Here is a 72,089-nt window from a genome sequence, read left to right on the forward strand (position 1 = left end):
TATAGCACATAGCACAATGATATTCTATTACATTCATACAATACAATTTGTTCAAATTGCTCACAATATTTTAAAAAAATAGTCAGGGACCCCAAGTTAATAAATCTACTCTTCAATATGCTTATTTTAATAGAGGCTGCATAATTCTGCCCAAAGTGCTCAACTTGTATGTTGTTTCCAGCACTCCAAAATAAATAAAATAAGATATCACTGAGATTGGAAACTGATGTTCCTAAGAGAAAACACATTTCATAAGTCTCAGTTAGGGAATGGGGGAAAAAAACATCCCTAAAGACAAAAGTCTCTCTTTTTTTCAAAATGGAAATCCAGTTCTATATATTATTGCATTTTAGGAACCCTAAAGACATTTCTAAGCAATTTTGGAAACAATTAGTTATAGAAAATGGAGGTTTTGTCTACCAAAATCTCTCAAGTTACTTGATTTTTTTTTAAAAAGGGAAACGTAGAACAAAGAAACAGAGATGTCACCACAAAATATTGATCCTTCAAAGTGTATTTGTATAAGTATTTATTTTGTAAGGCTTAGACATAGGATTTTCAAAAACTTAATTTAAGGGTCCTATAAAAGGAAAAGAAGAAAATAATGTATATGTACAAAATGTTACAGTCCTGTGCAACAACATTAAATTTTTAAGTTTTTTTTTTCATTTCATTTGTGCTACATAACAAAAGCCACTAGACTGTTATTGTCTTGTCTCTAAGTGTGTTAACAGCATTCCTTAATGATGTATATACAAAGTGGTCTTCAGTCATAGTGAACAATTTAAAAGAGAAAGTCAATCATAGTGGCATTATTTTCCAATGGAACAAGAAGGAGATCAGTGACCAACCAGCATCACTTTAGGCTCTAATGATAAAGCTTTGTTTTAAAATATTTTATTGATAATTTCTTCCTATTAGCTTTCAAAACTTAGATTTCTATTTTCTCAATTATTAGGTTACCCATTTATGTTATTTTCCAGTTGAAGTGTATTTTTATTTAAGTTCTTTTGCTCATAAAATTTCTTGGTTCATGAAAAACACAATGAAATGTCAAGTCTAAAGTCCTTTTCCAATCAAATTCAATAACCTAATTCCTTTCTCACTACATTTATTACCAATCTCTTTTTTGGACTGTGTTTCATAGCTTCATCCTTAAGAGCCTGAAGAGAGAGCTCAAGATGTTAAGACTAATGCTTTGTGGTGATTTATGGAGGAAAAACATCACTTTTGATGCCATCAGATGCTATATTGGGTTTTTTTTTCTAGTGATACTATTTTTTTCTATCAGTTTGGAAAACAATGGTAAAGTTGCAATTGTAAATTCAGTAATATGTTGGAAGGCATTCTATTATTTTGCTTTTGTATTTCTTCACTTGTACACGCATTATTTATTCACTGATACTAAGAGCAAATGTGATTTACATGTCATCTGCCTTTTTCTTATTTGCTGGCAATACTGGAGTTTCTATACTTGGCAAGGTGGGAAAATGTGAAGAATTCCTTAGCTTTTGTATCAATTGTTTAATGATCCTGAACTGGAGCAAAAATATTGGATTTCAACTTCACATTAAGCCAGTTAAATCTGAATAGGCAGACCACACAGAAACTTTAAACTTTAAACTAGATTTAAACTTTCTAGGATTTGACATATGTTAATTCACTGGTCTGGAAATTCTAATACATGCATACACACATACACAAATACACACACACACACACACACACACACACACTGGTTTTATCTATGCCCTAATAAATCTTTTGTCACAGCCTTTGGTTTTGATCTTTATATTGACTTTCTCTTTTGGAATGATCACATACAGATTAGTGTGAATTCTGAAGACCCAAGGGTACTAATGAGTGTATCTTTGCTAGATAACAAATTACGAACTCTAATATTCAGTTCTGGCTTCTGATGTTTCAGTAAGCACAGAGTTATCTGAGACACATGACTTTTGCAACCTTTCAAGCTGTGTAATATTCAGATGTTTTGTATATACTTAAATCATGTAGAATGATAGTATGACCTTGTCTAGTCTTCAAACTTACAATAAAACTTTTGAAAATCTAGGATACTTTTGAAGCAGTTGTAATTAAATACATTTGTAAGAATGCACAATTTGAACATGAATGACTATTACTATTGACTACACATGACTTTTTGGTTCATTTATTTTTCATAAATTAAATTGTATAGACATGAAAGTAAAGATCAATTATACTGCCCTTCAAGAACTGATTAATTTCAATAAAAAATCCATTCCTAATATATTAAAATCAATATAGACATTATCCTTTGGCAACAGAAATTAAAATTTGCTAAAAAAAATTGTTCTTCTAGAAGAGCTGTCGAGAGGGAAAGTGAAAGGGGGGGAGAAATAGTCATTTATATAGTATTTATTGTGTTCTAGGTACTATGTTAAGCACTCTTTCAAAACAGTATCTCATTTGATAATGAGGTGCTGAACAACCCTACTGAATATGTTATCATTAATTCCATTTTTGCATCTGAAGAAACTAAGGCAAACAGGTTAAATGATTTGCCTTCCCCAGGGTCACATAGCTAGCAAGTATCTGACCCTGGATTTGAACTCAAATCGTTCTGACTCCAGGTACAGTACTCTACCCATTGGTATACCAACTGCCTTTAAGTATGTTTGATTTCATTTTCAATGATCAAATAGAATATATAGGTGTGCCTTATTTTCTTACCTGTTATCCATCAATGTAGATCACAATTTATATATAATATAGTAGACAAGCCTAAAGGAGATATTTTGAGGGTACTTGGGGGGGATCAAGTATTTTCCCTTGGTTTCATAAATAGTGAGTAATACAAGTGGGATTTGGATCTGTGTTTTCCTAACTCGAAACCCACTCTAGTCATTAGGCCATGCTGTGTCTTGTCTTTTATTAATCTGATGTTATTATCTACTGTTTTGGTAGCTTTCACAATCAGTAAATGCTTCAATGATATAAGAAAACTGTGACTCTCCTCTTCAGTAGTTACCTAAGATTGTCCTTTGACAATTTGGCATTTTTCACTGTAACATTTTCTTTCAAACTGTATGAAGTGATTGCTCAAAGTAAATTACCCTTTAGAGTCTGGCAGCTTTAGGAATGGTATTTCTGGTCTTCTAGACAACATTGGAGAGATTCTAAAGGAGATGTTTTCTATAACACTTGATCAATGTATCAACCCTTTGGATTAAGGAAGATCAGAAAAGCAAAATGAGATCCAGAATCTTTCAATAAATTATAGTAAGTCTCAGAATGCTCATAGGGTTGCCTGTTGTGTTATACACATAACCCTTACTTATTCTTATTTCACTGTTATTTGGCAATGCTATTTGCATTCTTTTCCTGAATAAATGTGCTTTTTCAAGATATTAGTGATCACAAATATGCTTTTCAATGAAGCCTGCAGAAAATCATTGTTATTCACACAGGCCAGGAATGCATGGAAACTGGAGTATGATTATTCAACAGAGTTTTCCTATTAAAAATCTTTTGAATCTTTTTCACATTAGCCTTTCAAAATTAAAGAAGTTAGAGGGCAGTACCAAGGACAGAATTGTGATCTTGATTGAAATCCAAGCCATTTCTGCACATGGGAAAACTGAGGGAAGAGAGGCCATTACAATATATTATACCAGTACAGAGCCAAAAAGTATAAAAGGTTTATAACCACAGCTTTCAATGCATATTTCTGAGGCTTTACATAAAGATGATAGTAAAGAGGCACTAATCTTTCCTTTCAGAAAATTAATGGTTTTTTATGTGTCTCTGTTTCCAAAGCCTAATTCTTAAGAAAAAATAGATTAACATTCATATTTGTGTTCTATTTCATGATGAAAAGTGCTGCCCCTGGCTTTTGAGATTGAAAATAAACTATTGCCTGAGTCCTCAGTGAAAATGGTGGATTAAAGCATTTACTTGGATGTTTTCCTTGAGCTTCACCTCTTTCACAATTATGGTGACTGAATTATCCTGAAATTGAATATAATGCCATTTGTTTAACAAAAGGAGGAAAGATAATTTTAGGAGGAAATCATTATTGATTTTACCAAATGGGGAGTGGAAAGATGGGGAGATTGGAATCCATCCTTGGTTATACAGCAGTAAATATGTGTACTTCATGTTGAGTGCTTCTATATTGTCACTGGATTATGTTTGTTGTTGCTATTGTTTAGCCCTTTTACAATTGTGCCCTAATTTCTGAGACTCCTTTTTGGGTTTTCTTGGCAAAAGTATTAGAGTGGTTTGCCATTTCCTTTTCCCATTCATTTTACAAATGAAGAAACTGAAGCAAACAGGATTAACTGACTTGCTCAAGGTCACACAGCTAGTAAATATTTGAGGCTGGATTTAAACTCAGGTTTTTTTGTTTGTTTGTTTGTTTGTTTGTTTTTTTAATTCCAGACCCAGAACTCTATCCACTGAGTCAACTAGATATGACCCTGCTCCAATGTCTTGCTATTAGATAACTTCCTAAGGTAGTTTGATTGTTTCTGTCTCTGTCTTTCTGTTTCCCTCATTCTTCCTCTTTCTCTCTCCATCTTTCTATTGTTCTATATGGGTGTATCTCTCTATCTTTTATCTATGTCTCTATCTCTGTCACTGTCTCTCTATCTCTCTGTTTCTCTGTCTTTTCCGTCTGTCTCTATCTATCTGTCTCTGTCTCTCTGTCACTCTCTGTCTCTGTCTCTGTCTCTGTCTCTCTGTCTCTCTGTCTTTGTCTGTCTCTTTCTCTCTCTCTGTCACTCTCTACTGGTCTGTCTCTGTAAGTGGGGGTGTTTCTCTCTCTGTCTCTCTCAAAAGCCATAGAATCTGATTCATAGAATCATTGCATGTAGTATATGTGCATCAGGCAGTTGTCAGGATACTCCAAGGTTAGGCAATGCACATAATTTCACCAACTATTTTAATGTAGATTATGCCCTCTTCAAGCACATGGCTCACATCTTTTCCATAGATTGCCAAAATCTCACATTACCTTTACAATGCCAGGCACGTATTTTCACATATAAGTTAATAATGATGATTAATTGCTGCTTATCTTTCTACCTGCTGCCACTGGTAAAGGAAGTGATGGCAGAGAGATTGATGGCAGCTAGAAATAATGTATCCCACCTGGCTAAAGTGAAAACAGCTTTTTGTATAAACATCAGATCCAAATACTGGAGGCCAAAGCATTGTAGAGAATTAAAGCTGTGAAAAATGACAGTCAGTGATATGCATAAAAAGGAGAGTATAGTGTAACAGTTTTTAGTGATAAATGACCAGATTCATTCAGCCTTAAAACCAATAGAAAAGAGGATCATAGATATGTTTGTAATTGTTCTGTCTTTTAATGTTTACAAAGAAGGCCTTTGGCACTGTGATTGGAATTCCTGTTGTGAATTCGTGTGACAACTATAAAACTAACTTGTACAGGTTGGATAGGTATGGACAGATTATAATCTTATCATTGGAGGGAACATACACATTTTCCATTTTGAGTATTTGAAAATATCATAGGCTAAATTGGCTAGAAATATTTTTAGGAACAAAGGAAGAAAAATGATTGCCTTTCAAGAAAAATAACTTTGCCAATCAATGCTAATATAAGATTCTTTTTCAGAGCATTCAACATTATCTCTGAAACCAGCAAAGCAGATTATTGTTTTCTGATAGGGTGGACAAAGAAAAAAGATGTAGCAACTATTGAAGTCTACTTCTACTTTGGCCTTATCACTACAGAGTTAAATTGCAAATCTCAGATCCATTTCAATCTTGGTATCACCAGCATGTAGCATATTCCTTATACTATGCTAAACACAAGGGATATAAAGAAAGATAAAAATATGGTGCCTTTTTTCAAGTAGCTATATATTTTAATGAGAGAGAAAACATGTAAGCCAACCCTGAGTGCACTAGATTTATACAATGTGAATGGAAGGCAGCCTCAGACAGAAAGGCACCTAACAGAGTTGGGGAAGAAGGCTATGGAAACGTGGGAATTGAGCTATTTTTTGAAGCAATCAGGCGAAGTAGCAAGATGGTGGCAAGGAGTTAGAGCATTAAAGACTTGGGGACCAAACATTGAAAAACCATGGTCCCAGGAGATAGAATAGTATGTGTGAGGAATAACAAAGAGGCTTGTTGATGTTATTTGTCCTTCATTTTCAAAGGCTCACAAAGCATTCAGAGGGGAGGAAGATGTAAGAAGACCGGCCACATAGGAAGAGGCCATGTTTTGCAGGGCTTTAAAAACCAGAGGATATTATATTTGACAGTGTAGCTTATTGAATAAGGGTAGGGGAGGCAGGGTCACATGTTCAAGCCTGTTCTTTAAGAACAATCTAACAGCAGTTGCAGTTTGTCTCTGGAAACCCCTATTGTTTTAACCTGCTTCCAGTGTTCTATAAATATGGGAGCTTACAAGATACCTTTAGGTGGCCCTATCCCCAAAGGCAATAGAATATAGCATCTACAAGGATGCTTATAATTTTTTTATTTGTAAACGCCCATTTAGATGCAAAGATATGGTTAGTTATGTGAACATATTAGAAAATCTAAGAAATCATTCCTGCCCTCAAGAAGCTTTCATAAGAGTAGGTTCAATTTAATGAGAACTTGAGTCCTTAATATGTAGGAGGCACTGAAGATAAGAAAAAGTTCTGCTCTCATGTTATTTCACTGACATAGGGAATTCTTTAGGGACAAAACTCCCTTTACCGATACAGTTCAGCATCTTGAAGTACCTAGATCACTGAGAAGCTAAATAACTTCTCTAGAGTCACACAATCAGTATATCTCAAAAGTAAAACTCTGCCACTGGGGATACAAAATAGAAAATGAAAACTTCCTGCATTCAAAAAAGTTATATTCTCCTACAGGAAAATAAGATATTAAAAAAAAGTGTATCTGAAATAAAAACAGCTAGATACAAAGTTTAGAAGGGTTTCTGTGTCTTTTTCATTTTGTTTTGAAAACACTAGTTATGATGAACTTTGGAAGGGATGAAGGGAAAAAAGGAACATTAATGAACTGGTGGTGAAGTTGTGAACCATTCCCAAATGGGAATTATGACCAAAGGGCTATAAAACTGTGCATACCCTTTGACTGAGGGAAGTGTCCACTAGATCTTATCCCTGAGAGGTCAAAGGAAAAAGAAAAGTATAAATACAAAAAATATTTATAGCAGTTTTTTTCTATGGTGGCAAAGAATTGACAATTCAGGGGATGCCCATCAATTGGGAAATGGCTGAACAAGTTATGATAAAAAGAAATAATAAGTAGAATGATTTCAGAAAATAATGGGAAGAATTATATGAACTGATGCAAAATGAAGTGAGCAGAATCAAGAGAACATTGTACACAGTTCATTAATATTATGCATTCATCAAGTATAAACAACTTAGCTATTTTCATCAATACAATGATCCAAAATAATTTTGAAGGATTTATGATGAAAAATGTTTTCTACCTCCATAGAAAGAACTGAAAGTGGATCAAAACATATGTTTTTATTCTTTGTTTTTGTTTTTGATCTGTGTTTTCTTTTGCAACATGACTAATATGAAATTATGTTTTTATGACTGCAATATATAACCTATAACAAATTATTTGCCTTCTCAATGAGGGTAGAGGAGAGGGAATAAGAGAAAAAAAATTTAAATGTTAAAAATTTTATATATACTTGAGAAATCAAGAGAGAAAAAAAGTCAGCAATAGCTACTAGAAGACAAAAAAGAAACACTTCAGCAAAATAGGTGATGTCAATCAACCTTTGAAAGCATGATGCAAAGCCCAATGAGTTACATTTAGCCATATATTATTTAATGAATTTTAAGCTTACTAACTTTTTCTACCCTACACTTGTCGAATATAGTAACTACATTTCAGTTTTATGAAATATCTATGACAAGATCAAGCCTTCAACCAATTTTTAAATTATAGAAAATGATATAGCTTTAATGAGTATGAGAAAGAACAGAAATCCAAGTGTTATTACTTTTATTAAAGTTAATTAAAAAGTAAAATTCTAATCTAAAAATTATCCCTATTACAAAAATTAACTTTATACCTAAAAAATTCTAAACCATCTCTTTTCAAAAATATTGTCTTATCATATTTCATTTTTATGATATATAAATACTTATTCACCTTTCATTACTCAATAGCTACTTATTATAATTTACTAGAAATGTTATATATACAAAGAGTGGACTTCCAGTTTCACTGATAGTGGGAGCATCCAGTGAATAACTCTCTGTCCCAATGCATACTTCCTCCTTTTCTGCAAATTACAGTCTTACAGGGTTGTAAATTACAGTTACAGGTAGAAAACTAAGAGGTGAAGTTCCCTGGCCAAGATGGCAACCATGATAAGTCCTTTAATTCTGTGTCTTCTTGTTAAAAGAAAACTTTTGACCTGCATTAAGATATGGTACACTGTATTTTTATAGTTATCTTTGACTTCCAAATCCACATCTCTCAACCTCCTTCCACTTCCAAGGTATGATTAATTTTATTTAAGATCCATACTATTTAAGTTCATTTATATTTCTCACCAGCAGCCTTGAAAGGATATAGGAAAACAAATCTTCAATTATAGCACGCTGGGAACATTAGGTGGCCAATGCTAGCACAAAGGGTGGGATCTTCACACTGACTGTTCATTCTGTTCAGTCTAGGTAACTTCTGTCCTCACAATTAATATATTAGAATTAAATGATTTAATATTCTTGTATGTAACTGATAACTGAGCAGTGTTGATCTTCATATGACTAGATGAATAGGAAAAATATACAATTGAGTCAACAGCTGGTATATGTTAAAATATATCAATTACCTGATGCCATTAATTCTGTGGAAGGAGAGGCATAAGCACAAGATTTCACAATATTCAGATACTTGAGAATACTGTAAATGGACTGTTCTATATAGAAATCAAGTAAATGTAGAATGGGCTCTTCAGAACATCCATCAAAATTAATTACACTTAAGAAAGGAAAGGTGGAAATAATAGATTCTATGGGATAGAAGAATAAAAGTGACTTGTTTTTTCTTTACAAACTTTTTTTTAATCATGAGCAAAAGAATTCTCCACAGTGTTTTAAATTCTTGATGTCAGTATTTAAAGGTTCACATATACTTGAGCATGATGAGAAACAAGAGTAAAGTTTGATGTTTTGGAAAATAAAAGATAGCTTCTGAAAACAAATCAATAAGCTGGCTTTAGGGAAAACAAACAGGTTGTCTTTCCTACTTTGTTTTCTGGTGAATTTTTAATTGCTAGAATAAGTCACCTAATTAATGCAGAATAGTTCCAATGACTAGATCAATAGAAATTCTGTAACTTGATGTGCAGTCAATATCATGTCAATTTTATATTTTAAAAAATTCTTAGACTTTCAGAATTAAGGCCTAGCAAACAGGGTCTCTTCAACATACTTTGACACCAGTTATCCATGACTAGTGTCTAACCCATTCTTATACTTTGACAGAACAAAAATTAAGGCCCCTCCAATTCTGTGCCTAATATCTGTGTTATAGCAGGCAAAACTCTCCCCAAAGTGGAAACAGATCCCTCTTGTGGCAGAAAATACAAATCTATTCATTGACAATTTTCTCTCATTGAAAATATAGAATAACTAGGTCCTACCTATGAAAATTTCATATGGTGACAATAAAAACAATTTATATTTATATTTTGTTATATAGTTTAAAGTTATAAATTTATATGTATGCATATATACCCTCTCCCTTGTTTTTTTTTTTCTTTGTTGTTGTTTTGATTTTTTTTTTGTCTTTTTTGTAATAGTCCAATGAGGCAGATAAAGGAAATGTTATCTGGGCAGCTAAGTAGTGCAGTAGATAGAGCACCAACTCTGAAATCAGGAGGACCTGAGTTCAAATCAGACCTCAAATACTTAATATTTCCTAGCTGTGAAGTTACTTAACACCAATTGCCTCAGCAAAATAAAAAAATATCCATCATAATAAATAATATATTTTCATTTCTGAGATTGTAATATCAATAGATATCATCCAAATAGACAAAATCTCTTGGAAGGAGGGTGCTCAATTAATTTTTGAGTATAAAGGGAATCCTGAGAGTAAAAACTTCGAGAGCTGCTATTGTAATGAATAGAGCTCTGGACATGAAAACCTTGAGACCAGCTTCGGAGTCACAATGATAATATTTCCTATCTGTGTGGCTATAAAAAAGATACTTTGTCCTCCTTAACTCCAATGTCCTCTTCTATGGATGAAAATAATAACAACTTGACTAGCTACCTCATAGTATTGTCTCAAGGCTCAAGTGAGAAAATGTATATGAAGTTCTGAAAGCTGTAAGTTAATGTCAGTTATTTTTATAGAAATCAGAAAATTCTATACAAAATCATATAATTAGTATGTGATCCAGCAAAGACTAGCATCTAGTCATTCTGACTTCAAGACCAATGCTGAGCCCACTATACCACGCTGCCTCCTTGTGTTTATTTGCAATATATTTCATTTAGTTTTTATTTTTATTTTGACTGATTTCATTAGTGTTAGAGATTCTCTGTAAGGAAATTTCTCTACAGATATAAAACAGTATTTATCTTGCTTTTATGATCTTAAGAGTTAAAGGGATTTGGCCAAAGTCATAAAAACCAACTGTATCAGAGGCAGAACCTGAACCCAGGCTTTGCTTACTCTAAGAACAGTTTTCCATTTGCAAATGCCAGGCTGTTTTTATGTAGCAATGTTATCTTTCCAGCTTAATCTTTCATCCTCTGGAAGAAGAATAAAAGGGAGACAGGAAAAGAGGCAATAAGGTGGTATCTGATTCATTATTAGAGAAATATCTTGGAAGCAAATTGTATCACGCATAATTCTATATATAATTCACTTCCAAAACATGCTGCAAAATTTGAAACGATGGATAGTAACACTTGTAAAAATATTTCACTCTAGACTTCACTGAAACAAAAGAAATAGTATACATAAAAATAAAATTTTGTCTCTCTTTGTCATACTATCTTTCTATCTCTCTTTCTGCCCCTCTCTCCATTCTTCCCCTTTCATAAGTTTTGTATATTTTGATGTATACTAAATACCACATCCTAAAGGTCTTCCCAGGAAATACCACCCAATACTAGTACTCTGACACCTAAAATTTCAAAGCATGACTTTATGAAAAAAAATTTAAGTATTTTTTACTTTTCAAAAAGTAAAAAGAATAGCCAGATCAATAGACCACCTATATAAATCATCTTAAGTAGTAGCAATTTTAAAGTTAGGTAAAGTAGGAGAGGCAGAACCAAGATGGCAAAATAGAGGCAAGATCTCAGCTGAATTTCCTAATATTCTTTTCCAAACAACTTTAGGGAACAAAGAAAAAGTGGAGACAAGACTTTTTTTTTTCCCCAAACTAAGACATCCTACATAGTTAGCAGGAGAAGTCTATGACAATTTGTTGGAGGCCACCATGGAGTGCAAGTTGCACCAGCACTGCAGCAGGTCTTGAAGGTTGCAATAACAGGAAGTCTCAATTCAGAGATGATAAGGTGTTTGGACATCTCAAAAAGATTGCAAGGGATTCTTTTCTGGTACTGGGAGTAGAATTCTTGCATTGTCCATACATACCTCCAAATCTCAGTGTCAGGGCAAAGGAAACTTGGGGAAGGAGGGCCCTGGTCACAGTGCCAAAGAAAGAAATAGCATTTGTGTTTCACAAGAGATCTGGTCATACTTCCACTGATGAAGAATGATAGGACCTCTGGAGAAAATTGAATGGGAGTAGAAAAGAGTATATTTTTTCTTCATTATACATTGTACTTTCACAAAAATTGACCATGCATTAAGGCATAAAAGCCTAAAAATTGCAAAAAAGCAGAAGTATTAAATGCTTCCTTTTCAGACCATTACACACACACACACACACACACACACACACACACACACACACATTATACTCAATAAAGATTTATGGAGACATAGATTAAAATTAATCAGGAATTAAATAATCTAATGCGGAAGAATTATTGAGTCAAAGAACAATCATAGAAATAATTGATAATTTCATTAAAATTATTACAATCATGAGATAATATATCAGAATTTGTGGGAGGCAGCCTGGGGAAATTTATAATTCCCCATAAATAATCACATATATATATATATGTATGTATATATATATACATATATATACACACAAGTACATTAATAAATTGAGAAAGAACAGGTCAGTGAATTAGGCATACAATGTTAAAAATAAAAAATATTCAACATGGAAATTTTCAACATCAAGGGGGAGAATAATAAAATTGAAAGTAAAAAAAAAAGCTGAACTAATAAAAAAACTAGCATGTAATTTGGTGGTGATGGTGCAGAAATAAAATCGATGAAGCATTGCTTAACTAGACTTCATAAAAAGGTAGAAGAAAATAAATTAACAGTTCTGAAAATGAAAAGGATGAATTAGTTACCAATAAATAAGAAATTAAAGCAATCATGTGTTTAATTATATGCCAATAAATATGATACTCTAAGTGAAATGGGAAAATATTCACAAAAATATAAATTGACTCTATTAAAAGAAGAGGAAATAGAATATTTAACTGACCCAATTTTAGAAAAATAAATTGAAAAGGTGATCAATGAATTCTCTAAGAAAAAATCCCCACAATTAGATGGATTCACAAGTAAATTCTATGAAACATTTAAAGAATGAATAATTAATTATATATTCTATATTTCCAATCAATCTATATAAAAAAACATTTATATCTGTAATCAAATCTATATAAACAATAGGCAAAGAAAGAATCTTCCATATTATTTTTATTACACAAGTATGGCGCTGATATCTAAACTAAGAGCAAAAACAGAAAAATTATAGACCAATTTTCTTAATAGCTATTAATGCAAAAAATTTAAATAATATACTAGGAAAGATAGCAGAGCAATATATCATAAAGCTTAGCTTATGGAGTTTGTCTAAGGAATTCAAGGCAGGTTTAATATTAGGAAAGCATAATTGCAATGTCAAAATAGAAAAAAAATTAATTGATTTTCTAATAGATGCAGAAAAAACTTTTGACAAAAAAAAAAATTCAATCCTATTAAAAACAAAACAAAACAACACTACCAAGCATGGGAATAAATGGAGCTTTTCTTAAAATGATAGATACGATCTTTCCTAAAATCAAGAGCAAGAATTATCTGTAAAGGGAAGAAGCTAAAATCCTTCCCTATAAGATCAGAGATGAAGCAAGAATACCTATTATCATTACTGGTATTCAATGTTCTACTAGAAAAGTTAAACAGCAATAATATAAGAAAAAGAAATTGAAAAAATCAGAATAGGCAATAGGAACTAGAATTATCATTCTTTGTAAATGATATGATGAATACTTAGAGATCCTTAGGGAATTAATTAAAATATTAGGTAAAACAGTTTAAAATTTTAGTGCAGTTGCAATATATAAAATAAACACATTTCATCAGCATTTTTATAAATCCCAGTTTCTTAAACTATAGTTCATGACCCCATATAGGTTCTCTTAACTGAATGTGGGAATTGCAAAATTATGGATTATTATCAATAAATGATTGGTTTGTAGGCCCATTTTATATATCTATATACCTTGGATCATGCAAAAATTTATTGGGCAAAAAGCATTCATGGATGGGAAAAATTTAAGAAACCTGTTGTATATTACCAACAAAATCTATTAGGAAAACATTTTTGAAAAGAAAAGCAATTACATTTAAATTTAATTGTAGAAAGTATAAAATACTTTAAAGTGTAAAGTAAAAACAATTAGAGAAATATTAATTGTTGGCTGATAAGCTGAATCAATATAATAAAAATAATTCTACCTAAATTAATTTATTTATTCAGTGTCATACCAAGCAAACTACCAAAAATTACTTTGTAGAGATAGAAAAATGAGAAACTAAATTCATCTGAAAGAGCAAAAGATCAAGAACATTAAGGGAATCATTTTTTTTTTTAATGTGAAGGAAGTTAGCCTAACAGTATCAGATTTCAAACTGTATTACTAAACAATAATCATCAAAACAATCTATTATTAAGAAATACAATGGTGGATAAATGAAATAGATTACATACACAATATACAGTGGTAGATGACCATAGTGATTTAGTGTTTAAACAATGCAAAGATTCAAGCTTTTGAGAAAAGAACTCTGGGACAAAAATTGCTCAATGACTGGAAAGTGGTTTGGCAAAAACTAGGTATAGATAAATATCTAACATTGCATAACAATATAGAGTTAGAATGAGTTTATGATGTAGATATAAAGAGTAATATTTTAAGCAAATTAGGGGGCATAGAAAAATTTATCAGTCCAGTATGTCGATAATAGAAGACTTTCTGACTAAATAGATAAGAGGATAAGATCAGTTCCAATAATCTTGTGATGAATACAACCATCTACAGCCAGAGAGAGGACTGTGGAAACTGAGTGTGGACCAAAACATAGCATTTTCACTCTCTGTTGTTGTTTGCTTGCATTTTGTTTTCTTTCTCAGTTCTTTTTTTTTCTTCTTGATCCGATTTTTCTTGTGCATCAAGATAATTGTATAAATATGTATGCATATATATATATATTGAATTTAGCATATATTTTAACATATGTTATTGGATTAACTGCCTTCTAGAGGAGGGAGGAGAGGAAGGAGGGGAAATTTTGGAACAAGAGGATTTGCAAGTGTCAAAGTTGAAAAATTACCCATGTATATGTTTTGTAAATAAAAAGCTTTAATTAAAAAAAAAATGGCAAGTAGAAAAAACTGGAAAGACTTGTATGATCTGTTGAAGAGTAAGATAAGCAGTACCAGGACAATATTGTACTTAATAGCAGCAATTTTGTGCAATGATGAATTGTGAGTGATTTGACTAGTCAAATCAATTCAATGATGCAAAACAATTTGAAGGATTTATGATGAAAAATGCTATGCACTTCCAGATAGAGAAAAAATGGATGATTTCAATTATGTCTTCATTCCAAGATAAATTCACTTTATGATTTTTTAAAATTAAATAACCCAATTTTTAGCAAGATGTAATAAGGACACAGGACCTTTATATGTGACTTTCAAAAAAAAAAAATAACCTTGAGGCATCTTTACCGATAACTGTAATTATTGATTGAAGAATTAAGGTAGATTAAAAAAAAAAAAAAACTTTCCTCCAATCATGTGTCAATTTGTATGTGATAAGGAATAGTTCACATATATACTTATTACAAGTAAGAATTGTTCCATTTATTGTATTTTTATCCTTCATAACTAACACAGTGCCTGATATAGTTGGAGCTTAATATTGATGGTTAATTAACCATTAGTCAAATATGTGTTTGTTAATAGTTTATGAAAATGTTTTTTTTTACTTTCTTCTATAACTTTAGAGATACTAAAGAGAATAATATAGAAGTATAATAGGCTAAATATTAGAAAAGTAGAAAGTAGACAATCCCTACTCTCAGAAACCTTTCATTCTAATAGGAGAGCTACATAAAGTGTAGCTGAGAGGGAAAGGAAAGACAGCTGGTAAGAAGGAGCAGCAGACTGGAGAATGAGCAGAAAATGATAAGAATAGAAGAACTTAGGCTCCTCAAATTTGATTTTTTTTATAAAAAAATTTCCATAGTTATATAAGAGAAAAAAGTATTAATTGGTTCTTTTTTTCACTTCAGTAACTAGGCTTTTCAAAAATGTCCTTGAAAACATCAGGAGCAAAGTAGGCTCAGCCTGTATAGAGCACGTTAGGAATAAATGGAAATAAAACAAATACAATCAGTTATCTACTGTTTAGATCAGAAGTTCTTGGAATTTTTGTTTTGTTTTTCCTTTTCCTCATGGCACAGTGTCTTTGTTGTAGGGAACTGAAGTACACTAAACTTTTAAATTAACAAGAAAAAGTTACTGAATATTTGTACCTGCAAATTGGGATTCCTCTCTCTCTCTCTATTCTCACTTCACTCACCAGATCATCCTCTTCCTCCATTGACCTTGTCTCTAATTTTCTGAACTTTGAATTATATTTCTGCTTATCTCATTCTGAAATTCCCCTCAGTATCCAGAGTCTCCTCACCTAGAGCATCCCACCACTCATTTGATCTACTCAGCTTGAAAGAGCTCATCCTTTTTCTTCCATCTGTGAGTTCCTCCTGAAATTCCATTTTGTGACTGGAGCCAGAGTAGCCTATCTTTATTTCACTTCTGGACCTGTTCTTGACTTTCTGTATTTCAAAATCCTGGCAAGGTAATGTTATCCTGCCCCACTCTGCATTTTAACTTCCTCCTATGAGTTGTCTTTCTCTATTTGAATCTTTCTTTTTTTGCTTATATTTGTATCCCTTATTACATAGTGAAACTGACTCATAAGTGCTTAATGAATATTTCTTTTTTTCCCTTCCTTTACCTCCTCCTTCTTTTCTTTTTCCTTTTCCTCCTCTTCTTCTTCCTCCTTCTCCTCTTCCTCGTCCTCCTCCTCCTTCTCCTCTTCCTTCTTCACCTTTTCTTCCTCCTCCTCTTTCTCATCTTTTCCTTTTTCTTCTTATAACTAACATAGCTTTGTACCTTTGTAAAAAGAACTTCTATAGAGCTTCCCTATGTTAAGGCAGGAAAAATTAACAACAAACTGCAGCTGAAGCAAGAGCTGTATAATGTAGACATCTTAATGTGCGGTAAAGAGTTTCATGGCACACTTAAGTGAAATCTGTAGCACCCTAGTGTAAATACCACATCCTTTTAAAATCCCTGCTCAAGAAGTTGTCAAAATCACATGCTACTACTGTATCTGGTATTTCTGACCATGATGCCATAGACACTTACTAGAGCAAACCAGACAAACCAAAATAGCTCAATTAAATTAGCTTCATGATAGAGACATAGCACAAATTACCATTTTTGACTCTTTCCTGAACTTGTTTAAAGCTTCATAAAAACATCTATGACTGCTAGATAATTTTATCTGCAATATGCTAAACATTTGAACAACTTTTTTCTTTTATTGCACATATTTTGGATTCTTGCCCAAGAAAAATCCAGTCAAAATGCAAATGAATCAAATCATTTTTACATACTACATATCATGTACTTGTAAATGACCCAATTGTATGTTACACACACATACACACACACACACACACACACACACACACACACACACACACACAATGATTGAAAGGAACTATAATGTATACTTGCTTTCCATCAACCTCAAATCTCCCCCCCATCCAAAAGAAAAAGCAAAAGATAGGTCACAACTCTCTTTAACATAAATTAAAATTATAAACAAAAATTAATGGTAGAATAGAGACATCAAATGAATTATTTTTTAAATGACATTTTAGCCATGATCCAGAAGGTTTCAATAACACTTGAATCTTATGTTAGCATTTAGCATTAGCACATTTCCTCCCTGTAGCCAAGCCTGAGAAAGCAAGGTTTTACCTTCTTTAAGCTATATTTCTTCCTGTTAGAGTATTCTTTGGTGTTTTCAGAATTTATGTAGTATTGCACAAATAAAAATATTGGCCCCCATCACCAAATATAGCCCTGAAAACATAACTTTAGTTCAGTTGAAATTTGCTTTAGTGCCCAAAACGTTTATTCCAATAGATTCATTCCACCAGAGTGGTTCTAGTATTATGAGTTTACTGTTAACAAAAACAGTAATACATTTGAGAGTAATATTCTTACTTCTGCTACCCTTCACATTCTAGAGAGTGAGATACCCTTATAGCTCAAATATTCTGGCACTATTAACAAAAATATATAAGCCCACAAAATTATTAACAATAGATAAGGTGGGGGGGTTGTCTTGTTTTTGTTTTTTTTAATTTAAATTCCAAATAATTATCCTAATTTCTCCATTTTAGCTCAAGTTAGTGCATAGTTAGATCCTATGCACCCTGTAACATCTTTCAACAGTTTCTTCTTATAAAAGAATCAAATTCTCCTCCCTCCATAGGGATTCCCTGTGGCATCTACAATACCCTGGGATTCATTCTATAGTTTAAAGAATCCACATCAGAGCTTTCATCTTTTAAACATACTGATTTTTGTAACAGTAGAAGAGAAATAAACTTTCTTTTTTTCCATGTTGAACAGATGTAATAATAGCTAAGACCAGGCATAACTTTTAAAAAGCAATTAGGTTAATTTAACTGCTGAAATTAATAGCAATTTCCTATAACAATCTCCTTTTAAAAAATAAGCAAAAAGACATGGACTTGCATCATTGTAAATCAATGTATCTTAATTTATATACATTTTCTCAATGTGAATTTCCTTCACTGCTTTCTGATAGTTTATGTCATGCCTTTGAAGTCCTCCACAAATACAACCCTATTGCTTTTCATTGCTTTTACACTTGAATCTTTTATCAAATAGTTTGTTAATTCAGAAACACTTTCAAAAACCAACCAGTGTTCATTCATGAATGTCTTACATGACTAAAGAATTGTGTCTTTACTTTCCCTAACATTTTAGCCAGTTTTTCCTCATCTTTTCTCTGTATCCTCATTACTTACCACAATGTCTGGCACTTAATAGGAAGTTACATGTTTATTTATTGAGTCAATATAATGTTGGAATGAGGCAGAGGAAGTAAATTCCATCAACATTTCCCACTTTGAATCATTGTTTAGAAAATTTTCAAAAGAATTCTATGTGCTACTATGTAGACAGTTCCTATAGTATTAAATTGACCATTAGGTCATTGACTTAGAATTCCATGAAATTCAAAAATGGGTATTAAGGGCCTACTGTATGTGAGGTGCCAGGGAACAAAGACAAAATAGTCCCTCCCCACAAGAAGCTAAATTTCTCCTGAAATGATACAACACATAAACATGTAACATGTATATAAGCAAAGTGAGGCAGAAACGAACATATATTAAAATCATGAATTTGTTCCAGAGTGAGGTAAAACCTAAAGCAGTGGAAAGAGAACTAAATTTGATGTTAGATGGATGGCATCAAATCCTTCCTCTGATGCTCACCATTTAAATGTTCCTTGAGCCTCAGTTTCTTATTTTTAAGATGAGGATAAGAGAATCTAGGTGATAAAAGTAAAGATGGAAAAAAAAATCAATGTTCAGGCAATAAATCAATTTACAGGAAATTATATACCACCTACTCTATATTAGCCACTGTGCAGGTGTTAATATTTTAGTTACCAAATTGGCTAGAATGTAGGGTCATAAAGGGAAATCGCATTAAATAAAACAGGTTGTAGAGGACCTTAAAAACCAGGAAGGATTCATTGATTCATTTATTCATTAATTTGTTGTTGTTGTTTTGTTTTGTTTTGTTTTGTTTTGTTTTGTTTTTTCTCCCAGAGATTCTAATGCAAAAAGAACCACTTTTCTACCACTTAATAAAATCAATTCCTGGGAGTATTTGCATTTACTCTATCAAGGACTTTTCTTTCACTTATGGAATTTGTCCCTTACATCTACTCATAAATCAAAGTAGATGTTTCATTTTTCAGGGAAAAGCTTGGGGTGCAATTCTAAACCTGTTGTCTGTACCTTTTCTGGCTTTGTAATGTATTTTGTCAAACTGAGATTTTTTTTTTTTTTTTATCTTTGCCTCAGTAACCTTAGCTTATCATTCACTGATAGCCAGCTGCCTTCCTTCAGGTGCCATGCTGACAGACGCAACAGACAGCCCTCTCTCTCTTTATCACACCCTTATCTAGACTTCCTTAGAGCAAGGAAACTTTTTTTAGACTATTTGCTTCCAGGGACAGAGGAAAAGCTGGTGCTTTCAAGATTGAATTGCTACTTCCTGCCCACACAGACAAGACAGGCTGGTGAAAATCATCAAGGCATTACCATCAGATTCCCTTACTCTCAGAGTGAGTTAGGAGATGTACATGGTCTCTCAAAAGTTCTATGTGCCTTTCTATTCCCTCGCTATAGGTGCATGTGAATTGTTGATACAAGTGGATATACAATTGATTGACAATATTAATACCACACTCTGTGATGGTGTAAAGGAAACTGGTTTGAACTAGTTTGTTCCAATTATAAGGAGTGATGGCTATAAACATCCCATTCTTAGAGCATCAAAGTGGGTTCATCAGGAGCACCACATATTTTCCTTCAATTTCTTCAATATGAAGTCTATAGACCATAAATTAATTTCAAATCCATTTCAAGATCTGGCAAGTCACGCCATGTGTCAGACATGGCATAATCATTTTCAGAAATATTTTTTACTTGCAAGTAAGCCAATACTAGGCATTTGTGAGTTTTTACCCCCAACAAAATTCAGTATTGGAACAACATTCTTTAATTGGCCTCTTATCCCCACTATGCCAGAAGGACTGAGCCTATAACTTCAATATACCACTTTTGAATAGTGGCCAATTCCTGTCTTACTGAGGCAGGGTGACACAGTGAAAAGAGTGCCCACTTTCAAGTCAGAAAATATAAGTTCAAATCTGAGCTTTATTTATTATTATCAGTGTGACCAGAGGCAAGTCCATTAACTTTCATGAGTCTCATTTTCCACATCCATAAAATTAGGGGAGAGGTGGGGTTGACAAAATGTTCTCTAAAGTCCTTACCAAATAGAATCCTATTAACTGAGTTCAGATTTTGGCTCTTCCACCAAACCACCTGTGTTACCTGAGGCAAGCCATTAACTTCTCTTAACCTTAGTTTCTTCATCTGTAAAATGAGAGACTTGAACTGGATGCCCTCTATCCAGTGAGACATATTTCTAAAGTGCTTACCTCAATGCCTAAAGACACTGTTATTCAATCATTTCAGTTGTAGGGAACTCTTTGTGAGCATTTAGATACTGAAATGGTTGCTGTTTTCTTCTCCAGTTCATTTTAGTGAGGAAATTGAGATACACAGAGTGAAGTGACTTGCCCAGGGTCACACACACTAGTAAGAATTTAGGGCTAGATTTGAATCCAGGAGACTGAATCTTCCTGACTTCAAGCCTGGCACTTTATTTACTGCACCATCTGGCTGCCTGATTACTAGGAACTATAAGTGGCTAAATAAATGTTCTTTTCTCCCTTCTCCTACTCTGTGCAAGCAAACTGGAAAACTCTAGATTTTTGATCCTGAAAATCCTATAAAATGAAAGAGTCAGATTTCTAAGGTCCTCTCTAGATTGAAATCTATGGTGCTCTCATTTTCTATGGTCAATGTATTATACCTACATCTTGAATTGCATATAACCCAAGAAAAAGAGTATATATCATCAGTATTGATGGAAATAAAGATTAGAGACTAAGGCCAAATATGTGATGGACTTTGATAGATGCAGAAAAACATCTATAATTCCATCCACTATGCAGAGTTGAAAACTCAGAAGAAAAAAAAAAAACAAAACAATCAATTCCTTTTTGCTAGTTTCAAGGGTTTATTCAAAAACAGCCTGAAATTCCAGATGCAATCTTTTTCCCTCTGATAAAGTCCGGTTTCATTTGATGAGTGGTTGTGTCAATAACCAGACCTCACAGATTCAAACTACAGAAAGCCCTCATCTCTGGCAAAAATAAACATTCTATTACTGATTACAGTTTAGGGTATGAGCTCATGACAAAGGATTGTTATCCTGTTGTCTCTCTTTGCCCCTCCTCACCCCCGTAGAATGTTATAGATGGTAACTGGTATTGATGCTCTTTTCAGAGAATATTTTCATGTGAGAGTATAATGAGCAGATCTGGGAGTGAAGGGTAGGGACTATGACATGAGCACCCCATGGTAGCACAAAGCCTGAAAAGAAAATCCATGCAGAATTTTTCAGAATAAAATGACTTGTCACAAGCCATTAGCAAAATCTTTCCAATAAACTTTTTGAAGTTTACTGGAACATTATTTTTCTTTTCTGACACATATAGCTATCAACCAGAGAATTATTTTCCACATTGAGCAGAGATTGAAGGAGGTTGCCTGCCCTCCCAACATCATAGACATAGACATTATATTACATTTTTCCAAATCGATAGGACAGAAGTCATTTTAATTGTTATCAAAAATAGATTCCATGGATTTATTATTTATTAATAATGATCATCTTTTCATCCATTCTAAGTCCTAAATCTTTTCCCACCAAATGTGTACATACTCATTACTTTCATGCCTTTTCCTGATTACCTTATCAAAGATGATCATTTAACAGAGGTGTATAGGGATGAATGTAGTTTCCAGAAGTAGTTGTTGTCTTCAAAGAGGACAATAACTATGATCTAGTTGATAATATCTTGAGTTAAAGTAGTTAATCATCTAATGGATCCTGAGTGTGCATTCATGGGGAATTAAGTGGAACAGCACTTGGAACAGCAGAGGAAGGGTTCAAATTGAGCCAACATATAGACCTAGAACTAATATGACTGGATTTTAGATATCCCTATCAGTCTTAAATTTTATATATGAATCTTTTTGTGGTATAAGTGAAGTGAGTAGGTAGGGCAAACTTCTTCTTTTAAGATTAAGGATTTACAAATCAGTTCCAATAGAGCAGTAATGAACTGAACCAGCTACACCCAGCAAAAGAACTCTGGGAGTTGACTATGAACCATTACATAGAATTCCCATCCCTCTAATTTTGTCTGCCTACATTTTTGATTTCCTTCACAGGCTAATTGTACACTGTTTCAAAGTCCGATTCTTTATGTACAGCAAAATAACTATTTGGACATATACACATATATTGTATTTAACTTATACTTTAACATATTTAACATGCATTGGTGAACCTGCCATCTGGGGAAAGGAGTAAGGGGAAGGAGGGGAAAAGTTGAAACAAAAGATTTTGCAATTGTCAATGCAGGAAAATTAGCTATGCATAAAATTTTTGTAAAAACTCATTTAATTAATTAATTAAATTTTAAAAAATAAGAAGCTATGGGGCATCTTGGATTCTTAGCTGATGGATGTGATGAGAATTCCACTCAGCTTAGTCACCTCACTGGTTCTCAACACCTTTCTTTTTTATGTCTTTCTTCTGCTACAGCTCAATAAATCCCCTTTTGTTAACAGTTGAAAAAAAAAGATTAAGGGTTTTCAGTTTCTTGAGGCTTTTTTTCTTTTAAATTGAGAACTTCCAAGTTCTCGGAACCCTACAACCACAAGGAGATAGTTTCACATCCAAACTTGGTATGATGGCCCAAAAAAACACTCAGAAGATTTGGTAATCCCACTTTATATACCATGAAGTATGTGTGCTAAACCAACATAATCCCCAAATTAGATTGTTACCTCCCTCTGTCATTGCCTTTCATGGTCTCCGAATAACTGGATGACTTGAATATAATTAAATTCTTTATTGAAACTTTGTAACCCTTGGGAGAAACAAAGTGATGAGATCAAAGGATTGTATATCAAGAGTTGGAAGAAGTCTCAGAAGTCATCAATTACTTCCTCACACAGTTCTTGATTTTCTTTGTATCCCCAGTACTTGATAAAGAGTCTTGTATCTAATAAGTATATAATAAATTATTGAAGGATTGACTAACATTGCCAAAAAGCCTTATATCTGCAAAGAAATGGGTGTAGAATCATCTGTTTCTTCTGTAAGGCCAAGAATAGGAGCTCCAAGTTTATTAACATGGTGATTTCATTTCCAAATGAAATTTTTTTTCTGTTTTCTTCTCTATAATGATTCTAGTTTTGTTTTATGTTTTTTTAATTCTAGTTTATTTATTAATACTCTTAAGACTGACATTGTAGAGAGTGAATTATGCCACTTCTAATCTGCATTTGTTTCTGTTCTTTGTTGCAGAAAGGAGAAAGCTTGGCCCTCACTTTGTAAACTCCTAAGTCAGAACTACTCCTGAATTCTACGTTAAGCACGCATACCCATACATTAGTACAGCTATTATCCGGCTAAAATATTATTTTTCATTAAATATGAACATTAAGGAAGCACTCATTCTGTCAGAGGTCTGTGATTTTGGTAATCATAAAAATTTTGCAGCAGTCAGGAAGACCTCACTTCAAGTATGATCTCAGACACTTACTAGCTGTGTGCCTTTGGACAAGTCACTTACCCCATATTGCCTCAAAACCAAAACAAACAAGCACATAAATAAATGTGTGTCTCCATAAAAAAAAAAGTATTTATTTGTGTTCATGATATACTAGATGATCTTAAAAGATATTATGATAAAAATATTGGAATTTAAGAGCTGAATGAGACCTTAGAGATTTTACAGATGAGGGAACTGAGATCTAAAGTGGCTAAGTAATTTTCCCAGTGTCACATAAATCATGAGTAACAGATCTAGCATTTGAACAAAGGTCTTCTGTCACCTAATCTCCTAGGCTTTCCATTAAACTATGCTGCCTCAGTAGGCAAAAACAAGGTAAGGGATAAAAAATTTTAAAATAAATAAATAAATAAAAACTCTGGGGAATCATAATTACTATCTCTTTATGAACTCATTATCACAGTTCCATTTTTTGCTTGCTTGTTTATTTTGCCAGGCAGGTTGAGATGGCACAAAAGAGGGTACCCCAGCATAGGCTGATGATCATCTTACTTAAAGTAAGTTTTCATATTCCTATGAATTTTTAGGTTGTTGGGTTTCTCCTGCACTACAAGTGAAGCATTATATGGTAAGTATAAGTTTAGCATGTTGACTAAACTATACTAAGCTTCAGAAAGTGAAAGCTGAAACAGAACTGTTTCTCATCAGGGAGTGTAAAAATGTTTTTAATTATAGGGAGAATCCTTTAGCTGTGTATTCTCAGAAGTATAGAGCCCTCCTGAATGGAAGTACTGTCATTTGGTGACTAGAGTCAGATAACGTGGTCTTTAACCTCAGCTCCACCTCTCACACATTCTGAAAATTTGGACAGTTAACTGTTCTCTATTTTTAACATCTATTAAAAAGAGGGTTTTGAAAATTTCCTGTAACTCATGGAATTATTTTCAAGGACTTTTAAAAAATGGATGTAGCATCAGAAGACCAAGGCTCAACTATGAAATAAAAACATGGTATCTGTATGATTGAACAGTTTCCTCATTTATAAAATCTCTAAGATCTCTCTCAGCTCTTAAAAGCCTACATTTTAATCCTAAGAATTTCCAAGTTAATCAGTATATTCTTTAGTACAGTAATTCTAAGAGCCTAATATTGTATTAGGTATAAGGAGATATGATAATGTAAATAATGTAAATCTAAATAATAATGATAATGATCATTAAACACCCATTTAAGATTTGGAAAGTTATGCAAACTTTATCTAATTCAAAGTTCAAAACAATCTCATGGAATAGTTAGTAAAGACATAATTATTCCCATTTAATAGATAAAAAGTTGTGTTCAAAAAGTTAGATGACTTACATATCTTGTCTTAGCTAGTATCATAGGCAGCTTCAAACTAACATCTCAAATGACTCAAAATCCAGTCCCATGATATGGTAGAAAGGTTTGAATATGCAGCCAGAGGACATGGTTTCAAGTTGTACATTGTTAAAATTACTAAGGAAATCACTTACATTACTGCCCTTAGATTTGGTTCCCACTTCAAAAATCAGTAAAACCAAGGAGATTGAATAAAATAGCCTTTTATTTCCTAACCCAGCTTTAAATCTATGATTTTGTGACATTTCCAATAGATAATGCTTCCTCCCAACATTGAATTCCTTTGTCTGAAGAGGCAATATGCACACAAATAATTATTGTATAAAACATAATCTGAATGCAATGGGAAAAAGCAAAATATTATGACCAACATTTCATCAAAAGATATCTATAGATTCTAAGAATGCCTTAAAGTGTCTTTTCAATATTGAAAAATATAGTTTGGACAATGAAGAAAAATCTACTGATATATTGCTTTTTACTGGGAACATATTTAATTCTAAAGGTCACTTTCCTTAAATATTTCCAGCAGACTAAATGCAGACTCAGGAGCTAGGCCAAACCCAATGATTCTGTGATGTGGGGAAATTCATCCAAAATCTTAATTTGACTAGGGTTCGAGGATAACATATCTGAAAACACGAAGTAGGAAAAATAAATTGCTAGGAAAGCAATGTCAAATTAACTCACAATGGGGGGGCGGAGCCAAGATGGCGGAGAAGAAACACACGACTCAGTGAACGTCCTCACTCCCTCACAACCAATTAGATAAATTAAGTCTCAAAATTAGCTCAGGACTGATAGATACCACAAGGACTGGAAGCACGACTTACCAGCTGAAGAGAATCTGGAGTTTCAACAGGAAAGGTCAGTTCTCAGGGGAGGAATAAGAAAGACCAGCACAGACGGTGGGGTAGGGGCACACTGCGCCCATTGCGCTGGGAGGGGCTCTGGGATCAGAGAAGCCACTGAGGTAAAGGAATCTGGCACAGGCTGTTAGCTCTTCTCTGCTAATTATTTAGCAGTTCAGAAGAGAAAGCCAAAATATTTTAAAACTCAGATTAGATTCCCCCCCCCCACCCTGGGGGTGACTCAGCAGAGAATCAGCACCAGGGGGTGTGGCCTCAGCTCCCTCCTGAGAATAGTTAAGAGACTGACAAGTGGGTGGATACGGCCCAAGGCAACACACACTGCCTAGCTTAGCTGGAGGGAGTGGAACTCAGCTCCAGGAAGTCCCAGAGAAGCGGAACCTTTGAACTAGGGACCGCGGTTTCTGGCAGACACTTCCGTTTTGAGCGCAGGGGCTTCTCACGTCACCTGCTGCAGACATCCACTCCCCACCCGGACACATAGACTGGGCTTCCTGCTGTCTTCACTATTCTACGCCCTCGAAGCACAGTAGTGCTAATCACCTCTGAGGCACTTCCAGGGAGGGGGTGGGGAACTCTCTCCCAGAGCTCTATCTTAGCTCCGGCGCAGGGGCTGCTGCATCCATCCCGTCTGGGAGGAAGCTGGTAAAGAAGTAAATAATTTCCTACCCCAGGGACAGACCCCAAAAGATTTTTTTAAGTATGAGCAAAAAAGCTAGAAAAACTATAGATTCCTTCTATACAGAGAAAGAGCGGGTATCCAACCCCGAGGAAGTTAACAGCAAAGATTCAGAAGATAACAACCTAAAGGGGAACGATTCCTGCCCCCCATCACATAACTCTCTCCTAGAAGAAGCTCTTAAAAAATTGAGGGAGATCGAAGAAAAATGGGGAAAGGAAAGAGAAGTTATGATAGAGAATAACAATGTCCTGAAATTGGAGTTGGAAAAAATAAAGAATTCACAGGAGATGCAGGGAAACAAAATTAGTGAATTAGAAAAGGTTAAAAAAACACAGGAAAGTAGGATTTCTGAATTGGAAAAGATAAAAAAGTCTCAAGAAAATAGAATGTCTGAATTGGAAAAAGAAAATAATTCTCAAAAAAAAAAAAATTAGGGAAATGGAAAAAAATTCAATAGAGCAAAATAACTCATTTAAAAACGAAATTGGGCATTTACAAAAAGAACTAAAAACTGTGAAAGAAGAAAATAACTCCTTAAAAGTCAGGATGGAACAAATAGAAATGAATGATTCACAGAGAACCCAAGAATCAGTCAAACAAAACAAAAAAAAAATGAGAAGCTGGAGAACAACGTCAAATACTTACTGGGAAAATCTATAGACCTGGAAAATAGATCTAGGAGAGATAATCTGCGGATTATTGGACTTCCCGAAAACTATGACCAAAAAAAGAGCCTAGATTCTATTTTACAGGAAATTATCAAAGAGAACTGTCCAGAGATAATAGAAACAGAAGGGAAAGTAGATGTGGAAAGAATTCATCGAACTCCTTCTGAAATAGACCCTAAAAAAAGAACACCACGGAATATTGTGGCTAAGCTGCAGAATTACCACACAAAGGAGAAAATCCTGCAAGCAGCTAGAAAAAAACAATTTAAATACCAAGGTGCCACAATAAGGGTCACCCAAGATCTGGCTGCCTCCACATTAAAAGATAGAAGGGCCTGGAACCTGATATTCCGAAAGGCAAAAGATCAAGGACTGCAACCAAGAATGAACTACCCAGCTAAGTTTAGCATCTTTTTCCATGGAAGAAGATGGTCATTCAATGAAACAGAGGAATTCTATATGTTTCTAAGAAAAAAAACAGACTTAAACAAAAAATTTGATCTACATCCACAAGACTGAAGAGAAACAGAAAAAGGTACACAGAACCCTTGAGAACTGTAACTCTGTTGTGGGTATATAAAAAATACTCAAGGATAATTTGATTTTACTGATATAAAAGAAAAAAAGGGGGGTGTAGTAAAGGGAAGGAGGTCGGTTCAGAAAAAGGGGAAGGAGTGATAAAAAGAGGGAAACTACATCCCAGGAAGAGACATAGAAAATACACCATATCTGAGGGAACTTAGTGAGGGGGAGAATCATTGTGTGAATCTTACTCTCATCAGAAGAGGCTCAAAGAGTAAATAATTAACATATTTGTTTTTTAGAGAATTTTCTCTCACCTCATTAAAAGGGGGGAGAGGAAAAGGGAAAAGGAAAAGGAGAATAAGTGAAGGGACTTGGAGGGAGGGGGGAGGGATCCAAAAAAAAAGAGGGAGGGTTGTGCGGCACAAGGGGGGTCTGTAAATTAAATATCGGGGAGGGGGATCAGGGGGGTCAAGGGAAAAAAGCATAAGCTGGGGATAATACGATGGCAGGAAATACAGAATTAGTAATTTTAACTGTAAATGTAAATGGGATGAACGATCCCATCAAACGGAGACGGATAGTAGATTGGATCAAAAAGCAGAACCCTACAATATGTTGTCTACAGGAAACACACTTAAAGCAGGGAGATACATACAGAGTAAAGGTAAAAGGTTGGAACAGAGCCTATTATGCTTCAGGTAAAGCCAAAAAAGCAGGGGTAGCTATCCTTATCTCAGATCAAGCAAAAGCAGAAGTAGATCTTGTTAAAAAAGATAAGGAAGGAAACTATATCCTGCTGAAAGGTAGCATAAATAATGAAGCCATATCAATACTAAACATATATGCACCAAGTGGTATAGCATCTAACTTTCTAAAGGAAAAGTTAGGAGAACTGCAAGAAGAAATAGACAGTAAAACTATAATAGTGGGAGATCTCAACCTTGCACTCTCAGATTTAGACAAATCAAACCACAAAGCAAACAAGAAAGAAATTAAAAAAGTAAATAGAACATTAGAAAAACTAGGTATGATAGACCTTTGGAGAAAACTGAATGGCAATAGGAAGAAATATACTTTCTTCTCAGCAGTTCATGGATCCTATACAAAAATTGACCATATACTAGGACATAAAGATCTCAAAATTAAATGTAGGAAGGCAGAAATAATAAATGCCTTCTTCTCAGATCACAATGCAATAAAAGCTACATTCAGTAAAAAGTTAGGGGTAAATAGACCAAAAAGTAATTGGAAACTGAATAATCTCATCTTAAAGAATGACTGGGTGAAAGAGCAAATTATAGAAACAATTAATAATTTCACCCAAGATAATGATAATGATGAGACATCATATCAAAATCTTTGGGATGCAGCTAAAGCAGTAATAAGAGGAAATTTTATATCTTTAGAGGCTTATTTGAAGAAAATTGAGAAAGAGAAGATTAACGAATTGGGCTTACAACTTAAAAGGCTAGAAAAAGACCAAATTATAAACCCCCAACCAAAAATTAAACTTGAAATACAAAAATTAAAAGGAGAAATCAATAAAATTGAAAGTAAAAAAACTATTGAATTAATAAATAAAACCAAGAGTTGGTTTTATGAAAAAGCCAATAAAATAGATAAACCTTTGGTAAATTTGATCAAAAAAAAGAAAGAGGAAAATCAAATTGATAGTCTTACAAATGAAAAGGGGGATCTTTCCACCAATGAAGAGGAAATTAGAGAAATAATAAGGAGTTACTTTGCCCAACTTTATGCCAATAAATTTGATAACTTAAGTGAAATGGATGACTTCCTCCAAAAATATAGGCTCCCTAGATTAACAGAGGAGGAGATAAATTGCTTAAATAGTCCCATTTCAGAAAAAGAAATAGAACAAGCTATTAATCAACTCCCCAGGAAAAAATCCCCAGGGCCAGATGGATTCACATGTGAATTCTACCAAACATTTAAAGAACAATTAGCCCCAATGTTATATAAATTATTTGAAAAAATAGGGGATGAAGGAGTCCTACCAAATTCCTTTTATGACACAGACATGGTACTGATACCTAAATCTGGTAGATCGAAAACTGAGAAAGAAAATTATAGACCAATCTCCTTAATGAATATTGATGCTAAAATCTTAAATAAGATATTAGCAAAAAGACTTCAGAAAATCATCTCCAAGATAATACACTATGATCAAGTAGGATTTATTCCAGGAATGCAGGGCTGGTTTAATATTAGGAAAACTATTAATATAATTGACCATATTAATAATCAAATTAATAAGAACCATATGATCATCTCAATAGATGCAGAAAAAGCATTTGACAAAATCCAACATCCATTCCTACTAAAAACTCTTGAGAGTATAGGAATAAATGGATTATTCCTTAGAATAATCAGGAGTATATATTTAAGACCGTCAGTAAGCATAATATGCAATAGAAATAAACTGCAACCTTTCCCAGTAAGATCAGGAGTGAAACAAGGTTGCCCACTATCACCATTACTATTCAATATAGTACTAGAAACGCTAGCCTCGGCAATAAGAGCCGAGAAAGAGATTCAAGGAATTAGAGTAGGAAATGAGGAAATTAAACTATCACTTTTTGCAGATGACATGATGGTATACTTAGAGAACCCCAAAGACTCTGCTAAAAAGCTACTAGAAATAATTCAAAATTTCAGCAAAGTGGCAGGATACAAAATAAATCCACATAAATCCTCGGCATTTTTATATATCACTAACAAAATGCAACAGCAAGAGATACAAAGAGAAATTCCATTCCAAACAAATGTTGAGAGTATAAAATATTTGGGAATCCATCTACCAAAGAAAAGTCAGGAATTATATGAGAAAAATTACAAAACACTTGCCACAAAAATAAAATCAGATTTAAATAATTGGAAAGACATTCAGTGCTCTTGGATAGGCCGAGCGAATATAATAAAGATGACAATACTCCCCAAACTAATCTATTTATTTAGTGCTATACCAATCAGACTCCCAAGAAACTATTTTAATGACCTAGAAAAAATAACAACAAAATTCATATGGAAGAATAAAAGGTCAAGAATTGCAAGGGAACTAATGAAAAAAAACTCAGAGGAAGGTGGTCTAAGTGTACCTGATCTAAAGCTATATTATATAGCAGCAGTCACCAAAACCATTTGGTATTGGCTACGAAATAGACCGGTAGATCAGTGGAACAGATTAGATACAAAGGACAAAAAAGGGTACATCTATAGCAATCTAATCTTTGACAAACCCAAAGATTCCAACATTAGGGATAAAAATTCATTATTCGGAAAAAACTGTTGGGAAAACTGGAAATTAGTATGGCAGAAATTAGATATGGATCCACACTTAACACCATATACCAAGATAAGATCAAAATGGGTCCATGATTTAGGCATAAAGAGGGAGATAATAAATAGATTAGAGGAACAGAGGATAATCTACCTCTCAGACTTGTGGAGGAGGAAGGAATTTATGACCAGAGGAGAACTAGAGATCATTATTGATCACAAAATAGAAGATTTTGATTACATCAAACTAAAAAGTTTCTGTACAAATAATACTAATGCAAACAAGATTAGAAGGGAAGTAACAAATTGGGAAAATATTTTTAAAAACAAAGGTTCTGACAAAGGTCTCATTTCCAAAATATATAGAGAACTGACCATAATTTATAAGAAACCGAACCATTCTCCAATTGATAAATGGTCAAAGGATATGAACAGACAATTCTCAGAGGAAGAAATTGAAACTATATCCACTCACATGAAAGAGTGTTCCAAATCACTACTGATCAGAGAAATGCAAATTAAGACCACTCTGAGATACCACTACACACCTGTCAGATTGGCTAAGATGACAGGAACAAATAATGACAAATGTTGGAGGGGATGTGGGGAAATTGGGACACTGATACATTGCTGGTGGAGTTGTGAAAGAATCCAGCCATTCTGGAGAGCAATCTGGAATTATGCCCAAAAAGTTATCAAACTGTGCATACCCTTTGACCCAGCAGCGCTACTACTGGGATTATATCCCAAAGAAATACTAAAGAGCGGAAAGAGACATATATTTGCCAAAATGTTTGTGGCAGCTCTTTTTGTTGTAGCTAGAAACTGGAAGATGAATGGATGTCCATCAGTTGGAGAATGGTTGGGTAAATTGTGGTATATGAAGGTTATGGAATATTATTGCTCTGTAAGAAATGACCAGCAGGAGGAATACAGAGAGGCCTGGAGAGACTTAGGTCAACTGATGCTGAGTGAAATGAGCAGAACCAGAAGATCACTGTACACTTCAACAACAATACTGTATGAGGATGTATTCTGATGGAAGTGGAAATCTTCAACATAAAGAAGATCCAACTCACTTCCAGTTGATCAATGATGGACAGAAATAACTATACCCAGAGAAGGAACACTGGGAAGTGAATGTAAATTGTTAGCACTAATATCTGTCTGCCCAGGTTGCATGTACCTTCGGATTCTAATGTTTATTGTGCAACAAGAAAATGATATTCACACACATGTATTGTACTTAGACTATATTGTAACACATGTAAAATGTATGGTATTGCCTGTCGTCGGGGGGAGGGAATAGAGGGAGGGGGGGCAATTTGGAAAAATGAATACAAGGGATAATATTATAAAATATATATAAATAAAAAAAAATTAACTCACAATGTCTATAGCAGTTATATGAAAACTGGCACAATAGAATTTTATATATTTTTCAAACCCGAGTCAGGCAGTTTTTGCCTGACTTAACCACAAAAGTTTTTCCTCAGCCACAAAAATTCTAGGCCAGACTGCCTCTTCTTTTACAAAAGTTCTTAGTTAGACAAAAAAGAGTAGGAAATCATCTAGAGAAAGTGACTTTTTAAGGACAGAGAAAGAAGAAAACCTGAGAAATTATCTTTCTCTAGAGAAGCTAAAAACCTTTAGCTACCAATGAAATTGTTCATGATATCTGTCATCCCACCTGTCATCACAGGTTGTAACACAATACAACCTTCCCAAGAACTAGCCTTATATGTAATCACATCACTTCTTGGGTTCAGGAGGCAGTTCCTCAAAGCCATCCTCAAGTTCACCCAACTAATAATAGCTGCTCTTCAGGAATTATTATGAGAAGTTGTTATAATTCATAGGAAGTCTATTTTTTTATTTCCTCAAAAATTGAAGTTCAGAGTTATTTCCACCTCTCTATGCAAAGAGTGATAGACTATGTCCTTTCTAGGCATGAAGGAAAAGAAACCTTCCTTTATTCCTCTGAGAAGAGACAAATCTGTCAACTTCCTACCTATATAACTATGCCCCCATAAAAGTAAAAGAAATTGGTTGGTTTGTCCCATAGAGCTAAAAGACTTTGAAAATAAAGCATTTATTCCCCAACTCTCCTATTTTATAGATGAGAAAACTTTTATGTAATGGAGTTAAATTACTATAAGTACCAAAAGGAAGAAATTTGCAATTTAAACCTGGACCTAATGACTCTGAATCTGGTACTTTCCCAAATATACCATGGCACACTAAAACTGATATTCACAAGTTGGCTCTAATATCCCATTTTATGACCTTTGATGAGGGTCAGGAAGAGATTAGCCAGGAAACAAGCAGAATGGGTTAATCTCTTTCAAAAAATATATTGCATTCCTACTCTATTTAAGGCACTAATAAATGTGATCCAGAAACCAAACTTATTTGCATAAAAGGCTGTTTTTTTATTGACAGAGAATGATTACTCAATGCTCCCAGCCTGTGTGAGGATTAAAGTTGATGAGATCTTGGGAAAGGTGATATCTTGGTTTTTCTTCTGGCTTCCAATTTTAAGAAAAGACACATGCATTTCCAGTCTTCTTCCAAGAAAGGTCCCTGGAAGGAGGAAAATTCTCTGCAAAAAAGTTAACATATAGAAGAACTGTCATCTTTATCATGTCCTTATTCCCAGTTTACCACACTAGAGACTTTGGGGAAATTTCCCTTTGAGTCTCTTTGGGACTCTCATCCATTCAGAATAAGCTATATCAGTTCAATAAAGCTCATAGTAAAGAAGATATGAATAGATATTTCTAGATCCTTCTCTGTACACTCTTTTTCAAGGGATACTTTAGTTTCTGACAGGAGAGGAGCAAAGATTTTTAACACAGGCTGGTCACTCTGAGAAAAGATATCAAGCAAAAATTTTACCTATTCACCATAACCCCCCCCTTCCTTAAAGATTGTGAATTAGCGGAAAATAATATTTAGAATCAGGCTTTGCTCCTGATTACTATCAATTAAACCAGGAAAAAGAATTCATGCTATATTTATGGTTACATCATTTCAGTGATGCCCACAGTTCTTTGTCACCCAAGATATCTATCCAAAATTTTTATTCCATTCCTACCAAATGACAGTTTCACCAAAAAAAAATCACATAATGAAAAAGCTTATTTATACAATCCAGTAGCAAACTGAAATCAGAGATTTCCAATACAGATTGGAACATACAAAACAATGAACACAGTGAATGAAGGAACCTCACTGGGAGAAGGGAGAGAGTGAGAAAGAAACAGAGAGAAAGAATAAGATCTCACACAAAGGAAAATTTCCTAAATCTCTAAATGATAAGTTAGGGGTAAGTCACCATGACTGAGGACTTAGCTCCTTTAAAAGTCTGTTTCTTTCTCTCAATGAAAGGAGCTGGAACCAAACCTGGAAGCCAGAAGAATTTGGATTTTTCTTCTTCCAACTTCTCACTAGTTACACCTCTCACATAGGTATGCTGGTCACAGATTTTTGAGTAATCCCTCTCCATCTAAAAACAGAATTTTATACAAGTGGGCAGGAGCCCTGGGTTACATTGAGAAAAAAGAAAAAGTCAGTTATTTCCTCAAGAATATCATATGCAGAAAATTGAAATGATTTGCTTAGCTAGTCAAAGCTAGTTAAATTGCAAGATTAGGAATGCATCCTAGTTTGTTGTTGTTGTTGTTGTTGTTTTAACACAATATCCACTACTCTTTCCACTAAAATGCACAATTTGTCTTTTTTAGAAGTTCCAATTAATGTAAGTTAGATGCTTCTAAGGACCAAATGTATTCTTCTATCATTTACCTGTACATACAAAAAGGAAAGTGAAAGGACAAATATTTTAATAGGTCCATCCTCCGTGTCAGGTCCTATATTAAGAGCTATTTTACTATTATTATTTCATTTTATCCCCACAATAACCTTGGGAAGTATGAGCTATGCTTATCCCCATTTTGTAGTTGAGAAAACTGAGTCAAACAGAACATAAGTGACTGCCTGGTGTCACACAGCTAATAAGTATCTAAGGTTAGCTAAGTAGTTTTATCCAAGGTTCCATCAGCTGCCTTAGAGAGAAATAACTTTTTAAAAAATCAAAACTAAAAACTTCAACAAATTTAGCTTTTCCATTAGGATGGGTTTTGACAATGAAATTTCTATATTACCACTATTTAACATCTAGGACATTTTTGTTGATATCCTTTTTATCTTTTTCTTTTTTGAAAACACATTTTATTTTTAATACATGAAATAAAACAAGAATTTCCATAACACAGTATGATAAAAATTATTCCTACTATTAATTAGAGAAACAAAAATTAAAATAATTGAGGTAATTACTTTATACCTATAACATTAGCTAATATGACAGAAAAGGGAAATGATAAATGTTGGAGACGATATGGGAAAATTAGGACATCAGTACATTGTTGGTGGAGTTATAAACTGATCCAACTATTCTTGAAAGCCACTAGAAGTTATGTCTAAAGAAAAATCAAATTATGCATGCTCTTTGATGTAGCAATATCATTATTAGGGCTTTATTCCAAAGAGATCATCTAAAAGGAGAAAGCATCTATATATAAAAATATTTATAACATCTCTTTTTGTGGTGGCAAAGAATTGGAAATTGACAAAATCCCTATCAATTGGAGGAATAGCTGGACAAATCGTGGTGTATAAATTAATAGAATAAGATATGAGTAAATGGCTTTCAGAAAAATCTAGAAAGACTTACATAAACCAATACTGAGTGAAGTAAGCAGAACCAAGAGAACACTGAATACTGTAAAAGCAACATCATGTGATGATCAACTACAATTGATATAGTTCTTCTCAGCAAAACAATGATTCAAGACAATTCCAAAAGAAGTCATGATAAAAAAAATGATATTCACATGAAGAGAAATAAGTATGGTATCTGAATGCAGATTGAAACATACTATTTCACTTTTTGATTTTTTGTGGCTTTTCCCTTTTATTCTTTTTCTTCTTTCACATTATTACCAATGTAGAAATATGTTTAACATTATTGCACATGTGTAAAATATAGATAATTGTTTGCTGTGGAGAGGAGGAATGGGAGAGAGGAAGGGACAAAGAAACTGAAACTCAAAATCTTATTTAAGAAGCAAATGCTAAGACTTTTGAGGGTGAAGCCATGATGACAGAGTAAAACTAGGAAGCTATTTGAACTGTCTTAGTTTCCCTTGAAAACCACATGAAACCAAGGCCCTGAAGAAAATCTGATGGAACCACTCTCCAACTCGAATGATTTTTTTTTTCAAAAATGGGACTATTTAATTCATATTCTCTTCTGTTAACCTGGGCAATTTATATTTTTATAAAGATTCATTCATTTCTGTTACATTGTTGCCATACTGTTGGGCATAATAGCTCCTAATTGTTTTTTTTTTTTTTAATTTCTTTTTCATTGGTGGTAAATTCACCCTTTTCATTTTAGATACTAGTGATTTGTTTTTTGTTGCTATTGTTGTTGACAAAAAACAGACAAAATTCTTTTCTTTTTCTAATCAAATTAACCAAAAGTTTATCTATTTTGTTAGTTTTTTTCATAATATCAACTCTTACTTTTGTTAATTAGTTTAATAGTTTTCTTAATTTTCATTTTATTAATCTCTCCTATGAATTTCAGAATTTCTAATTTAGTATTTAATTTTAACTTTTTCTAGCTTTTTTAGTTGTATGCCCAATTCATTGATCTACTCTTCCTCTATTTTATAAATGTAGCTATTTAGAGATATAAAATTTCCCCTAAGAACTGCTTTGGCTGCATCCCATAAGTTTGGGATGGTTATACCTTGGATAAAAATTTGGGTTGTTTATATTGGTTGACCCACTCATTCTTTAGAATTAGATTATTTAATTTCTAAATGGTTTTTAGTCTACCTTTCCTTGACACTTTATTGAATATAATTTTTATTACATTGCTGTCTGAAAAGGAAGCATTTACTATTTCTGTTTTCTCTGCTGATTGTTAGGTGTTTATTCCCTAATGCATGGTCAATTTTTGTGTAGGTGCCATATACTTGCTTGTTCCTATTCAATTTTCTCCAGAGGTCTATCGTATCTATGTTTTCTCTATTAAACCTTAATTTCTTTCTTTTTTTATTCTGCAGTTAGATTTGTCTGATTATGAAAAAAGAAGCTTGCAGTCCACTATTAATATAGTTTTACTATTTCTTCTTATAACTGGATTAATATTCTATGTAGGAATATTCATGCTCTACCACTTAGTCATATACATTTAATATAGTTACTATTTCATTGTTTATGGTATCCTTTATCAAAATATATTTTCCTCCCTTATCTCTTTTAATCACATCTATTTTTATTTTTGCTTTATCTGACATCAGTATAGCTACCCCTGCTTTTTTTACTTTATCTGAAGCATAATAAATTCTGTTCTAGCCTTTTACTTTTGCTCTGTATGTGTCTCTGTGTCAGACGTGTTTCTTGTAAACAACATATTGAAGACTTTTTTTTTAATCCACTCCGTAATTATCTTCTATTTTATGAAAAAGTTCATTCCATTGACATTCACAGTTATGATTACCAGCTCTATATTTCCCTTCATCCTATGTTCTCCCTTGTAAACACTTTTGTTTTCTCTTTCCACCTGTCCTTAATGATGTTTTTTTCTTTTTTAATCCATCCTTATCTTCTATCATCCCTCCCTCCTTCTAGAACTTTTTTCCCTAGTGTTTCTGTTCTCCCTTCTATCAAGTCTCTCCCTTTTCTTTCCTACTTTCCTTCTTTCTTTCCTTCTTCTTTATAAGGTTAGAATTATTAAGTTATTCCCTTTTAGAGCCAAAACTGATAATACCCACCCCTCCCTTCTTTGCACTGATTTTAATAGGTCTTTTGCACTTCTTCATGTAATTTCATTGGTCTCATTATACTTCCCCTCTGCTCTTGTCACAGTACAATTCTTTTTTCTACCCCTTAATATATTTTTCTTTGATATCATCATGTCAGAGTCAATTTGCACCTATACCCTCCACCCATACATGTCCTCTCTAAGTGCCCCCATTAGACATACAGTTATCAAGAGTTAGAAATATTTTTTTTCTATCTAGGAATGTAAACAGTTTAAATTTTAAACAATATGTATTTCCCCCACTTTACTTTTCTTCGCTTCTCTAGAGTCCTGTGTTCCAAGATTAAAGTTTCTGTTTAGTTCTAATTTTTTCAATAGAAATGATTGAAAGTCTCTAACTTCATTGAAGACCTATCATCTCCCTGAAAGATGTTTTTAAGTCTCACTGGGTAGTTAATTCTTGATTGTAAAGCCAGATCCTTTGTCTTCCCAGAATATGACATTCTAAGCCATATGATCCTTTATTATGGAAGTTCCCATATCGTGATAATCCTGACTATTTCGCCTTGATATTTGAATTGTTCTTATCTGGCAGCTTACAGTTCATAATTCCCTTGAGACTATAGTTCTGGAATTTTGCAACAACGTTACTTGGGTTTTTCCTGGTGGCTTCTTTTAAGTTAATTCATGATTCTTTCAATGAGTATTTATTTCCTACTATATTTTAAGTATATCAGAGCAGATTTTCTTGATAATCTCTTGAAAAATGATTATCTAGTCTCTTTGTTTTCTAGTCTCTTTTTTGTTCATGGTCTTCACATATATATATATATATATATATATATATATATATATATATATATATATATATATATAATGTTTTAATAATAATAGTTTTTATTTACCAGATACATGCATGGGTAATTTTACAACATTGATAATTGCCAAACCTTTTGTTCTAATTTTCCCTCCTTTCCCCACCTCAAGATGGCAGGTTGACCAATACATGTTAAATATATTAAAATATAAATTAAATACAATATATGTATACATGTCCAAACAGTTGTTTTGCAGTACAAAAAGAATTGTATTTTGAAATAGTGTACAATTAGCCAGTGAAGGAAATCCAAAATGCAGGCAGACAAAAATAGAGGGATTGGGAATTCTATGTAGTGGTTCATAGTCATCTTTCAGAGTTCTTTTGCTGGGTGTAGATTGTTCAGTTCATTACTGCTCTATTGGAACTGATTTGGTTCATCTCATTGTTGAATATGGCTACATACATCAGAATTGATCATTATATAGTATCGTTGTTGAAATATACAACAATCTCCTGGTCCTGCTCATTTCACTCAGCATCAGTTCATGTAAGTCTCTCCAGGCCTTTCTGAAAAGATCCTGTTGGCCATTTCTTACAGAAAAAAAAATATTCCATAATATTCATATACCACAATTTATTCAACCATTCTCCAATTGATGGGCATCCACTTAGCCTCCAGTTTCTGGCCACTACAAAGAGGGCTGCCAGAAACATTTTGGCACATACAGGTCCCTTTCCCTTCTTTAGTATTTCCTTGGGATATAAGCTCAGTAGTAGCACTGCTGGATCAAAGGGTATGCACGGTTGAGCATAGTTCCAAATTGCTCTCCAGAATGGTTGGATGCATTTACAATTCCACCAACAATGTATCAGTGTCCCAGTTTTCTCACATCTTTTCCAACAGTCCGCATTATCTTTCCCTGTCATTCTAGTCAACCTGACAGGTATGTACTGCTATCTCAGAGTTGTCTTCATTTGAATTTCTCTGATGCATTGGAGCATCTTTTTATATGGCTAGAAATAGTTTCAATTTATTCATTGAGAATTGTCTGTTCATATCCCTTGACCATTTATCAATTGGAGAATGGCTTGATTTCTTATAAATTAGAGTAAATTCTCTATATATTTTGGAAATGAGGCCTTTATCAGAATCTTTGACTGTAAAAAAATGTTTTCCAAGTTTATTGTTTCCCTTCTAATCTTATCTGCATTAGTTTTGTTTGTACAAAAACTTTTCAATTTGATATAATCAAAGTTTTCTACTTTGTGATCAATAATGATCTCTAGTTCTTCTTTGGACATAAATGCATTCCTCTTCCATAGGTCTGAGAGGTAAACTATCCTATGTTCCTCTAATTTATTTATAATCTCATTCTTTATGTCTAAGACATGAACCCATTTTTACCTGACCTTGGTGTACAGTGTTAAGTGTAAGTTAATGCCTAGTTTCTGCCATATTAATTTTCAATTTTCCCAGCAATTTTTGTCAAATATTGAGTTCTTATCTCAAAAACTGGGATCCTTGGGTTTGTCAAACACTAGATTATTAAAGTTATTTATTATTTTGTCTTTTGGACCTAACCTATTCTCCTGATCAACTAGTATATTTCTTAGCCAATACCAAATGGATTTGGTAACCGCTATTTTATAATATAATTTTAGATCTGGTACAGCTAGGTCACCTTCATTTGATTTTTTTTTTCATTAATTCCCTTGAAATTCTTGACCTTTTGTTTTTCCATATGAACTTTGTTGTTATTTTTTTCTAGGTCATTAAAATAGTTTTTTGGGAGTCTGATTGGTATAGTGCTAAATAAACAGATTAGTTTAGATAGTATTGTCATCTTTATTATATTTGCTCACCCTATCCAAGAGCATTTACTATTTTTTTCCAATTGGTTAGGTCAGACTTAATTTGTGTGGAAAGTGTTTTGTAGTTTTGATTGTGTAGTTTCAGATTTTCCCTTGGCAGATAGATTCCTAAATATTTTACACTATCAGTAGTTACTTTAAATGGAATTTCTCTTTGTAATTAACTGCTGGATTTTGTTAGTGATATATAAGAATGCTGATGATTTATGTGGGTTTATTTTGTATCCTGCAACTTTGCTAAAGGTGGATTATTTCTAACAGCTTTTTAGTAGAAATTTTGGGGTTCTCTAAATATACCATCATATCATCAGCAAAGAGTGATAATTTGGTTTCCGCATTACCTACTCTAATGGCTTTAAACTCTTTCTCCATTCTTATTGCCAAAGCTAGCATTTCTAATACAATATTGAATTGTAATGGTGATAGTGGGCAACCTGATCTTACTGGGAAAGGTTCCAGTTTATTTCCATTACATATGATGCTTACTGATGGTTTTAAATAGATGCTACTAATTATTTTAAGGAAAAAGCCCATTTATTCCTATACTTTCAAATGTTTTTAATATGAATGGATGTTGTATTTTATCAAATGCTTTTTCTGCATGTATTGAGAAAATCATATGTTTTTTGTTAATTTGGTTATAACTATGGCCAATTATACTGATAGTTTTCCTAATACTGAACCAGCCGTGCATTCCTGGTATAAATTCTACTTGATCATGATGTATTATCCTGGGGATAATTTTCTGTAGTCTTTTTGCTAATGTCTTGTTTAAGATTTTAGCATCAATATTCATTAGGGGAGATCGGTCTATAATTTTCTTTCTCAGTTTTCGATCTACCTGGTTTAGGTATCAGTACCATGTCTGTGTCATAAAAGGAATTTACTAGGACTCCTTCATTCCCTATTTTTTCAAATAGTTTATATAGCATTGGGGCTAATAGTTCTTTGAATGTTTGGTGAAATTCACATGTAAATCCATCTGGTCCTGGAGACTTTTTTCTTAGGGAATTGATTAATAGCATTTTCTATTTCTTTTTTCTGAAATGGGACTATTTAAGCAATTTACTTTCTCTTCTGTTAATCTGGGAAGCCTATATTTTTGGAGATAGTCATCCATTTCACTTAAGTTATCAAATTTATTGGCATAAAGTTGGGCAAAGTAACTCATTATTTTTCTAATTTCCTCTTCATTGGTGGAACATTCACTATTTTCATTTTTAAGACTACCAATTTGATTTTCCTCTCTCCTTTTTCTAATCAGATTTACCAAAGGTTTACATATTTTGTTGGTTTTTTTCATAATACCAACTCTTAGTTTTATTTAGTTCAATAGTTTTGTTTTGTTTTTTTTTTAGTTTCAATATTATTAATTTCTCTTTTTAATTTTAGAATTTCAAGTTTAGTATTTGATTGGGAGGTTTTAATTTGGTCTTTGTCTAGCTTTTTAAGTTGTAAGCCCAATTCATTGATCTTCTCTTTCTCTAAGTAAGCTTCTAAAGATATACAATTTCCCCTTATTACTGCTTTAGCTGCATCCCACAAATTTTGGTATGATATCTTTATCATCATTATCTAGAATGAAATTATTAATTTTGTCTATAATTTGCTGTTTGACCAGTCATTCTTTAAGATGAGATTATTTAGTTTCCAATGACTTTTTGGTCTATTTGCCCCTAGCTTCTTGTTGAATGTTGGGTTTTTTGCATCGTGATCTGAGAAGAAAGCATTTACTATTGCTGCTTTCCTGCATTTAATTTTGAGATCTTTATGTCCTAATATATGGTCAATTTTTGTATAGGTTCCATGAACTGCTGAGAGGAAAGTATACTCTTTTCTGTCACCATTCAGTTTTCTCCAAAGATCTATCATACCTAATTTTCCTAGTATTCTATTTTTTAAGTTCTTTCTTATGTATTTTATGGTTTGATTTATCTAATTCTGAGAGTGCAAGGTTGAGATCCCCACTATTATAGTTTTGCTGTCTATTTCTTCTTGAAACTGTCTTAACTTCTCCTTTAGAAAGTTAGATGCTATACCATTTGGTGAATATATATTTTGTATTGATTGATATTGCTTCATTGCCTTTAGCAAGATATAGTTTCCTTCCTTATCTCTTTTGATTAGATCAATTTTTGCTTTTGCTTGATCTGAGATAAGGAGGGTTATCCCTACTTTTTTAACTTCACTTGAAGCATAATAGATTCTGCTCCAGCCTTTTACCTTTACTCTGTGTGTATCTCCCTGCTTTAAATGTGTTTCCTGTAAACAACAAATTGTAGGGTTCTGACTTTTGATTCAGTCTGCTATCTGTCTACGCTTACTGGGAGAGTTCATCCCATTCAAATTTACAGTTAAAATTACTAATTCTGTATTTCCTGCCATAATATTATCCCCAGATTATACTTTTTCCATGCCCCTCCGAACCTCTTCCCCAGTATTAAACTTATGAGCCCCAATTGTGTCACACAGCCTTCTCTCTTTAGTATCCCTTTCTCCTCCCTTTAAATTCCTTTCCCTTTCTTGTACCCTTCCCTTATTATTCTTTTCCTTTTCCCTTTTCCTTTCCCTCTTTTTAATGAGGTGAGAGAGAATTTTCTGTAAAACCAATATGTCAATTATTTTCTCTTTGAGCCAATTCTGATGAGAGTAAGGTTCACACAATGTTCCTTCCCCTCTCTAACTTCCCTTAGATATGATAGGTTTTCTTTGCCTCTTTGTGGGATGTAGTTTCCATTTTTTGTCTCCCCTTTCCCCTTTTTCTGACACTATTCCCTTTCCATTTCTACTTCCATTTTTTTATATAAATCAAATTATACATGTTGTCTTAATGTATGTTCACAACAGAAATGCAGTTCTCAAGAGTTCCTTTTACCTTTTTGTGCTTCTCTTGAGTCTTATGATTGGAGATCAAATTTTTTGTTTAGATCTGTTTTTTTTTTCCTTAGAAACAAATAAAATTAATCTGTTTCATTAAATGCCCATCTTCTTCCATGGGAAAAAATGCCAAACTTAGCTGGGTAATTTATTCTTGGCTGCATTCCAAGTTATTTTGCCTTTTGGAATATTAGATTCTAGGCCCTTTGATCCTTTGATGTAGAGGCAGCCAGATCTTGAGTGACCATTATTGTGGCACCTTGGTATTTGAATTGTTTTTTCCTGGCTGCTTGTAATATTTTTTTCCTTAGTCTGATAGTTCTGAAATTTGGCCACAATATTCCATGGAGTTTTTTGTTGTTGTTGTTTGCTTGTTTGTTTGTTTTGTTTTGTTTTGTTTTTGTTTGTTTGTTTGTTTGTTTAGGGTCTTTTTCAGAAGGTGCTCAATGAATTCTTTTTACCTTCTGGTTCTATTACCTCTGGGCAATTCTCTTTGATGATTTCCTGTAAAATAGTATCTAGGCTCTTTTTTTATCATAATTTTTGGGAAGTCCAATAATACTCAGATTTTCTCTCCTAGATCTATTTTCCAGGTCTGTAATTTTGCCAAGTAGATAGTTGACATTTTTCTCCAGATTTTCATTTTTTTGGTTTTGCTTGACTGATTCTTGGTGTCTCAATGAGTCATTTATTTTTATTTGTTCAGTTATGATTTTTAATGAGTTGTTTTCTTCATTAGCTTTTTTTATTTCTTTTTGTATATGTTCAATTGAGTTTTTAAATGAGTTGTTTTGCTCTATGGAATTGTTTTTCCATTTCACTAAATTTGTTTTTAGTGAGTTATTTTATTTTTCCAATTCACAAATCCTTCTTTCTTGGGAATTCTTTATGTTTTCCAATTCACAGATCCTATTTTCCTGTAATTTCTTTACCTTTTCCAATTCCTTAATTCTGTTTCCCTGCACTTCCTGTGAATTCTTTACCTTTTCCAATTCACATTTCAGGAGGTTGTTTACCTTTTCCAATTCACATTTCAGGAGGTTGTTACTCTCTTGCATATTTTCTCTTTCCTTTCCCCATTTTTCTTCTAACTCTCTTTTGAGATTTTTAATAGTCTCTTCTAGCATTATTTGGAGTATTGTCTGAAGGCTGTTTAGTATTAGCCTCCCTGGGGTTTGGAACTCACTCTCTTTCTGTATAGAAGCTATCAATCGTTTTCTTCATTTTTTTACTCATTTTTTTAAAAAGCCTTCAGGGTCTGCCTTCAGAGCAAGGAGGTTACCAGCTTCTCTACATTGCAAGGATCAGTATATGGACTGTATCTGTCCTCTCAGTGGGCTGCAAGGAGCAGCCAAGCTGTAGGAGTGCTCTGAGAAGAGCTCCACATGGAAATGAGTAGGCCTGGGTAACAAGGACCAGGCTGTGTAACTGCCCTGGGAGGCTCCCTGCTGTGAGGATTAAAGACTGCCTTGGGGCTAGAGGTTAAGCAGCAAAAGTATCACTCCCCCCCCCCCCACAAATGCCTGCTTTGAGTCGCCCTATCCCTCACCGAACTGGAAGTATCTCTGCATGGGCAGTGCAGTCAAGCTGTGGAAATTTCACTACCCCAGGCTGAGCCCCCCCACTGTGCAGATGAGAGGTTCCCCCAGGCTGGTTTGTGACTGCCCCCCAACAAGAGCCCCTACCTGCAGAATGCTGCAAAGAGCTGTGTTATGGTCTGTGCTGAGTTACTTCTAGTCCTGTGTGGGGGCAGCCAGATCCTGCTCTGGAGTCCATCAGTGTACCCTCTAGGCTCTAATTTCTCTGCTAGTCCACTGCTCTGTGACTAAAGCAAAGCAGTCAGGCTATGGCAGAGAACTCTATGTAAACCTTCCAACTGCAAAAGCTGCCCCACTCCCGATTCTATCCCTGTACTGAGCTGGTCTACTCCTACCACCTTAGGACTAACCTTTTCTGGCAATATTCTTGATTATCTTTGGCTGGTGAGTTGTGAACCTTATCAGTCTAGTGCTATTTTTGAGGCTGATTTTAAAAGTTGGTAATGAGGGTATGAGAGAAGTTCAAATTCTCGCATGCGTCTTCTCCTCCATCTTGGCTCTGCCCCCAGATCTATAAATTTTAAAATACCTTTTCTACATTTCTAGTTTGCCAATTTTTTCTAACAAGATATTTTACATTTTCTCCCATTTTTTTTCATTCTTTTTAGTTTGTTTGACTGATTCTTGGCGTCTCAGTGTCTTTATCTTCCATTTGCCCCATTCTGTAGCTTAATGGGATTTTCTTCAGATAGCTTTTGTAATCTCTTTTTTCCATTTGGTTTATTCTGCTTTTTAAGGTGTTAATTTCTTCAGTAGACTTTTTTTTGCATTTGGCCAATTGTATTTTTTAAGGAATTACATTCCTTTTCCAAGCTGTTGACTGTCTCTTGCATATCTCTCATTTGTTTTCTCATTTTTTCTTTAACTTCTCATTTGCCTTTTAAAGTCTTTTATGAACACTTCCAAGAAGGCTGCCTGGGCTTGAGACAAATTCATATTACTCTTTGAGATTCTCTCTATGGACATTTTGTCTTCATATGAGGAGGTGTTTTGATCTTCCCTGTCACCATAGTGGCTTTCTATGGTCAAGGTTCTTTTCTCTTTTTTGTTCATTTTCTTTCCTTTTCTTTTCTTATTCACTTTTTTTAAACTTTTATGGTCAAGTTTGCTCTTGGAATAAAGAGGACACTGTCCCAATAGTCCTGTGCAGCTCTCAGTCTTGGTTTTGAAAACAAGGTCTCATTGTGTTTGTAGAGAGAAGCTTTGCTCTCTCCAGAAAACACCTGGTTTTCCAAAATTTGCCTTATGTGCTGGACACTGAGCCAGGACTGATGATCTCCGTTGCTGATCTATTGTAATTAAGACACTTTCACTGGCTTTCTTAGACTCTGAGCTGGTCTGGACACCCTCTTCACCCCAGAGGACTGAATTTTCTTGAAGGTTTTCCTCTATTTTGAACTGGTGAGTGTTTTAATTCCATGAGATTATTTTCAGAAATTTGATTTCAGAAGCTTGTGGTTTTCAAGGGAAACTGGGAGAGCACTAGCAGCTTCCTGGCTTCCCTCCACCATTTTGACTCCACCCCTAAGCCAATGATCTTATAACAAACTTTCTTTAATTCTCTTTGTCCTAAGTTTTATTTTGTTAATTAAGATAAAAAAAAAGCTCAAACAGAGAATTTTCCATCCAACACTATAAATATCAGGATGAAGTTTTTTTATTTATTTTTTTTATTGGATTCTAGTGTCAGTAAGGAGTCACTGTTAATAGGGTTATGCCTAGGTTATACCACCTATGTGGAGAAGGCTGAGGTCAGGAAAAGGAAGAGACCAGAAGTAGAAAGAACAATTCTAACATTACTCTATTAAGCCAAGCAAAAAATAATAAATGTCTGACCTTCAGCAAAGGTGTTAAGTTGAGTAGCAAGAAAAATATAGATTGGTGAGATGTTAAAAAAAAATCTTTGTTCATGTCTTGACCTCAATAATGAAGCAAATTCTAGAAAAGAAAATTCAAAAGAGATAATTGTAGCATAAAATACAAAAACTCATTGAATATTGATGATTTTCATTCTGCCTCATTGGTTTTATTGATAATTATTCATGATAAGAGCAAGACAATTTTGATAGGTACAGATCTCCCATTGTTACATTATTGGGACATGAGATTAGAGATTAAGGAGGTGAGATGAAAGCATATGTGGCTATGTGCTGACTAGCTGATAATACAAAGGACAAGAGGATTGGATTATAGTATATGTCATCTTTCCGAAAAGACTGGTTGACACATACCTAAAAGACAAATAATAACTAGAAATCATGGTGTCACTCCAACTAATTCAGCACAAATTCTAATTATGTCAGAGAGCTAGAGGCAGCGATTTTGAAAATTGATAGCATTTGTGGATGGGAGAAAGGGAAGTGATTAAAAAGTCAATAATAACTTCAAGGATACAAACCTTAACACCTACACAAATGGAGGCTGGGAAGAATGACTGTGCTATCATTTCTCAGTTGACTCAGTGAAAGGTCAAAGGAAGAATGGTGGTACACTTAATTTAGGGGCTGCAAATACTTAGGGGCAAAACATAACGGCTTCCATTTTGGAAAGGTGGCATTCTGATATTACCTAATCTAAAAAACATTCTGTTTTTTTAAAGTGATCTCTGTCTGCTTTCATAGCAGGAGAACTTCAGACCTCAAATTTTGATTTGTCACAAATTTGGATAATTAAAAAAAAATACAAAATAATTATAGGCAGATAATGGTTTTTCTATTAAATGCTGTTACACTAAGTTGGAGTTTCCTGTTGAGCTCTTTAAAAAAAAAATTCTATTAAACACTGAGGAATGTGCATGTTGTACTAATTGATTATATTCAATCTACAGTTGCCAATTGGTATTTTATATCTTGAAGCTTAACTGAAAATGAGATGAGAAATCTCCACTGGATCATTCCTGATAATGGTATTAAAAAATTTAAATGTAAATTATTGTTAACAACATTATGCATAAAACCTAAAATATTTACTTGTAGTATTATAAAAATTGCATTAAAATGTTTGTTACCTTGTTACATGAATAATCTATTTACCTGAAATGTTTCATTTTATAGACAAAACCAAATATTTAATAACAAATGACTCTGTAACACAGGCCAAAAAGGCAATGCAGTGAAATCAGCTAGAGTACTGGTCTCTAACATAGGAAAAAATAGATTCATATTCCTCCTCATATACTTCCTCATTGTGTCACTCTAGATGACATATTTATTGGAGATGCATACCTAAGCAAAAGTATTGTACAGTAGATTTTTCTACATGCAGCTATGTGATGCAATATATAGCAGACTGAGACTGTAGTCAGAAAGAACTGAGTTCAAATCCAGCCCTAGACATTTACTATCTAGGCAAATCATTTAACCTCTATTTGCCTTAATTTCCTCAATTATAAAACATGGATAATACTAGTACTCTCCTTCCAGGGTTGTTTTGATGGTCAAATGAAATAATGTTAGTAAAGAACTTAGCGCAGCAACTGGCACAATAGTAGAGATTATATAAATATTATTAGTTTCCTTATAGAGAATTTGCTGTATCCAAAAAAAATAATAGATCTTTATTACTTGCCTTACCTCCACCCCAAAAATGCAAAGCCAAACAAATTGAACATGCTGGGTATAAGTCTTGTACCAAGACTCTTATAGAAAGAGATGGAGATGGGAGACAGCTAGAAGACCAGCGATACACCAGACATGTGAGAAAATTGAATATAATAATTAGCAGGAAAACTTTTCCTTTCATTCACCTCAACAATCCTATTGAACATGAAGTGGTTAAGCACCTCCATATATTCTCTAAAGTAATACCTTAAGAGCTTGGCATTTCACTAGATTCTGTAATATAATTTCCATAAAACCATTATTTTTAGTATGACCTAAAGATGAACAATTACTATCACTTTGTCTTCCTATATGCTAGTTTCCTCATCTGTAAAATGAAGGGAATGGATTAGAGTCAGAGGACCTCCTATATAGAGAGGTATAATTCTCTGATCTCTCCCATTAATTAAGTCTTCCTTTATTTCTGAAGAGTGCTTTATGGTTGTATTCATAGCACAAGTAAGTCTTATTAGGTCATATATTTAAAATTATTTAAAATTGATTTTTCTTTTTTTTCTTTTTCTTTCACTTGCTCAATTTTCTTAGCAAAATACAGAAAGACTGATCATCCTTTTGGTCTTATTTTATATTTTGCTATTATTATTTTTAATTAATTAATTGTAATACACATTTCTCATATTGTGAGAGAAAAATCATAACAAAAAGGAAAAACAATGGGAAAGAAAAAAAAAAGAAAAGAAAAATGAACATAGTATGTATTGATTTACATTCATTCTCCATAATTCTTATTCTGGATGCAGATGGCATTTTATGCCCAAGGTCCATTGGCCCAGTCTTGGATCACTGAAACATTGAGAAGAATCAAGTCTTTCATAACTGATCATAATACAATCTTGTAGTAATTGAGTATAATGTATTATTAGTCCTACTTCTTTTGCTCAGTGTGAGTTCTTGTAAATTCTTCTGGGCCTTCCTATTTTTTTTTTTTTGGTTGGTGTTGTTGGCAATTTTCTTTTTTGTTAAATTAATTTTATAATTATAATATTTTGACAGTACATATGCATTTTTACAACATTATCCCTTGTACTCTCTTCTGTTCTGATTTTTCCCCTCCTTCCCTCCTCCCCCTCCCCTAAATGGCAGGCATTCCCATACATATTAAATATGTTTTAGCATATCCTAGGTACAATATATATGTGCAGAACTGAATTTTGTTGTTGTGTTGTTGTTGCAAAGGAAGAATTAGATTCAGAAGGTAAAAATAACCTGGGGAGAAAAACAAAAAATGCTAACAGTTTACACTCATTTCCCAGGGTTTCTTCTCTGGGTGTAGCTGAATCTGTCCATCATTGATCAATTGGAATTGGATTAGCTCTTCTCTGTTTTGAAGATATCCACTTCCATCAGAATACATCCTCATACAGTATCGTTATTGAAGTGTATAATGATCTTCTAGTTCTGCTCATTTCACTCTGCATCAGTTGATGTGTCAGTCCAAGCCTCTCTGTATTCTTCCTGTTGGTCAATTCTTATAGAACAATAATATTCCATAACATTCACATACCATAATTTACCAACCATTCTCCAATTGATGGGCATCCATTCATTTTCTAGTTTCTAGCCACTAAAAAAAGGGCTGCCACAAACATTTTGGCACATAGAGGTAGGTCCCTTTCTCTTCTTTAGTATTTCTTTGGGATGTAAACCCAGTAGTAGCACTGCTGGATCAAAGGGTATGCACAGTTGTTTTACCTTTTCTAATTTACTAATTTTGTTTTTCTTTTTTTTTCTTTTATAATTAAAATTTTTTGACAGTATATATGCATGAGTAATTTTTGTTATAACATTATCCCTTATATTCATTTTTCCAAATTATCCCCTCCCTCCCTCTACTCCCTCCCTTAGATGACAGGAAATCCCATATATTTTACATGTGTTAAAATATAACCTAGATACAATATATGGGTGTAAATCTCATTTTCTTATTGCACATTAAGTATTAGATTCTGAAGATATAAGTAACCTGGGTAGATAGACAGTAGTGCTAACAATTTACATTCACTTCCCAGTGTTCCTTCTCTGGGTGTAGTTGTTTCTATCCATCATGATCAACTGGAAGTTAGTTGGATCTTCTTTATGTTGAAGATATCCACTTCTATCAAAATACATCTTCATACAACATTGCAGTGTACAGCGATCTTCTGGTTCTATTCATTTCACTCAGCATCAGTTGATGTAAGTTTCTCCAAGCCTCTCTGTATTCCTCCTGCTGGTCATTTCTTACAGAGCAATAATATTCCATAACCTTCATATACCATAATTTACCCAACTTTTTGGGCATAGTTCCAAATTGCTCTTCAGAATGGTTGGATTCTTTCACAACTCCACCAACAATGTATTAGTGTCCCAGTTTTCCCACATCCCCCCCATCATTATTTGTTCCTGTCATCTTAGCCAATCAATCTGACAGGTGTGTAGTGGTATCTCAGAGTTGTCTTAATTTGCATTTCTCTGATCAGTAGTGATTTGGAACACTTTTTCATATGAGGGGAAATAGTTTCAATTTCATCATCTGAAAATTATCTATTCATATCCTTTGACCATTTATCAATTGGGGAATAGTTTGATTTCTTATAAAGTAGGGTCAGTTCTCTATATATTTTGGAAATGAAATCTTTATCAGAACCTTTAACTGTAAAAATATTTTTCCCAATTTGTTACTTCCCTTCTAATATTGTTTGAATTAGTATTGTTTGTACAGAACCTTTTTAATTTGATGTGATCAAAATCTTCTATTTTGTGATCAATAATGATCTCTAGTTCTCCTGTGGTCATAAATTCCTTCCTCCTCCACAGGACTGAGAGGTAGACTATTCTCTGTTCCTCTAATCTATTTATGATCTCATTCTTTATGCCTAAATCATGGACCCATTTTGATTTTATCTTGGTATATGGTGTTAAGTGTGGACCCATATCTAGTTTCTGCCATACTAATTTCCAGTTTTCCCAACAGTTTTTTTTTCAAATAATGAATTTTTATGCCTAATGTTGGTATCTTTGGGTTTGTCAAAGACTAGGTTGCTATAGATGTACCCTTTTTTGTCCTTTGTATCTAATCTGTTCCACTGATCGACTGGTCTATTTCTTAGCCAATACCAAATGGTTTTGGTTACTGCTGCTATATAACATAGCTTTAGATCAGGTACACCTAGACCACCTTCATCTGACTTTATTTTCATTAGTTCCCTTGCAATTCTTGACATTTTATTCTTCCATATGAATTTTTTTTTGTTATTTTTTTCTAGGTCATTAAAATAGTTTCTTGGCAGTCTGATTGGTATAGCACTAAATAAATAGATTAGTTTGGGGAGTATTGTCATCTTTATTATATTCACTCAGACTATCTAAGATCACTGAATGTCTTTTTGTGGCAAGTGTTTTATAATTTTGCTCACATAATTCCTGACTATTCTTTGGTAGATGGATTCCCAAATATTTTATACTCTCAACATTTGTTTGGAATGGAATTTCTCTTTGTATCTCTTGCTGTTGCATTTTGTTGGTGATATATAAAAATGCCGAGGTTTTATGTGGATTTATTTTGTATCCTGCAACTTTGCTAAAATTCTGAATTATTTCTAATAGCTTTTTAGCAGAGTCTTTGGGGTTCTCTAAGTATGCCATCATGTCATCTGCAAAGAGTGATAGTCTGATTTCCTCATTTCCTACTCTAATTCCTTGAATCTCTTTCTCGGCTCTTATTGCTGAGGCTAGTATTCCTAGTACTATATTGAATAATAATGGTGATAGTGGTCAACCTTGTTTCACTCCTGATCTTACTGGGAAAGGTTCCAGATTATCTCTATTGCATATTATGCTCCTGATTATTCTAAGGAATAGTCCATTTATTCCTATACTCTCAAGTGTTTTTAGGAGGAATGGATGTTGGATTTTATCAAATGCTTTTTCTGCATCTATTTAGATGATCATATGGTTTTTATTAATTTGATTATTAATATGGTCAATTGTACTAATAGTTTTCCTAATATTAAACCAGCCCTGCATTCCTGGTATAAATCCCACTTTGTCATAGTGTATTATCCTGGGGATGATTTTCTGAATTCTTTTTGCTAATATCTTATTTAAGATTTTAGCATCAATATTCATTAAGGAAATTGGTCTATAGTTTTCTTCTTCAGTTTTCGATCTAACTGGTTTAGGTATCAGAACCATGTATGTGTCATAAAAGGACTTTGGTTGGACTCCTTCATCCCCTATTTTTTCAAATAGTTTATATAACATTGGGCCTAATTGTTCTTTAAATGTTTGGTAGAATTCACATGTAAATCCATCTGGTCCTGGGGATTTTTTTTTTCCTGTGGAGTTGATTAATAGCTTGTTCTATTTCTTTTTCTGAAATGGGACTATTTAAGCAATTTATCAACTCCTTTGTTAATCTAGGAAGCCTATATTTTTGGAGGAAATTATCTATTTCACTTAAATTATCAAATTTATTGTCATAAAGTAGGGCAAAGTAACTCCTTATTATTATTTCTCTAATATCCTCTTCATTAGTGGAAAGATCCCCCTTTTCATTTGTAAGACTAACAATTTGATTTTCCTCTTTCCTTTTTCTGATCAGATTTACCAAAGGTTTATGTATTTTATTGGCTTTTTTATAAAACCAACTCTTTGTTGTATTTATAAATTCAATAGTTTTTTTTTTTTTTTTTTACTTTCAATATTATTGATTTCTCCTTTTAATTTTTGTATTTCAAGTTTGATTTTTGGTTGGGGGGTTTAAATTTGGTCTTTTTCTAGCTTTTTAAGTTGCAGGCCCAATTCATTGATCTTCGCTTTCTCTATTTTGTTCAAATAAGCCTCTAAAGATATAAAATTCCCACTTTAGCTGTATCCCACAGATTTTGGTATGATGTCTCATCATTGTCATTATCTTGGGTGAAATTATTAATTGTTTCTATAACTTGCTGTTTCACCCAGTCATTCTTTAAGATGAGATTATTCAGTTTCCAATTACTTTTTGGTCTATTTACCCCTAACTTCTTACTGAATGTAGCTTTTATTGCATTGTGATCTGAGAAGAAGGCATTTACTATTTCTGCCTTCCTGCATTTAATTTTGAGATCTTTATGTCCTAATATATGGTCAATTTTTATATAGGTTCCATGAACTGCTGAGAAGAAAGTATATTCCTTTCTATCGCCATTCAGTTTTCTCCAAAGGTCTATCATACCTAGTTTTTCTAATGTTCTATTTACTTTTTAAAAGTTCTTTCTTATTTTTTTTTGTGGTTTGATTTGTCTAAATCTGAGAGTACAAGGTTGAGATCTCCCACTATTATAGTTTTACTGTTTTTTTCTTCTTGCAACTCTCCTAACTTTTCCTTTAGAAAGTTATATGCTATTCCACTTGGTGCATATATGTTTAATATTGATATGGCTTCATTGTTTATGCTACATTTTAACAGGATATAGTTTCCTTCCTTTAATTAGATCAACTTCTGCTTTTGCTTGATTCGAGATAAGGATGGCTACCCTTGCTTTTTTGGTTTTACCTAGAGAATAATAGATTCTGCTCCAACCTTTTACCTTTACTCTGTATATATCTCCTTGCTTTAAGTGTGTTTCCTGTAAACAACATATTGTAGGGTTCTGACTTTTGATCCAGTCTGCTATCTGTAAGGGGCCTTTAAATGGGTGCCACAGCGCATGGGGAGATTGAGGCCCGGAAGTAATTTCTGTGGATATTAGGGCTGCCCTTGGGCGGGATCCTGGCCATATTGAGATAGCTTCGTAATGGGTGACTCTCTCGCTGATTGGCTGTGTGTGTGACCTCACAGGCCCTATGTAAGCCCACTGCAGGCAGCAGACAGTCCTCTTTAACCTCGTGCTCTTCACCCTGGCTCCCTAGCCTGGGTGGCCAAGCCAAGATGGGTAGCCAAAAGAGGTAAGGAGTTTGGTAGAGAACACGTGGGTCTTCTGACCAGGTGTTCACTCGGGAACCAACAAGTCAGGGCATCAAGTCAGGGCATTATGTGAGTAGGTATAATAAAGGCTTTTAAGATTACACGTGGTTGTTCTTGAGTGCGCTATTGGTTATTAAGCTATAGATTCAAGAGATTGTGGCCAGAGACCTTAGAAGGCCTCAGAGGAGGCGAGCCGGGTAGAGTTCACACTGCAAAGGACAGTGGTCAAAGGTACTCTGGTGGGTCTAGGACAGACTATGTAACTGCCAGGAGAGCACGTTACAAATGGCGCCCAACGTGGGGCGCCAAATGCTGGAACTCTATCTTTCCAGAAATCAGCAGGAGTCAGGATCACTAAACGTCTTTATTCTAGATCTTTACCGTCGCCTCCAACACCAGGTCACGAGTGCAAGTGAGTGTGAGTTCCACCACCCAAGTTTCTCTTACTCCTCACACACAAGTCACTTCCCTCTCTTTGTCTCACCAATCAAGTCAGCACAGAACAGCTGGGGAGGGTCAACCTTAAACAAGTTAATAGGGAACCGTTTAATTGGCAATTAGTCTCACGTGCTTCATTATCCAAGTGCATTGCTCAGTTCTAGCCCTTTACAGCTATCCATCTCCATTTGATGGGAGAGTTCATCCCATTCACACTTACAGTTAAAATTATTAATTCTATATTTCCTGCCATCATATTATCCCTAGATTATGCTTTTTCCCTTGACCCGAACCCCTTCCCCGATATTTAATTTATAGACCCCACATGTTACGTGTAGCCCTCCCTTTTTAGTATCCCCCCTCCTTCCAAGTCCCTTCCCTTATTCCCCTTTTCCTTTTCCTTTTTCCTCCCCCCCCTTTTAATGAGGTGAGAGAGAATTCTCTGAGAAACAAATTTGTCAATTATTTACTCTTTGAGCCTATTCTGATGAGAGTAAGATTCACACAATGTTTCTCCCCCTCTCTTAATTCCCTCAAATATGGTATATATTCTGTGCCTCTTCCTGGGATGTAGTTTCCCTCTTTTTATCACTCCTTCCCCTTTTTCTGATACTACCCCCTTCCTTTACTACTCCTCCCCTTTTTTTTTTTTTTTTTTTTTTTTTTTATATATCAGCAAAATCAAATTATCCATGCGGACTTTCTATAAATCCACAACAGAGATACAGTTCTCAAGAGTTCTTTTTACCTTTTTCTGTTTCTCTTCAATCTTGTGGATGTAGATCAAATTTTTTGTTTAAGTCTGTTTTTTTTTTTTTTTTTTCTTACAAACAAATGGAATTCCTCTGTTTCATTAAATAACCATCTTTTTCCATGGAAGAAAATGCTAAACTTAGGTTGGCAGTTTATTCTTGGTTACAATCCTTGTTCTTTTGCCTTTCAGAATATCAGGTTCCAGGCCCTTCGATCCTTTAATGTGGAGAGAGCCCAATCTTGTATGACCCTTATTGTGGCCCCTTGATATTTGAATTGCTTTTTTCTAGCTGCTTGCAATATTTTTTCCTTTTTTGTGGTAATTTTGCAGCTTAGCTACTATATTCCATGGAGTTCTTTTTTTAGGGTTTTTTTCAGAAGGTGTTTGATGAATTATTTCAATGCCTATTTTCCCTTCTGTTTCTACTATCTCTGGACAGTTTTCTTTGATGACTTACTGTAAAATAGAATCTAGGCTCTTTTTTTGGTCATAGTTTTCGAGAAGTCCAATGATTCTCAGATTATCTCTCCTAGATCTATTTTCCAGGTCTATAAATTTTCCCAGTAAGTATTTGATGTTATTCTCCAGCTTTTCATTTTTTTTTTTGTTTTGTTTTGTTTGACTGATTCTTGGGTTCTCAAGGAATCATTCATTTCTATTTTTTCTGTCCTTATTTTTAATGAATTATTTTCTTCATCCACAATTTTTAGTTCTTTTTGTATATGCCCAATTGAGTTTTTAAATGAATTATTTTGCTCTATTGAATTTTTTTCCATTTTCCTAATTTTTTGAGAATTATTTTCTTTTTTTAATTCAGAAATCCTACTTTCTTGAGACTTTTTTATCTTTTCCAATTCAGAAATCCTGCTTTCTTGAGAATTTTTTTATATTTTCCAATTCAGAAATCCTATTTTCCTGTGATTTTTTTTACCTTTTCTAATTCACAAATTTTGTTTCCCTGCATCTCCTATGAATTCTTTATTTTTTCCAACTCAAATTTCAGAACGTTGTTATTCTCTATCATACTTCTCTTTCCATTCCCCATTTTTCTTCAAACTCTCTTAACTTTTTAATAGTCTCTTCTAGGAGAGAGCTATGTGATGGGGGGCAGGTATTGTTCCCCTTTAGGCTGTTCTCTGCTGACTCTCTGCTATTACCTTCCTTGGGGTTGGATACTGGCTCTTTCTCTGTGTAAAAGGAATCAATGGTTCTCTTTAGCTTTTTACTTATGGTTAAAAAATCTTTTGGGGTCTTCCCTTGGGGTAAGAAGTTTACTTATTTATTTACCAGCTTCCTCCCAGACTGGATGGATGCAGCGGCCCCTGTGCTTGATTTAAGAGATAGCTCTGGGAGAGAGTTCCCCTCTCCCTCCCTGGAAGTGCCTCAGAAGTGATTAGTACAACTGCACTATGAGGGTTGCCCAGTGAAGGACCCTGCTGTGTGTCCTAGAGACTTCCCTGAGGTTTAAGACTGAACAGTAAAGGCAACACAAAGCCCAGCCAATGCGTCAGGTGGGGTGTGGATATCAGCAGCTGAAGTGAAAAGCCCCTGTGCTCAAACTGGAAGTGTCTGCCCGGAAACTGCAGTCCCTATTTCAAAGGTTCTGCTTCTCTGGGACTTCATTGGCTGAGTTCCACAGCCTTCAGCCAAGCCAGGCACTATGTGAATTAGATGTTGCCTCAGGCTGTGTCCCCACTGTTCAAGCTCTTAACTACCCCAAGGTGAAGACAAACAGCAGAAAGTGGCTGCACAGCCTTGCCGAGATCTGTTAGGTCACTTCCAGATTGGGGTGGTTCTAGTATCTGGCTTTATATTTTAAAGTGGCTTGATTTCTCTTCTGAACTGCCATTTTATAAGCAGAGAAGAGCTAACAGCCTGTGCAAGATTCTTCTATCTCATTGGTTTCTCTGATCCCAGAGTTCTCCCCAGCTCGATCGGTGCAATGTGCTAGCACCTAACCATCTGTGCTGGCCTTTCTTCTTCCTCCACTGGGAATCTACCTTTTCTATTGAAATTCCAGATTCTCTAGAGCTGGTAAATCCTGCTTCCAAATCTTGTGATTTCTATCAGTCCAGTGTTATTTTTCAGGCTGATTTATCTAATTGGTAATGAGGGAAGAAGGGAGCTTACAAAATTGCATGTATCTTCTCTGCCATCTTGGCTCCACCCCCCCCTAATTTTGTTTTTCAGTGATTTGATTTCTTTATCCATTCTGTCTTTAAATGCGTGGGATGACTTCTCCAGACTCTCTTGCCACACTTCCTTTCCTTTTCCCATTTCTCTTCTAGCTCTCTTGTGAGAGCCTTTTTGATTTCCTCTATGAGAGTCTTATGTATTGAGGAGTAGATCATATCCCCCTTAGGGGATTCCTCTGGAGACAATCCGGGCAGACACTTCCAGTCCTCAGTCTTTGAAGTCTGCTCTCTCTCCATACAGAAGCTGTCAATGGTTAGAGCCCTTTTAAATTTTTTGTTCATTTTGTCAGCGTGGGAATGGAAGAAAACAAATTGAGAAACAATTGGTCTGTTTTGGGGGGGTTGGGGCTGGATGGTGTTATGGGGCTTCCTCTACAGACTGCGGGAGACAGCAGTGAGAGCAGTGAGGCACAAACAGGACAGTGATGGCTGTGCTGTGTCTGCGCTCTGAGACTCTAAGAATGCACTGAGTCACTCTGGGTGGGGGTGGGGGTGGCTGGGTCCCAAGAGAAGCTAGCTTCCCAGACTTTTATTCTTCACTTTTGGTGTTTACACCTTCTCTGCTGCTCCTGGCTTGCTGCCAAGACAGAACATCCACACTGGGGTAAAAGTATTTTTTGCAGAAATGGAAGAGATTGCACCCCCCCCCTCAGGTCTGAGCTGTGTGAGCTGCCTGCCTCGCACTAGCTGCCTGCCCTCAGTCTGTGCCCAGTCTTTTCGTTTACTTTTGTTCTCCTAACTTGCTTATGGTATCACACCCTTTATGCTCAAATCATATACCCATTTTGACCTTATTTTGGTATGGGGTGTGACATGTGTTTCCAGTGTACAATTTTCCAGTTTTTTCAGAGATTTTTGTGAAATAGTGAGTTCTTATTCCAGAAGCTGGATTTTGGGGGTTTATCAAGTACTGGATTATTATAGTACTTGATTATTGTGTTGTGAGTATCTAACCTATTTCATTGATGCACCACTCTACTTCTTTGACATTACCAAATAGTTTTTATGACATCTGCTTTATAATATAGTTTTAAATCTGGTATTGTTAAGTCATCATGCTTTGTATTTTTTTTTCATTAATACCCTTGATATTCTTGACCTTTTGTTCTTTCAGATGAACTTTGTTATAATTTTTTCTAGATCTATAAAATAATATTTTGGCAGTTTGATTTGTATGGAACTGAACAAATAGATTCATTTATGTAAAATTGTCATCTTTATTATTTAGCCTGTCCATGAACAATTGATATTTTTCCAGTTATTTAGATCTGACTTTATTTGTGTGAGAAGTGTTTTGTAATTGTGTTCATATAGTTACTGAGTTTGTCTAAGCAGGTAGACACCCAAATATTTTATTTTGTCCACATTTTAAAAATTAATTTTGCTAATGGGCTTTGTCAGCAATATAGAGAAATGTTGATAATTTACGTGTGTTTATTTTAAATTCTGCAACTTTGCTAAGGATGTTAATTTTTTAGAATACTTTTTGAGATATTTTCTAGAATTCTCTAAGAATATCATCTTATCATCTGCAAAGAGTGATAGTTTTATTTACTCATTGCTTATTCTAATTCCTTTCATTTCTTTTTCTTTTCTTATTGCTAAAGCCAACATTTCTGTACAATGTTGAATAATAATGACAATGAGTATCCTTGTTTCATGCCTGATTTTATTGGGAATATGTCCTACTCCTCTCCATTAAAAATAATACTTGCTATTGATTTTAGATAGATACTATTTATAATTTTAAAGAAAGCCTCTTTTATCCCTATATTCTCGAGTGTTTTATAGGAATAGGTGCTATTTTTCATCAGACACTTCTACTTCTATTGAAATTGGCATATGATTTTTGTTGGTTTTGTTTTTGATATCGAATATGGTAATAGTTGTCCTGGTATTGAGCCAGCCCTGCCTTCCTGGTATAAATCCCAGTTGGTTATAATGTATTACCTTGCTGTTAAGTTGCAGTTATCTTTTGATATTGCTTTATTTATTTATTTATTTGTTTGTTTGTTTTTGCATCATTATTCATTAAGGAGATTGGTCTGTAATGTTCTTTCTCTGTTTTGGCTCTTCCTTTTAAGTATCAGTGCCATATTTGAGTTATAGGAGTTTGGCAGTATTCCTTTACCTATTTTTCCAAATATTTTACATATTATTGGAATGAATCATTCTTTAAATGTTTGGTAGAATTCACTTGTAAATTCATCTAGGCCAAGAAATTTTTTTACTTAGGATGCTCATTAGTGACTTGTTCAAATTATTTTTCTAAAATGAAACTATTTTAGAGGAACAGAGGATAGTCTACTTCTCAGACCTGTGGAGGAGGAAGGAATTTATGACTAGAGAAGAAAGAGAGATCATTATTGATCACAAAATAGAAGATTTTGATTACATCAAACTAAAAAGTTTCTGTACAAACAATACTAATTCAAACAAGATTAGAAGGGAAGTAACAAATTGGGAAAACATTTTTACACTTAAAGGTTCTGATAAAGGTTTCATTTCCAAAATATATAGAGAATTGATCCTAATTTATAAGAAATCAAACCATTCTCCAACTGATAAATGGTCAAAGGATATGAACAGACAATTCTCAGATAATGAAATTGAAACTATATCCACTCACATGAAAGAGTGTTCCAAATCACTACTGATCAGAGAAATGCAAATTAAGACAACTCCCAGATATCACTACATACCTGTCAGATAGGCTAAGATGACAGGAAAAAATAATGATGAATGTTGGAGGGGATGTGGGAAAACTGCGACAGTAATACATTGTTGGTGGAATTCTGAAAGAATTTGGCCATTCTGGAGAACAATCTGGAACTATGCCCAAAAAGTTATCAAACTGTGCATACCCTTTGATCCAGCAGTGCTGCTACTGCGCTTATATCCCAAAGAAATACTAAAGAGGGGAAAGGGACCTGTATGTGCCAAAGTGTTTGTAGCAGCTCTTTTCTTAGTGGCTAGAAACTGGAAAATGAATGGATACCCATCAATTGGAGAATGGTTGGTAAATTATGGTATGTGAATGTTATGGAATATTATTGTTCTATAAGAAATGACCAATAGGAGGAATACAGAGAGGCTTGGAGTGACTTACATCAACTGATACTGAGCGAAACGAGCAGAACTAGAAGATCATTATACACTTCAACAAGGATACTGAATGAGGATGTATTCTGATGGAAGTGGATATCTTCAACACAGAGAAGAGCTAATCCAATTCCAATTGATCAGTGATGGACAACTACACCCAGAGAAGAAACACTGGGAAATGAGTGGAAACTCTTAGCATTTTTTGTTTTTCTCCCCAGGTTATTTTTACCTTCCGAATCTAATTCTTCCTTTGCAACAACAACAACAACAACAAAATTCAGTTCTGCACATATATATTCTACTTAGGATATGCTAAAACATATTTAATATGTATGGTAATGCCTGCCATCTAGGGGAGGGGGTGGAGGGAAGAAGGGGGAAAATCAGAACAGAAGGGAGTACAAGGATAATATTGTAAAAAATTACCAAAAATATTTTTTAAAAAGAAATATAGTTAGGAAATAAAGTAAATTTACTTGGGAACAGAAATCAAAAGATGGAGCCAAGAAATATACTCCCCGAAAATTAGAATAGATTATATATGAATTAGTAATGCCATGAAGTAATAACATTTTAGGATAAGATGAAAGGACTGAAAAAAAAAAAAAAAGGAAAAATATATACAGGATATCTGCTATGAAAAAAGAAGTTTCTTAGGGAAACAAGTTAGGAGAATATAAAAATAATCCAACCTTCCAAATACTGTGATTTAAAGGAGAAAGAAAAAAAAAAAAAGAAATAAAAAGAATATAAAGAAGAGAGATTAAAAAATGAAAGAAAGAAAACAAGAGAAAAGAAAATCTGCACATTATATTTCAAGATATAACTGAGAACTCTCTAGATCAATTATATCCAAAAGGCAAAATGAACAAATGTTATATTTATACATGAAAACACTCATTGCAGAAAAGTTTTTTCTGAGTTTAGAAAATCTTTTGAAAGAAACTTTTGTTCTAATTTGTTTTTTTAAGAGAAGGAAGAAAATGATTTAGTAAAACTAACAAACATACTGAAAAAGTCTATTACTATAGGCTATTTTCCACACTAGCATACTAACATCTCTGCAAAGGAACTGGATGTAGAAGGGAAATTACTTACATTTCTTCTTTGGGGTCATGATTGGTCAATATAATGGAAGGAAGGAATGAAAGGAAGGAGGGAAGGTGGGAGGGGAGAAAATAGAAAGGCTAAAAGAAAGATGTGAGAGATCTAAGCTCTGTGAGTTTAGGAAAGTCATTGCATTTCTCAAAGCCTCATTTTTGTAATCTATAAATTAAGGGAATTGTATTAGAACACTTCTGAGGTCCTTTCTATGATTTCATGGCCTGAATAAACCTGGGACAACCAAACAGCCTCAGGGATCAAGAAAATGAGGAGGCTTGGGACTTCAAGTTTGAGTTTATTGATCAGTAAACTTTTGATATCACTTAAAGAAGAAAATGTGAGGATTAAGGCAAAGATCCCCTGAACAGGCTGATTAGGACCTAGAATTCCTGAAAATCTAAAAGCCCTGTAGCAAAGGTATCAAATTCACACATACAAGTTGCTATTTCAATGTGGCAAAGACCACTTTGGGCAGAAGCCAACAGAAAAGATTTCATTTAAAAAAAAAAAAAAAAAAAAAGGGGGCGGAGCCAAGATGGCGGAGAAGAAACACACGACTCAGTGAACGTCCTCACTCCCTCACAACCAATTAGATAAATTAAGTCTCAAAATTAGCTCAGGACTGAGAGATACCACAAGGACTGGAAGCGCGACTTACCAGCTGAAGAGAATCTGGAGTTTCAACAGGAAAGGTCAGTTCTCAGGGGAGGAATAAGAAAGACCAGCACAGACGGTGGGGTAGGGGCACACTGCGCCCATTGCGCTGGAAAGGGCTCTGGGATCAGAGAAGCCACTGAGGTAAAGGAATCTGGCACAGGCTATTAGCTCTTCTCTGCTAATTATTTAGCAGTTCAGAAGAGAAAGCCAAAATATTTTAAAACTCAGATTAGATTTTCCCCGGACCCTGGGGGTGACTCAACAGATTCGGCACCAGGGGGTGTGGCCTCAGCTACCACCTGAGAATAGTTAAGAGATTGACAAGTGGGTGGATACGGCCCAAGGCAACACACACTGCCTAGCTTAGCTGGAGGGAGTGGAACTCAGCTCCAGGAAGTCCCAGAGAAGCGGAACCTTTGAACTAGGGACCGCGGTTTCTGGCAGACACTTCCAGTTTGAGCGCAGGGGCTTCTCACGTCACCTGCTGCAGACATCCACTCCCCACCCGGACACATAGACTGGGCTTCCTGCTGTCTTCACTATTCTACGCCCTCGAAGCACAGCAGTGCTAACCACCTCTGAGGCACTTCCAGGGAGGGGGTGGGGAACTCTCTCCCAGAGCTCTCTCTTAGCTCAGGCTCAGGAGCCGCTGCATCCATCCGGTCTGGGAGGAAGCTGGTAAAGAAGTAAATAATTTCCTACCCCAGAGACAGACCCCAAAAGATTTTTTTAAGTATGAGCAAAAAAGCTAGAAAAACCATAGATTCCTTCTATACAGAGAAAGAGCGGGTATCCAACCCCGAGGAAGTTGACAGCAGAGAATCAACAGACAACAAACTAAAGGGGAACAATTCCTGCCCCCCATCACATAACTCTCTCCTAGAAGAAGCTCTTAAAAAATTGAGGGAGATCGAAGAAAAATGGGGAAAAGAAAGGGAAGTTATGATAGAGAATAACAACGTCCTGAAATTGGAGTTGGAAAAAATAAAGAATTCACAGGAGATGCAGGGAAACAAAATTAGTGAATTAGAAAAGGTTAAAAAAACACAGGAAAGTAGGATTTCTGAATTGGAAAAGATAAAAAAGTCTCAAGAAAATAGAATTTCTGAATTGGAAAAAGAAAATAATTCTCAAAAAAAAAAAATTAGGGAAATGGAAAAAAACTCAATAGAGCAAAATAATTCATTTAAAAACGAAATTGGGCATTTACAAAAAGAACTAAAAACTGTGAAAGAAGAAAATAACTCCTTAAAAGTCAGGATGGAACAAATAGAAATGAATGATTCACAGAGAACCCAAGAATCAGTCAAACAAAACAAAAAAAAAAAAAAAATGAGAAGCTGGAGAACAACGTCAAATACTTACTGGGAAAATCTATAGACCTGGAAAATAGATCTAGGAGAGATAATCTGCGGATTATTGGACTTCCAGAAAACTATGACCAAAAAAAGAGCCTAGATTCTATTTTACAGGAAATTATCAAAGAGAACTGTCCAGAGATAATAGAAACAGAAGGGAAAGTAGATGTGGAAAGAATTCATCGAACTCCTTCTGAAATAGACCCTAAAAAAAGAACACCACGGAATATTGTGGCTAAGCTGCAGAATTACCACACAAAGGAGAAAATCCTGCAAGCAGCTAGAAAAAAACAATTTAAATACCAAGGTGCCACAATAAGGGTCACCCAAGATCTGGCTGCCTCCACATTAAAAGATAGAAGGGCCTGGAACCTGATATTCCGAAAGGCAAAAGATCAAGGACTGCAACCAAGAATGAACTACCCAGCTAAGTTTAGCATCTTTTTCCATGGAAGAAGATGGTCATTCAATGAAACAGAGGAATTCTATATGTTTCTAAGAAAAAAACCAGACTTAAACAAAAAATTTGATCTACATCCACAAGACTAAAGAGAAACAGAAAAAGGTACACAGAACCCTTGAGAACTGTAACTCTGTTGTGGGTATATAAAAAATACTCAAGGATAATTTGATCTTACTGATATAAAAGAAAAAAAGGGGGGTGTGGTAAAGGGAAGGAGGTCGGTTTAGAAAAAGGGGAAGGAGTGATAAAAAGAGGGAAACTACATCCCAGGAAGAGACATGGAAAATACACCATATCTGAGGAACTTAGTGAGGGGGAGAATCATTGTGTGAATCTTACTCTCATCAGAAGAGGCTCAAAGAGTAAATAATTAACATATTTGTTTTTCAGAGAATTTTCTCTCACCTCATTAAAAGGGGGGAGAGGAAAAGGGGAAAGGAAAAGGAGAATAAGTGAAGGGACTTGGAGGGAGGGGGGAGGGATCCTAAAAAAAAAAAAAAAAAAAAAAAAAGAGGGAGGGTTGCGCGTCACAAGGGGGGTCTGTAAATTAAATATCGGGGAGGGGGATCAGGGGGGTCAAGGGAAAAAAGTATAATCTGGGGATAATACGATGGCAGGAAACACAGAATTAGTAATTTTAACTGTAAATGTAAATGGGATGAACGATCCCATCAAACGGAGACGGATAGCAGATTGGATCAAAAAGCAGAACCCTACAATATGTTGTCTACAGGAAACACACTTAAAGCAGGGAGATACATACAGAGTAAAGGTAAAAGGTTGGAACAGAGCCTATTATGCTTCAGGTAAAGCCAAAAAAGCAGGGGTAGCTATCCTTATCTCAGATCAAGCAAAAGCAGAAGTAGATCTCGTTAAAAAAGATAAGGAAGGAAACTATATCCTGCTGAAAGGTAGCATAAATAATGAAGCCATATCAATACTAAACATATATGCACCAAGTGGTATAGCATCTAACTTTCTAAAGGAAAAGTTAGGAGAACTGCAAGAAGAAATAGACAGTAAAACTATAATAGTGGGAGACCTCAACCTTGCACTCTCAGATTTAGACAAATCAAACCACAAAGCAAACAAGAAAGAAATTAAAAAAGTAAATAGAACATTAGAAAAACTAGGTATGATAGACCTTTGGAGAAAACTGAATGGCAATAGGAAGGAATATACTTTCTTCTCAGCAGTTCATGGATCCTATACAAAAATTGACCATATATTAGGACATGAAGATCTCAAAAGTAAATGTAGGAAGGCAGAAATAATAAATGCTTTCTTCTCAGATCACAATGCAATAAAAGCTACATTCAGTAAAAAGTTAGGGGTAAATAGACCAAAAAGTAATTGGAAACTGAATAATCTCATCTTAAAGAATGACTGGGTGAAAGAGCAAATTATAGAAACAATTAACAATTTCACCCAAGATAATGATAATGATGATACATCATATCAAAATCTTTGGGATGCAGCTAAAGCAGTAATAAGGGGAAATTTTATATCTTTAGAGGCTTATTTGAAGAAAATTGAGAAAGAGAAGATTAACGAATTGGGCTTACAACTTAAAAGGCTAGAAAAAGACCAAATTATAAACCCCCCAACCAAAAATTAAACTCGAAATACAAAAATTAAAAGGAGAAATCAATAAAATTGAAAGTAAAAAAACTATTTAATTAATAAATAAAACCAAGAGTTGGTTTTATGAAAAAGCCAATAAAATAGATAAACCTTTGGTAAATTTGATCAAAAAAAAGAAAGAGGAAAATCAAATTGATAGTCTTACAAATGAAAAGGGGGATCTTTCCACCAATGAAGAGGAAATTAGAGAAATAATAAGGAGTTACTTTGCCCAACTTTATGCCAATGAATTTGATAGCTTAAGTGAAATGGATGACTTTCTCCAAAAATATAGGCTCCCTAGATTAACAGAGGAGGAGATAAATTGCTTAAATAGTCCCATTTCAGAAAAAGAAATAGAACAAGCTATTAATCAACTCCCCAGGAAAAAATCCCCAGGGCCAGATGGATTCACATGTGAATTCTACCAAACATTTAAAGAACAATTAGCCCCAATGTTATATAAATTATTTGAAAAAATAGGGGATGAAGGAGTCCTACCAAACTCCTTTTATGACACAGACATGGTACTGATACCTAAACCTGGTAGATCGAAAACTGAGAAAGAAAATTATAGACCAATCTCCTTAATGAATATTGATGCTAAAATCTTAAATAAGATATTAGCAAAAAGACTTCAGAAAATCATCTCCAAGATAATACACTATGATCAAGTAGGATTTATACCAGGAATGCAGGGCTGGTTTAATATTAGGAAAACTATTAATATAATTGACCATATTAATAATCAAATTAATAAGAACCATATGATCATCTCAATAGATGCAGAAAAAGCATTTGACAAAATCCAACATCCATTCCTACTAAAAACTCTTGAGAGTATAGGAATAAATGGATTATTCCTTAGAATAATCAGGAGTATATATTTAAGACCGTCAGTAAGCATAATATGCAATAGAAATAAACTGCAACCTTTCCCAGTAAGATCAGGAGCGAAACAAGGTTGCCCACTATCACCATTACTATTCAATATAGTACTAGAAACGCTAGCCTTGGCAATAAGAGCCGAGAAAGAGATTCAAGGAATTAGAGTAGGAAATGAGGAAATTAAACTATCACTTTTTGCAGATGACATGATGGTATACTTAGAGAACCCCAAAGACTCTGCTAAAAAGCTACTAGAAATAATTCAAAATTTCAGCAAAGTGGCAGGATACAAAATAAATCCACATAAATCCTCGGCATTTTTATATATCACTAACAAAATGCAACAGCAACAGATACAAAGAGAAATTCCATTCCAAACAAATGTTGAGAGTATAAAATATTTGGGAATCCATCTACCAAAGAAAAGTCAGGAATTATATGAGAAAAATTACAAAACACTTGCCACAAAAATAAAATCAGATTTAAATAATTGGAAAGACATTCAGTGCTCTTGGATAGGCCGAGCGAATATAATAAAGATGACAATACTCCCCAAACTAATCTATTTATTTAGTGCTATACCAATCAGACTCCCAAGAAACTATTTTAATGACCTAGAAAAAATAACAACAAAATTCATATGGAAGAATAAAAGGTCAAGAATTGCAAGGGAACTAATGAAAAAAAACTCAGAGGAAGGTGGTCTAAGTGTACCTGATCTAAAGCTATATTATATAGCAGCAGTCACCAAAACCATTTGGTATTGGCTACAAAATAGACCGGTAGATCAGTGGAACAGATTAGATACAAAGGACAAAAAAGGGTACATCTATAGCAATCTAATCTTTGACAAACCCAAAGATTCCAACATTAAGGATAAAAATTCACTATTCGGAAAAAACTGTTGGGAAAACTGGAAATTAGTATGGCAGAAATTAGATATGGATCCACACTTAACACCATATACCAAGATAAGATCAAAATGGGTCCATGATTTAGGCATAAAGAGGGAGATAATAAATAGATTAGAGGAACAGAGGATAATCTACCTCTCAGACTTGTGGAGGAGGAAGGAATTTATGACCAGAGGAGAACTAGAGATCATTATTGATCACAAAATAGAAGATTTTGATTACATCAAACTAAAAAGTTTCTGTACAAATAATACTAATGCAAACAAGATTAGAAGGGAAGTAACAAATTGGGAAAATATTTTTAAAAACAAAGGTTCTGACAAAGGTCTCATTTCCAAAATATATAGAGAACTGACCATAATTTATAAGAAACCGAACCATTCTCCAATTGATAAATGGTCAAAGGATATGAACAGACAATTCTCAGAGGAAGAAATTGAAACTATATCCACTCACATGAAAGAGTGTTCCAAATCACTACTGATCAGAGAAATGCAAATTAAGACCACTCTGAGATACCACTACACACCTGTCAGATTGGCTAAGATGACAGGAACAAATAATGACAAATGTTGGAGGGGATGTGGGGAAATTGGGACACTAATACATTGCTGGTGGAGTTGTGAAAGAATCCAGCCATTCTGGAGAGCAATCTGGAATTATGCCCAAAAAGTTATCAAACTGTGCATACCCTTTGACCCAGCAGCGCTACTACTGGGATTATATCCCAAAGAAATACTAAAGAGCAGAAAGAGACATATATGTGCCAAAATGTTTGTGGCAGCTCTTTTTGCTGTAGCTAGAAACTGGAAGATGAATGGATGTCCATCGGTTGGAGAATGGTTGGGTAAATTGTGGTATATGAAGGTTATGGAATATTATTGCTCGGTAAGAAATGACCAGCAGGAGGAATATAGAGAGGCCTGGAGAGACTTAAATCAACTGATGCTGAGTGAAATGAGCAGAACCAGAAGATCACTGTACACTTCAACAACAATACTGTATGGGGATGTATTCTGATGGAAGTGGAAATCTTCAACATAAAGAAGATCCAACTCACTTCCAGTTGATCAATGATGGACAGGGGTAGCTGCACCCAGAGAAGAAACACTGGGAGGGGAATGAAAATTGTTAGCACTAATATATGTCTGCCCAGGTTGCATGTACCTTCGGATTCTAATGTTTATTGTGCAACAAGAAAATGATATTCGCACACATGTATTGTACCTAGACTATATTGTAACACATGTAAAATGTATGGTATTGCCTGTCGTCGGGGGGAGGGAATAGAGGGAGGGGGGGTAATTTGGAAAAATGAATACAAGGGATAATATTATAAAATATATATATATATATATATATATATATATATATATATATATATATATATATATATATATATAAAATAAAAAAAAAAGTGGTATTTAAAATAGGCCTTCATCTAGGGGAGGGAATGAAGGGAAGAGTGGGAGAAAAAAATTTAGAACACAAGGTTTTGCAAGGGTGAATGCTGAAAACTATCTATGTATATGTTTTGAAAATAAAAATCCTTGAATTAAAAACAAAATAGCCTTAAAGAATTAGTAAGAAAGATGTAGCAGAAAGATGTAATGGGAAAGTCATTCTAGCTAGAGTGAACAGAGAGAACAAAGATTAAGCTGGGAAAAAAAAAATCAGGAGTAATGATCAATAAAGTCTGTTTATAGCAGGGGGTTTGAAGTATGAGTCTTGAATAACAGTTTTCAGGATTTGGACTTGTTAATTAATGGAAAGGCCAATTAAGGCTAGCTAAGGACCAATTTAGAAAGAAATATAACTCTTTGAGAACATAGATAGCATAAGAAAACATTGAGTTTGAATAAGAAGACATTACTGAGTTTGGATTATTGGTTATTTTATCTGAATTAATGATTTATTTTGTTTTTTCTTTCTGAACTTAATTTATTCTACCTTATACTGGGCTAACAAAAGCCAACCATTTCAGAATAATAAACTTTATCAGGAAAGAATTTTAAATTTTCATACTATGTTAAATATAAACATGCCATTTATAGACTTGAACAGTTCATTAATTTTAGTAGATGGCACAGACAATACAAAGGCCTTACAAAGCACTTGACCTAAAAATTTGGAAATGCTAAATAGTTTTGAAGGAATTCAAAATGTTTTTTTTTTAAACAGAATTTTCCATTCATGTGGATTATTTGTGATAAAAGAAATCCCTAAAAATTTAAGATTGGAGAATTTAGATGCCAAAGTTCACCCCAGTACGCCCTATATAGAATAAAATTGTATCTACTTCCTGCATTAAAATACTTTATATTGGTATATAAGGAAAGATGAAATACAGATATTATTCCCCTTTTTTTTTCTATTAAGTTAGGTAGTGGCCATAAAAACTGGTATGAGAAAAATACCATCACATTTCATATTCTGTACTTTTGTTTTTGCACAGATAGAAAATGCACAATTCTTGTTTTTCTTTTAAAGTAGGACTCCCACAAAGAATAAAGCACTTCATGAAAAAATGAATTACCAATCACAAGAGCACTTGGCCTTTCTTCTCAAAACAATTTCTGGAAAGCACTTAGTATAGCCATTAAGATTGTAGAAAATCTCTTGCTCTCCTTTTCCTAAACTTTCAACAGCCTCTGAAATTGGCAAAGAATGATGGACAAAGGCAATGAATGTTATAGAACTAAAGGGGAAGGAGGGCAGAAATGTAGCCTAAATTCACAAATAGTATCTAATAAAACTTCAGGGTACAGAAAGAAAGGCCCATTGTTTAAGAATACTCTAAGTGGTAAGGACAAGCTATATTGGTTCTTGAACTCTATTTTAAACTAGCATTTACTCATATTTTCTGTCTTAGCAATGTCATTATTAGGTCTGTTTCCAAAGATGATAAGGGAAAAATAAATAAGACTTGGATATTTTAAAATATGTATTACAGCTTTCTTTGTGTTGGCAAAGAACTGGAAATTGCAAGGATGCCCATCAGTTGGGGAATGGCTGAATAAGTTGTGATAGATGATTGTGATGGAATACCATTGTACTTTAAGAAATTATGAACTCAATAATCTTAGAAAACCATGGATAGACTTGCACAAAATAATGAAGAACAAAATGAGCACAACAAAGAAAATTATGTCATATAGTAACAGTTTTGAGTATTATAACTCTCTATATAGCTATGTATAGTTATAGTTTATATATATATACATATATAGAGAGAGTTTATATATATAGTTATATAGCTATATGGTTTTATATATATATATTACACTATATTAACTTACAAAGGACTTATGAAGGAAGATACTATCTGCATCCAGAGAAAAGAATAAAAAATAGAAATAGTATATACAGAAGAATTTTTCTTATATACCTATTTGAGTCCAATGGTAACCATCTTGGTGTGGGGAGAGGAAAAAAAGAATTACAAGGTAACTTTGGTATACATTCAAAAGAATTAGCAAGTTGTACATAATAGTTTCTCCACTTCATAGGTGAGGAAATTAAGACCAAAAGAGATCATTACTTTCCCATGGTAACATAAGTTGGTATTAGAGACAGGTTTGAGATTCAGGCCTTCTGACATAAATAATGATACTTTCTGCTACATCTTGAAGCC

General features: G+C 34.1%; 1 protein-coding gene across 2 annotated transcripts in view; it reads left to right on the forward strand.

Moving 5' to 3' along the window:
* The window catches only part of EDIL3 (EGF like repeats and discoidin domains 3), a 685,096-nt gene extending 682,946 nt beyond the window's left edge, over positions 1-2,150 (forward strand). For both annotated transcript variants that reach the window (XM_074282146.1, XM_074282145.1), the window contains one exon: positions 1-2,150. This exon is cut by the window's left edge and continues 1,660 nt beyond it. The gene's annotated coding sequence lies outside the window, so the exon portion shown is untranslated.
* The last annotated feature ends 69,939 nt before the right edge of the window (positions 2,151-72,089 follow it).

Source organism: Sminthopsis crassicaudata, chromosome 1 (assembly GCF_048593235.1).
Source record: "Sminthopsis crassicaudata isolate SCR6 chromosome 1, ASM4859323v1, whole genome shotgun sequence".
NCBI lineage: Eukaryota > Metazoa > Chordata > Mammalia > Dasyuromorphia > Dasyuridae > Sminthopsis > Sminthopsis crassicaudata.